Here is a 72,089-nt window from a genome sequence, read left to right as displayed (position 1 = left end):
CTTACAAATTTCGTTTGCAAAGACAATTAATTAATCGACGATCGGCCAGACTCTCTAAAAAAATCCCCAGTGGAGTCGCCAAGCTGTCGAAACAATTTTTAAACCCGGGGTGGGGGCAGATTTGGAAAACCGCGTCCTTTTTAATTATTATCTTTTCAATTGGATTTTTAATTAAAAAAACAGTGCGATTTTAGAAAACCTCTCGTTTCGAAAAATTAGAAATTCCTTTACGATAAAAATATAAGGTTCGAGGAGTCGCCACCAATCTTTGATTAGGATGTGATTGGGCACCCAAAAAACATTGTCATTTTAAATAAAAATCAATTTTAATTAAAACGACAAATTTACGGTCTACGTTACCAAAATCCAAGTTCGGGAGTCGGTTACGCGTGGGGAAGGATTAGCACCCCCACAACGCCCTAAATCGGTACCTAGTCGATTAATTAATTTCTTTGCAACGAATTTCACAAGTTCAAATTTGATTTGATTAATGATCCCTTTAAACAACAAACATGCAAATTTGCAACATTCAAAGCAACAAAATAGATTTAATTTAAAATTACCAAGTCATTAGAAAGATAAAGAATATTCGATTATTTAAAAATATCGAGACCAGATCTTTAGTTCAGTTCTAACGACCTTTTCTCGAAAAGTTTAAATAGTCGAATATTTCCTTTTCTTTCGCTCCCCAAATTTTACAATGATATATCCAAACTTAATTAGGCGTTACTGACGGGATACCATTTTAATTTAAAATCATCAAAACAACTTTCCTGTAAGTTAAGAAAAGCCATTCTGATAATTTTAGATTAAAAGGGTATTACCCTTAATTCCGATTATGTGATCAGATCGAGTTATTCACGTGAGGCTATCATGCGAATTATGCTGATTGAATGTCATGCAAAGAGTAATAAATATTATGATCAAAATATCATGTAATTTGAAATAAATAAAAGAATAAATAAAAAAACTATATACATATATTTTAATTAAAAAATACAAACCTCGCATGTTAACATACGATGTACAAACATGACTTAAATATATTAATAAAACATGACATGCAACATTACAAAATTTGAATACATAGATATACATATACTAAAGGAGTGACTAAATGTGAATAAAACCAAAATTGAGCATACCAATTAACAGGTTAGACAAGGGCTAAAATAAAAAGAAAAATAAACAGCATACTCCTTTCCTAAACATTTCATTTCAAGGTACTGCAAACATAATACGACCAAAGCTTTACATAGGATCAAAATGAATATTTCCAAAATTACATATCCAATGTATAACAATCACGAAAACAACCCTTGCATGATTCTGGACTGAAATGTAAAACGCTGAAAATTACGAGGCGAAATCAAAATATCAATAAAGCTCGGCTTAAGGATCAAAACGAAATGAAACAAAACTGGGATGGCCACGCTCACAATTAACCCCTCCTCAGCAAAACGCGGGCGTTTCTGGATCTGCACAAAACTACGCCGTTTCACGGCCACCTAAACGACGCCGTTTTGGCGTTATAACAAACCAAATGGTAGATTTTTAACCCTAATCTCATTTCTTCTTCAGCCTCACCAAACCCGCCGTTTCACTCTCATCTCTCTCTCTCTCGATTCTTCATCTGGTTCAACCGAGACCTCGCCCTCACCACTCAACGCCACCGGCTGGCCACCAGTCCTCGGTGGCCACCACTACCCCGACGACCACCTAGACCAACTGGTCAACCCAAAACAAGCCTAAACTAGACAACCCCTACCAGAAAACTTCAAACTCCCTCTGCAACCCCGAAAACCAAAGCCTCCATCGCCAGAAAACTCAAAGATCTCCACGGCCGCCGTCTAAGACCGAGACAAACCCCTACCAGAAAACTTCAACCCCATCACGAGACTAACACTAGACTTCCCGAAAACCCCTAACAGAACCTCTCAGCCGGCTTTACCCTCTAATACTCTTACAAAACCAACCTCTCCTTCCTACAGACCTTAGACCTAGCTTTCTCTGAATCAAATCCCTCCTTCCTCGCCCAAACCCGGGTGAAACCAAAGAAACAGAACAGAAGAGGAAATGACGGCTTACCCCTGGTTACTCAACGGGTTAGGTCTTTCAAGCGACAGTGATGGCTCCAGGAAGGTAAAAGTTTTCACTTCTCTCTTTGGTTGTTTCGTTTTTGGGTCTATGGATTTTTTTGGGTTGCTGATGGATCTCAAAGATGATTATGGTTACTGCTTTTGGTGTTCTCTCTGTGTGTTTTTTGTTGTTGTTGATTCCCGTTCTCTTTCTATTTTCTCTGTTCTCTCCTGTTGCCGATGACCGAGAGAGACTGTTCCCCCCTCCTTTTTATGATCACCGTTCCTAAAAAACCCTCTTTTCTTGCGTTTTTGTTTTGTTTTTGTCTTTGTGCTCTGTCTCTTGTTTGGTGTGCTTGCAGGTCACGGGTGCGAGCTGGTCACGAGTGCGAGCTGGTCACGGGCTTCAGGGAGGACTCTGTGAGTCTGCGCAGTCGGTGGAAGCTGACTGGTGGAGACGAACGGTCGACAGAGGCTCATTCTGGACGTGGAAGGCGGCGCTGGGCATAGGGCAAAAACCCTAATGGTCCTTTAATCTGGACCGTTGGATTAGGAGCAGATCCAACAGTCCAGGGTGAGCGGCGGCTGGAACCAAAAGCTGGAAACCCTAACGGGTTTTAGGGTTCTCTTATACTTGGGCCTGTTTGGTCTGGCCCGTTTTAGTTGTAACTCTGGTGTAGGCCCTTATGCTAATAACCCTAATAATGATAATAGTAAAACCCCATTAAAATTAAATAACGCCCCGGACAAATCGAGCATCTACATATATTAATTAAGTTATTTGACCAATGAAAACTAACTTTAACATTTATTTTATAGATGTGGTTATAATAGTATTGATATGACGATCTAAATGTGAATGATGACATAATAGATAGATAAATTATTACATGAACTTTCCTTACCACGTTATTTAGGGTGTCAATAAATAGAATGTTCGGTGAACCGTTCGTATAGCGTTCGTTTGTTATGTTAAATAAATGAGTATGAAAAAAAATTATGTTCATTTTATAAACGAACGAATACGAACTAAGGTGTGTTCAGTTCGTTTATGTCCACGAACAAGCTCATTTATGAGTTCGTTTATTGACTAAATCATTTATGTTCATGAACAAACTTGTTTACTATATTCTTTTTTTTCATATTAAATATGGGTAAAAGTCTTACTAAATTAAACACATTATAAAAGTTGAAATTTAAACTGTGAATTTTAAGAAGTTTAAGCACTAATGGTGTAATTTTATCATTTTCTTTAGATTGTAGATGAAAGAGTAAAACTAAAAATTGAACATATAAATGAATGCTAAACTAGAACACTAAATGAACATATAAACAAATTCGTTCGCTAACATTAAAAAACATGTTTGTGAATGATAAATAAACGAACATGAACACCTTCAAAAATAAATAAATAAACATGAACACAATATTAAAAATTTAAACTAACACAAACTAAACATGAACATCTTTAAAAAAACGAACACGAACATAACTTTATTCATTTAAGTTCAATTTATTTACACCCCTAACGTTATCTATGGTCTCAACCAATTAAAACCACTATATAAGGTAAATTAACCCAAATAAGCATATAACGTACGTAATAAACTTGTAATGCAATAGTAGGCATATTCAGTAATTAATCTAAACATTTCTATTCAATTTTAAAAACAAATACAAGTGGGGATTTTCTTATATATATATATATATATATATATATATATATATTGGGTGGTGAAATGAAAATATAAAAAATAAATTTTTTGGGGAAATCAGACGGGAGATTTGATGATTGATAGTTGCGACTTCCAACCAAATAATCCTGGTTTTGCCTAAAGAGGGAAACCTTATTGAAGTCAAAAAGAAGAAAACATAAATTTGTTGACATTTTTGGACTTCCATGTAATGTTCGATGTGCCACTTGCTGACCAACTTGCTTGCGTTAACTCAACTCCATCCCTTTTTCTTTCTATATGTGAACTTTGTACTCATCACTTAAATATTTATATAATCTATATTAAGGGAATTAGAGCATAAATTAAACCTTCAAAAAAGGGTTAATTATCGGATTATATTTGTACACTTTTACTTTATTCAAAAAAGTCATTTTCAATCACTTATGTTATCAATTTATTGAATTTTAGTTAATTATATTATTGTTTATTACATTTTGGTCCCGTTAGCGTAACGTCTCAGATTTCTGAGTCAACGTATGAGGGTTGACTCGAGAGGTATATAAAGTATGGTGAGTGAATAATTAGAATCATTGGACAGAATGTAGGCCTAATGGATGTAATTTTGGCTCGATTGGCTATAGAAGGGTGATGTCATTGACTATTGGGAGACTATAGAGATGGTTATACAACCTAAGGAGTTGACGTGGGATCAATTTCTGAGTGATTTCAGAGGTAAGTATATCGGCGAGACCCATATAGATGAATTTAGGATGTAGTTCTCTTAACTGGTTTAGAGAGATTGCACAATGTATGAGTATGGGCGAGATTTTGTAGAGGTTGAGTCGTTATTCCCCAGAGCTGGTTACAATAGAGGAACTGAGGTGGATGAGATTTCGTGCAGGACTAAAAATTCACATTCATGCCTAGTTAGCGGCAGACCCGCCTAAGGTATTCGTTGAGTTGACACGACATACCAAAGTCATAGAGAGGGTGTTGAGTATAAGGATGAGTTTGTTGGATGATATTGACACTTAGAGTAGGAAGATCTCGATATTAGTGAGTTTGTTTCAATCGATAACCAAGAGGGTCAAAGATTCTCATGGCTAGAGGAGAGTGACATTGACCTAGTCGTAGAGCTCTAGTCAGCGGTCGAATGTAGGCTCTTGTAAGAGATCACCTGTTTCACCGTATGTGATGAGCACTAGAGGTTCATATATAGTCTTTACTTATCCAGAGTGTGAGCATTATGGCAAAGGGAATTAGAGGATGTGTTTTAGTCTCTTTAGGACTTGTTACGGATGTGGGTCTTTGGAGCACTTTGTGAAAGATTGTCCCGTTACGGCTAGTGATACTTCAACTTAGTCTTACGGGCGACACTAGTATCTTAATGTGATCGATGGTCTACTCACATAGATACTAGTGTGACAACACTAGTCCCCATAAATCCTTAAAGTTAACTTAGGGTGAGAATGATAAATTTGGGATTAGGGTTAGGGATTTAGGCATTAGGTTTAGGGATTTGAGTTTAGATTTATATATTTAAGGTGATTGTGACAACAATAAGAGGGATGATCAACAATGAAGGTCCGACGACGGGTGAGTGATCGTTCGACAATGACGAAGGTGATCAATGATGACCGATGACAGTTGATAATCGAGTTGAAGTAAAAAAAAATAGAGTTGCATGGTTTATTTTGTTTTTTTAATTAATAATATTATTAAGTTTTTTTAAAAATATATATAAACATGACACGGGTCACTTAATGATTCTTTTAATGATCATTATTGTGTAGACACATAAATGTATAACGTCGAAAATGCTAGGCTCCTATTTTTAACGACAAATTCTTTAAGAACCTAAAGTTAACTTATGGTATAATATGGACACTTATTTTTGTATTAAGCCAAAATATAAATATGACATGTGTCACTTAACAATCTTGTTTAACGACCATTATTGTGTAGACACCTAAAAATGTAACGAAAAAACGTTATACACTTAAAAGTATAAAAAAGAAACATGAAACACCTATTTTTAACGAAAATTTCTTTACACACCTAAAATTAACTTAAGATATAATTTAAACATTTATTTTTACATTATGCTTTTTAATAAAAATATAAATTGCGCTGCTATATGTATGTGTAAGGTTTCATAGATTATAAACCTCTTCCATTGGTTCTTTATCCACATGAAGTAGATTTGACATTGAACACTTCATCAATTTTGCACCGGAAAGCAATAAGCATGGAATATATCATAAAAGTCAAGTTTATCAACCTGAAATTTACTTTAAAATATCTCTGTAAAAAATAATTAAGTATTATTAAGATAAGATTCTGTAATAATTTTGGTTTACCTACCCAACCTACCAATTTAACGATGAAAAAAATAACTAAATATACTAAATAAATAAGCAAGCACCCTAGAGTCACCAATTAAATCGGTACACGTGTCAGAAATACAAAGTGTGGGGGCAATTATCTCTTCAGCGAATCAGAAAAAACCAAAGAGCCGAGAAAATAAAATAAGTGTACGGCCTCGTTTTTGATAAGCCAACGTGTCGTAATACTATACGTCACGCTTTCTTTCCACTCCCACGCTCTCCCACCCACGAATCCTGGGAACGGGTATGAAAATCCTAGGATCTCTCGAATACAGTATTTTTATACTCGCCTTTTCCTACCGACAGCTTAGTACATGGAATCTCTCCTCGAGGATTCTCTTGCCAGGGAGTACTTGTTCGACTCAGCCAACAGGTGTCAGCTTAAAATGAGCGAGTAGCGTGATCTTTAGCCACTCTGGCGAGTAGAGTTAAAGAAAACCGGTAAGTGGTTTCGAGCTCCATGTTTTTGATTGTTCATATTAGAAAAGCGGTTTCAGGTTTGTTTGGAATATATTAATTTGGTGGAGAAAGCGGAGATTAGCGTCTTCCCTGTTTGACTCTTCTCAAGTAAGCTTTGTTTTTCTTGTATAAATCCTTTTGGTTTTACTCATTCCTGTTTGTGGGCAAAACCCTAATTATTTTGATTTTAGAGAGAGAGGATGGGAAGAGGGAAGATAGTGATCAGACGAATAGATAATTCGACGAGCAGGCAAGTGACTTTCTCAAAGAGAAGGAGTGGGCTGTTGAAGAAAGCAAGGGAATTATCAATACTCTGCGACGCCGATGTCGGATTGATCATCTTCTCCAGCATCGGCAAGCTCTACGATTATGCCAGCTCCAGGTCAGTCAGATCCATTTTCTCTTCCCTTTTCTTTTTCCAATCATCGCATGCAAAGTGCAAGTTCTATATTGCTACCGTTACGAGTTTGTTTTCTAAAAATAACTGATGGTCTCGAAAAACAGTATGATACAATTGTTATACAACGCTGGGACCGTAATTTAACATTATGATATCCTCTTTAAACTAACTGAGGCTCTCATTGCTCTTTGGTAAGACTCATCATTGTGATGATCTTGGTTCACTATGCTAGCTGATCTCCCTTTCTTCCTTAATTAAAACAGTTGCAAATGAATATAATTATACATATATTAATGTCATATAGTAGGAACGAAGATTGGGATGGATCTTCTTATATATATATATATATATATTTTAATGTATGATGCATAATGAAAATGGGCTCGGAGTATATTTGTATATAATTAGCGATGTATATTTATATCTTGCTGAGTAAATATATCTGATTGGTTGATTAAGCTGTTAATCTTCTCTTTATACTTCATTTCATATATTCTTGATGAAAGAGTTTGATCAATTGATGCATGCTTATTTCCATCCTTTGAACAAGTGGGGTGTGCCTTACATAAGTGTAGTAACTTTTTATTTCCATGTGACATTTATGTTTAATACATATTTAAGTGTGACAATGAAAGATTGAAAAATAAATTATTTGGAAGTTATTAATTAAAATGATTTCATTTTAACTTTTAACTAAAACACACACACATATTATTATAAAATAATTTATATTTTAGTTTTTGTGTAATTTTTTATTAAGTTAGTATCATCTTACTTATGATACTAAATTCGTTTAGAATTACATTTTAACTTTTTTTTAGAGTGAACTATACTTCAGGTCAAGTACGGACGCATGATTTTATGTTAGGGGGCGAACTTCTAAAATTTTAGGAGGGGCGGATTTATAAAATTCTAGGGGGTGAAAATATATTATCAATTGAAAATACAAAGAAAATATTTAAAATATATACAAATTCGAAATATCCTGGGGGCACCTGCCCCCTTCGGTCCATCCTTGCTTTAGGTCACTCAATTATTAGATCAATTATAAACAAGTCATATTTTAAAAAAAAAATATAATTTAGTTCTTCAATTATAATATTGTTGTAATAGATCACTTCGTCAATAAAATCCATAGTAGCCTTGTATGATAATAATTTTAGTCCTCAAATTTTGTACATTCTATTAATTTGATCATAATTCAATAATCTTAATCGTTCTTATTTAAAAAATCTATCAATATAATATACTTTTCTTCTCCCAAATTATTTGTTCGTCATCATTCATCATCATTCCTACTTGAGTACCCTCATTAGAGCTAGAATACTTCATTTGAAATAATTAACTAATCTAATACACAAATTTATAAATATAAATGTTTTTTAGTTAATTATTATGTAATTAATTCTAATATTTTGTTAAATTAGTCAACGTAGATTTTTTTCACTCTTATAATTCATGCCTGTATATGATTTGCTAGATTTATGCTTTATTTTTCATTTTTTTATTTTAAAGATGATTTATGCTTTATTAATTATTGATGTTAATACACGTTTTATAAATGTTGTTTATTTTATGTGAGGCTCTAATTCATTTAAATAATTTTAAAAAATATCGCCGCTATTATAAAACTGAATAACGTATAAATTTGCTTTTATAATTATAATTTTTTTCATTTATTATATAATTTTTAAGATTCATATATATAACTATTTTTTTGACATTTTTAATTATATTTTATAATATGAGCTGCTACATCCGAATGAAATGATAACAGATATATTACTCAAAACAAAGAGTTATAAATATAAATAAAAAATATAAATGTGTATGATTAATTAAAAATATAAAGTTTGGTATAACTCGTGTTAATGAGGGTACCCAAGTAAATGATGAATAACAAGCAATATGGGATAAGAACAGAGACTATTTTGATAGAATTTTTAAATACAAAATGGTAAATTTATTGAATTATTTTGAAATGTTCAAATTAATAAAATGTGTAAATTTTGATGACTAAAACTATTATTATAGGTCACTTAACTATTATGTTTCAATTTTAACGACTAGTGAAATATTTGTAATAATATTTAATTGAGTGATTAAATTAGAATTTTTAGAAAAAATAATGACCTATTTATAACCAATATAATGATTAAGTGACCTGGAATGTAATTTACCTCTTTTTATTATACAATAACTTGTTATGGGAGAATTTTCTTATTCACTATATGCCGCCTTAAAAAACCAAATCCCTAAATTTGAGAAACCACTTACATCATAGTTTATGATTGTTACTCAACCTTTAGATTCTTTGGTCAAATTCTGAAAATAGTCCTTATACAATGCATTTTTTTGCTTAAAGTCAAAATCATTGCTCATTATTTTTGGAGTATTATCACTCAACCTTCACCTTTTTGGTCAAATTCTGCAAATGGCCCTTCTACAATCACTTAGACTTTGCTAAACTCTTTTAGGCAAGAATTCTAACAATTTCTTTTGTGCAACTTCAGTTCAAGAAGTGTAAGTGATTGCAAAAATGATATACGATTTTACATCCATTCAACATAAAGTGCTTGTAGAAAAAGTTTATGTTTTTGAACTCAAATTTATAAACAACAATAACTTGTTGGATGAGATACCACTGAACTTTGATATATGAAGGAAATTTTTAACGAGACAGTTTTTCTTTCAAAAAAAATCTATGAAGCTATAGTTTCACCAAAAGGAACAAATTCATGGTTGTGGATTTAAATGCACTAGAGCTTGGATTTCATTTCATCTAATCTAGTGACTGACATGTAATGATATGGGCAAAGTGGTTGGCTCAGAATTAGGATACATACATCTCTACACATATGTTCTAACATCGATGCCACCTTATTATATACGAACATACATTGATGTCCGACTGTTATGTTTTAATACAGCATGAAATCTGTTATTGAACGCTACAACATGGTTAAAGAACATCATCAATTACTGATTCCTGATTCGCAACTCAAGGTAAATTTTCACTTCAATTTAATTTGACATATTCTATATTGTCTAATGATAATTGGTCCCATTATGTTAGAATCAATCATGTAGAAATCTTGTTTATTTAGGAGTCTTATATGATAAGAAAAGACAAAATCTTAGAAGTCTTTTGTAATCTTTATTTATAAATAGAATTTATTTTTAGAAGTCGACAACTTAGTTTATTTCAACTAATGTAAGCTCCCAAATTCAATATTCAACTTCTCTTTCATTACCTCTTTTATTCTTTCTCTCTTCAATTTATTTCCTTAGATTATACCATGGTATCATTATCAACATAGGTAGGGTTCCTGATCATTTTTTTTACCCATCTAACGTGTCGACAAACCCTACTGATTTAATAACAATATGAATACATCTCTGCTTGATCTTTTTTTAATAATCTATAGTGATTACAAGGTAGTATTTGTTTTAAAGATTCTTAATCATTTGACAATGAAAGCTCAATCACCTTTACAGTCTCTCTGGTGCTCGAATCTAGGACCTCTAGGGATAACAATCATCCTTTAACCATTGGGTAACTTGGTTCGTGCATCTTAATTATTTTCTAAATTACATGTTTACGGTTAACACTTAATCTGAAGTCTATTTCGATGTCCATTCCTCAGTCAGTTATTGAGTTTGTCCTTAATGAACTTGTTACTCCATCAAATAGATCAGTTATGATGAAAGATAAGAAAAATCAAAGTAATATTCAATTGTAGGTTTATTCCAAGAAGAAGACACCAACTTCTTGATCAACACACATATAATTTTTTATTCATACTATATATTTTCTCACTAGAAATTGTTTTCAAGAAGGTAATTCAATTACTCATACTCACTCAAAAAAAACTCCAAGTCAAATGATAAGATTTAAAAGGTATTACACTTGAAGCATATACGAATATAGATTATTTTAAATAGTGTTATATAGATATAAGTGGTGCTTTAATATTTAATGTATTTTATTAGTATTTTTATAATGTCCCTAATATATTAACTCCAAGTCAAATGATAAGATTTAAAAGGCATTACACTATTTTCTCACTTGTTGCATATAAACCTAGATGATTTAAGAATAAAGTGAGAAGAACTCATGAGGCTTTACTGTGATAATAAATTATCTATCAGTATTCCCCAAAATCTTATTCAACATGATCAAATAAAACATATTAAATTTGATAGACATTTCATTATGGAAAAATTAAAGAGTGGTCTTGTAACACCCCCAACCCGTATCCGACCCGGATCAAAGTCTGAGGTGTCACATTGACCTTTCAAAGCATTTTCCTTTACAAACGAACAAAAATTTAAATTCACATTTCAGGAAAATGAATATTTTATATTAATTAATCAATTCGTTTACAAAACATATCAAAGCATATTCAACTCAATCTATTAGTACATGCCAACTATGTTCAAAATAACAAAATACATCTAAAACATCTCTTTTATGATCTGAACTTTGTAAGGGAGATGCTGACCTGTCTTGCTCCACTTAGCTTTTCTTCTCGCTCTTCGAAACCTACGTGTGAAACAATCACACGCTAAGTTTATGACTTAGTGAGGCATAAAAACTCATCTAATATAATTTACATACACTAACCATGCATGAATAATTTATGCTATCATAACCATGCAACTCATATACTTTTCATCCAGTAAGTACATACATACATACATGTCATCATTTATGTTTCTATCATATTCCTACCCTATTATCATTCATATTTCTTATATCTTGTTCGTATAATCTCTTACGCTTTTATCATATATCTTATAATTCATACTTATCACAGATGCAATCACTCATAACACACACATATAACAATTCCTATAATTCATATCACAAATCATATATAGTACTTACATTATATTCAGGATTATCTCTTTATTAGCCCATGTGAACATTTGAGAACTATATATATGAGAGTCTACTGAGGTTATGCACTACGCTGTCACCACACTCGTATAAATGTCCTGAAGAACCTATCCAGAGGTCATAAAGAACCTCGACAACTGTCCATAGGTCCCAAAGAACCTAGGTAAATTGTCCATATGTTCCTTAGAAGATAGGTAATCATGTCCATATGTCCCGAAGGACATAGGTAACATTGTCCATATGTCTTGAAAAACATAGGTAACCTTCGACTCTTGGCATGCCAACTATACCTTTAGCTCTCCTTTCACATAACATGGACATTCTCTTTCATATTATTTCCCATATTCAAATATCATTCTCTTCTATCACATACCAAATGTATGTGTAAACATCTATTTCATATCGTTTAACATGCATCACATATACATGTAGTCACGTAGATCATGTCTCATAGCTTGATTATATCACATATGTTCATGGATACATCCCATAGCATATAAAATAACATATAAACTTATACATGTATTCATGTGTATACTTTCATATAGTCTGTATATCAATGTCATATAACTTATCTCATGACTTATTTAATATTCTTATATATTATCATCTTATAACTTATATTACTTATGCATGTAACCTTATGACTTATTATCAAGTAACTCAATTAATATTCCTATATTGTTTCATATATCTTTATCCTACAATACATATAACACATTCATATCATATCGTTTACCCTTGAATTATCTTATGTTTACAGATATCATATTCTTTCTTTAACTTGCAGTTTAAATCACATGTTCCATCTTTATCATATAACTTATGAGTTATTCTTATATTATCCTATAGATCAACCATACTTTGTTTATCTCACTTTCCATTTATTCGCTTAAATCTAATTCATATAATTGATACATTATCATCATACAATTACTTATACCCATAGCACACAAAATCATATATAACACCTATAACTCTATTCATATATTCATGCATACATAATAATCATATCATCCATATTAGCCTTCATAGAATCATGAAATCAAATATTGAAAATAGACTCATCGCGAGTCTTACTTCCATATATATCGTATACCAATGAATCTGCACTCACCTGGCCTCACTAGTTAATACTGATCATTTATCTCTTCTCGATCGATCTTACTTGTCAATGGTTTCGGAACTTGTTTAGGCTCTGTATCTATATAATTACACATTTTAAGGAAATTATTAGATGCCTACACCTTGTAATTCGATACTAGCAACTTAAACAAACTTAATAAACCAATATTCACTTTTTTCTTTTAGGTTGCATTATGTAATTTTTTGTTTGAGAGGGTATCGGTACCTGTTGAATGGGTACCGATACCCCTAGCCCAGAAATCACATTTTCAGCACGAAAATTACTTTAACTTAGCTTAAAAACTTCATATTTCATCCCCTTATATAATCATAACTCGCATATGCATGTTTATCCTCATCTATATTCATTTATCATATCCTCTTCTCCTTATGAAATTCAAGAATCATACTCAAATTTCAACATATTCTAAATTCAATTCTAACACTCCAAATCTCTTAATTCAACTATTGACAAGTCAAATTTAACTTCAAATTCTACTTATCAACTCTTTTCCAAAATTCATTCAAAAACTCCAAATCTTCAATCTCTCATAACTCTTTCATTCTTTATTTAAAAGCTAACTTAAGCCTTCCTTAAGCTTTTCTATCATCTAATGATCACCACCCAACCTTGAATTCATCAAGAAATTAAATAACCATGAACTCACCTTTGCTCTTGGCTTCCACGTGAAGAAGAAGAAGAATAAAGGAGAAGAAGAGAACTCTAGAGAAATATCTCCTTTTCCAAGTGGTTATTACCCTTTATAAAGGGAAATAAAAATCTTCCCTGAAAAATAACCATAATACCCTTATTATTTCCAAACTTTGTTATTAAATCCAACATCAACACTTTTCATTTAAGTCCCTAAACTTTCAATCTTTTCTGAGATTAGTCACTAAATTACCAAAAATTCTATTTTGGTCATTGACCCGACTTTTGGGATGTTACAAATCTTCCCTCCTTTAAAGAAAATTCATCCTCGAATTTTCACTGCACACACAATAAGAACATTTCTTCTAATGTTCTTATGTTGTTTCCTTTACTTAATCTTTTCTTCCTTTAGTTCTTCAACTATTTTCTTTTTCCTTTATACATCCTTATCATGTCACTTATCATATAACAGTAGCATTAGTTATTATCACTCAAAATCATAAATCAGTCAAATTCCTTATCAATCTTTAATTTCCTTGCAGTAATAACCAACTTTTATTTCCTCATCACTTAATTACTTCTTAAACTTCCTTAATACATATAAATCATTCTTTATTTCTCTGACTAAATCTGCTTGACCATGAAACATAACCTTTATCACATCTGATTCTTTAAACTTTATCATTTCATTTCTTTATTCCATTATTCCTTTATTTATTCAAAATCAAATTCTCCTTATACACAAATCATATCTTTCCTTTCATGTTCACATACTCTTGTCCTATCATATATACTCATCTCTGTGTACCAATCTTCATTGCTTCCTCGTAGCTTTGATAACCCAGTTTACTTATACAAAACTTCATTCTTTACCATCTCTTATACTTGTATTTTCCTTCCTTAAAGTTTCATACAATACTTTTCTCCTTATCTACATCATAATTATCTGATCAGAATACACAACTATATTCAGATTCATATCATAATTGATTAACTCAACTTTATTCGTTCTTCCAATCTTATAACTATATCATCTTTACTCTGACAGCTAGTCAATAACATCTGTTCAATCTAGGGCACAAGCCCTAGTCAACCAATCATATACATCATTTCCAATCGAAATTATTTCAAAATTAATTTACTTAACTTATCAAATTCACCTCTATTCTCATACATCCTGTAATTTTCGTTGTTCAAACTCAACATTCTAACTTCCTTTATCTTATAAACTGATCACTGATGTACCCATTCTTAAACTCTTCTTATCAATCCTTAACTTTACTTAAACATACGAATCCTCACCTTTTTCACTCTGTTACATTATTATGATCAAAATATACAACTGTATCCAGATCCATCTCATCTTTGGTTATCTTATCCTGACAACATCTCAAAATATTAAATTCCTATACATTTTTTCCATCACATAATCTGGTTAGCCAACGCTAACTCTTTCAATCTAGAATGCAAACCCTTATTATATCCACATTCTTGCTTATACACAATATTATTCATTCGTTTCAAACTCATAAGCTCTGACTTTATACATCTTATACGATTGTCACTGATACACTTATTATTGAACTCTTCTATCAATTCTCACAACATCATTTGATATTTTAACGCTCTTATGGTGATATTGTTTCACCATATTCTATCTTATCCACGAAATAACAAAACGACTCCATATAACATTTTTGATTCAAAACAGTGAAAATTTTCTATCATTATTCAGATATGATTTCAACTTTCTGAAATCAACCCTTAATCTTATAAGACACTTTCTGAGGTTTTCTCTCTTCATCCTGCCTGGACAGGGCAGGTGAATTGCTATCAACATCAGATTTGTCAGCTATCGATTCACTTCGACAATTTCTATAATCAATTTCTACTATATCATACAAATCTTATTCTATTAGCAAGACAACATACTCCTTACACTATCAGATCAGAAATTTTCACTCTATGTTGGCATGTACACATTTTTAAAACTCTTTTACCTTCAGTTTAAGCCTAGAATCGGCTAAACCTTAGCTCTGATAACATTAAATGTAACACCCCAACCCGTATTCGACCCGGATCCGAGTCTGAGGTGTCACATTGACCTTTCAAAGCATTTTCCTTTACAAACTAACAAAAATTTAAATTCACATTTCAGGAAAATGAATATTTTATATTAATTAATTAATTCATTTACAAAACATATCAGAGCATATTCAACTCAATCTATTAGTACATGCCAACTATGTTCAAAATAACAAAATACATCTAAAACATCTCTTTTATGATCTGAACTTTGTAAGGGAGATGCTGACATGTCTTGCTCCACTTAGCTTTTCTTCTCGCTCTTCGGAACCTACGTGTGAAACAATAACACGCTATGTCTATGACTTAGTGTGGCATAAAAACTCATCTAATATAATTTACATACACTAACCATACATGAATAATTTATGCTATCATAATCATGCAACTCATATACTTTTTATCCAGTAAGTACATACATACATACATGTCATCATTTATATTTCTATCATATTCCTACCCTATTATCATTCATATTTCTTATCTCTTATTCGTATAATCTCTTATGCTTTTATCGTATATCTTATAATTCATACTTATCACAGATGCAATCACTCATAACACACACATATAACAATTCCTACAATTCATATCACAAATCATAGTACTTACATTATATTCAGGATTATCTCTTTATTAGCCCATGTGCACATGTGAGAACTATAGATATGTGATTATATTGAGGTTGTGCACTATGCTGTCACCACAACTCGTATAAATGTCCCGAATGACCTAGCCAGAGGTCATAAAGAACGTCGGCAACTGTCCATAGGTCCTAAAGAACCTAGGTAAACTGCCCATATGTTCCTTAGAACATAGGTAATCCTGTCCATATGTCCCGAAGGACATAGGTAACACTGTCCATATGTCTCGAAAGACATAGGTAACCCTCGACTCTTGGCATGCTAACTATACCTCTAGCTCTCCTTTCACATATCATGGGCATTCTCTTTCATATTATTTCCCATATTCAAATATCATTCTCTTCTATCACATACCAAATGTATGTGTAAACATCTATTTCATATCATTTAACATGCATCACATATACATGTAATCACGTAGATCATGTCTCATAGCTTATATCATATCACATATGTTCATGGGTATATCCCATAGCATATAAAATAACATATAAACTTATACATGTATTCAGGTGTATACTTTTATATAGTCTGTATATCAATGTCATATAACTTATCTCATAACTTATTTAATATTCTTATATATTCTCATCTTTTAACTTATATTACCTATGCATGTAACCTTATGACTTATTATCAAGGAACTCAATTAATATTCCTATATTGTTTCATATATCTTTATCCTACAATACATATAACACATTCATATCATATCGCTTACCCTTGAATTATCTTATGTTTATAGATATCATATTCTTTTTTTAACTTGCAGTTTAAATCACATGTTCCATCTTTATCATATAACTTATGAGCTATTCTTATATTATCCTATAGATCAACCATACTTTGTTTATCTCACTTTCCATTTATTCGCTTAAATCTAATTCATATAATTGATACATTATCATCATACAATTACTTATACCCATAGCACACAAAATCATATATAACACCTATAACTATATTCATATATTCATGCATATATAATAATCATATCATCCATATTAGCTTTCATAGAATCATGAAATCAAATATTGGAAATAGACTCATCGCAAGTCCTACTTCCATACATATTGTATACCAATGAATCTGCACTCACCTGGCCTTACTAGTCAATACCGATCCTTTATCTCTTCTCGATTGATCTTACTTGTCAATGGTTCTGAAACTCGTTTAGGCTATGTATCTACATAATTACACATTTTAAGGAAATTATTAGATGCCTACACCTTGTAATTCGATACTAGCAACTTAAACAAACTTAATAAACCAATATTCACCTTTTTCCTTTAGGGGGTATCGATACCCTCCTTAGGGTATTGGTACCCTCATTGCATTATGTAATTTTTCGTTTAAGAGGGTATCGGTACCTGTTGAATGGGTACCGATACCCCTAGCCCATAAATCACATTTGCAGCACCAAAATTACTTTAACTTAGCTTAAAAACTTCATATTTCATCCCCTTTTATAATCCTAACTCACATATGCATGTTTATCCTCATCTATATTCATTTATCCTATCCTTAATTTCTATATCCTCCTCTCCTTATGAAATTCAAGAATCATACTCAAATTTCAAAATATTATAAATTCAATTCTAACACTCCAAATCTCTTAATTCAATTATTGACAAGTCAAATTTAACTTCAAATTCTACTTATCAACTCTTTTCCAAAATTTCATTCAAAAACTTCAAATCTTCAATCTCCCATAACTCTTTCATTCTTTGTTTAAAAGCTAACTTAAGCTTTCCTTAAGCTTTTCTATCATCTAATGATCGCCACCCAACCTTGAATTCATCAAGAAATTAAATAACCATGAACCCAACTTTGCTCTTGGCTTCCACGTGAAGAAGAAGAAGAAAGGAGAAGAATAGAACTCTGGAGAAATCTATCCTTTTCCACGTGGTTATTACCCTTTATAAAGGGAAATAAAAATCGTCCCTGAAAAATAACCATAATACCCTTATTATTTCCAAACTTTGTTATTAAATCCAACATCAACACTTTTCATTTAAGTACCTAAACTTTTAATCTTTTCTGAGATTGGTCACTAAATTACCAAAAATTCTATTTTGGTCATTGACCCGACTTTTGGGATGTTGCAGGTCTAATTTATACTTCATTCATCTTTACCAAGGATCAGTTGACATATTACTTACGAACGGACTAATAAACAAAGTTTTTCAAGAAATTATAAACAAACTGGGAAAGACAGATATTCATTCAGCAACATGAAGAGGAGTGTTAGAATCAATCTTGTAGAAATCTTGTTTGTTTAAAAGTCTTTTACGCTAAGAAAGGATAAGTCTTAAGAGATGTTTGGTTCATGGAAAATATCATTACTAACATTAGCATTTCTTTTTAGAATCTCATTCAAATGTTTGGTTTACCATAATTCTCATCGGGTAGGGAAAAGATTATTACCAACAATAGCATTTCTTGACAAGATTTTGGAAATGTTATTCCTACTTATTTCTTAGGTATTTCTCAATTTCTACCATTTTGGATAAAATTGCCCTTGGATTAATAGGTTTTCTTTGTATTGGTAGATTTATTGTATATTTTTAGTTAGATAGCTAGTTATTTAATGCGTAAATTTATTAAATATTTAAATAGTGTTGTATATTTAAGTGGTGCTTTAATATTTAATGTATTTTATTAATATTTTTATAATGTCTCTAATATTATTTTAAATATATTATCTAAATATATACCTTATAATATAAATTTGATTGAGATGATATAAACTTGATCCAAGTTTGAACTTTATTTTTTATTAAAAAAATTACTTGCAAACTTATAATAATAAAATTACTGTAAATTATTCAAATTCACATGAATTTTGTTTGATAATAAACTTGTTAAAACTTAAAAGTTTTGAAATTACCTTACTTTTGAAATCTCCAAGAGATGAAAAACAATAGCATTAGCATGACAATAGTAAATATTTAGATTGTGCAATGAAAATAGTTCTATAATTTCTTATGTAAATATTTTTAACTTAATATTATGAGTTTAAGTTATTAAGAAAATTCCTCCACAGTCCAAGATATATCCTTGAATAGGCGAAAATTCCTCTCTTCTCAAACATAATAGTTATGAGCACACCAAGCACGTTTCAAAATAAGAACCAACAAAGACTTCTCCTTCAAACAAGAAACAACCTAAGTAAGTTCTCGTTCCAATCTGTAACATCTCTTCTCAAACCTTAAAGTCTCAAAACTTCCCTCCAAACGCAACATGAAAATGGACAGCTGAAAAATAAATGATCTCTAGTCTCTAAAGCAGCACTACAAATGACACAATTAGGATCAACCAAAATATTCATTCTCAAAAGTCTATCTCTCTTGCTAAGCCTGTCTAAAATGGCTAACCAGGCAATAATTGAATGCCTAGGAACGTATAAAGAGAACCAAATTACCGTTTGTCAGGGGACATGAGGCTCCCTTCTCCTTATCTCATCCTACAGCCAAGTAGTGTTAACCTGTTGCACTCCCAAAATTGAAGCGATATTAAGAAAAAAAATTATGTCATATAGACAATTTGAAAAAAAATTGCACTTCTAGATAATTTTGTATTCTCCAAACCAAACACTGTTATATTACATTCTTGTAAAATAAACAAAAAATACTATTACATTCTCAATAAAATTACATTTCGAGAATTTTATTCCCATTTTATGAATCACAAACACCCTTAGTAATCTTCATAATCTTTATTATCAATAAAATTCAAATCATTGATTGTTTAAAGAGCTTAGGAAGTATCCATACTGTCCATATATCAAATTTTGTCATTACTGATCTCTATTCTACTTCATTTGCATCAAAGAAGAACCTAGGTTAAGCCTTTTAACAAAACAAGTGAGAATTCAACAGCTAGATTAAGCCTGCAAATTAATGGCAACAATATGAGTATTAAGGCCACTTAATTTAATCTAGTTGCTACATGAACCCAACAGTAAAACAAGTTAAGCTAGTTAAGTACTAACTGACATTGTATTGTCATTGATCTTCACAGTTCTTTGACACATACTTCAGAATTTACATCACTGGTACTGTAACTATCATACATCACATTCAAGAATATGGTTTTCTTATTTAATAATTGAATTGTAATTGAATAGTTTTGGCAAAGTGAGGCAGCAAGCTTGAGGCAACAACTACATTACTTGCAAGAATATCACAGGTACACAAAACATCCACTGTTTCACTGCTAAAACACTTCAGAACTACTTGAGATTCTAAATTTAGTGCAGTTGGCTATTTCTCTGCATACACCAAATAAATTTATGGTACGAAAATTTCAACTACTAAACAAATACCCTACCGTAATCACAAACTATCGAAATGCAAAGAAGACGATTGTTCACTAGAAAACGTTAAACTTCGAAAGAAGAAAATGGTGTTCCAATCAGTTTCTTTCTTTGACATTCTTCTTCAAAAGTTACTCGTCGTTGTTCTTTTCTCTACTGAGTATTACTTTTTGTTTCAGGCAACTGATGGGAGAAGAACTATCTGGTTTAAGTGTTAAAGATCTACAGAATCTGGAAAACCAACTAGAAATGAGTTTGAAAGGTATCCGCACAAAAAAGGTACGAGAACTTCAGATTTAGATGAAATTTTTGCCTATCTCATTTAAGATGAGATGATAATATTTACTGCAACTGCTCTCATGTTATTTTTCCTTCTAGGACCAAATACTAACAGATGAAATCAAAGAGCTAAACCACAAGGTTTCTTTGAAAGTTTTGCCTCACCCCCACCATTTTATCCTTTCAGCTTTACATTAACAGATATTTTATTGGTTGAGTAACTTCAATTTAATAAATTGCAGGGACACCTCATTCATCAGGAGAATCTAGAACTGTATAAGAAAGTAAACCTCATGCACCAAGAAAATATTGAACTTCAGAAGGTAGTTGACCAGATAATTTGATATCCCTTATACTTCCTCTTTTTACCTTGATATACGGATTAAATCCACAGCTTGCATATAGTACAAGGATTAATAGAAGAATTTGAGTTAAAATAGTATTGAAATTTAAGCAAATGAATACTCTAAATTGAACAATGTTGAATCTCAGGTTTATGGAACAAGGGAAGCAAATGAAGCTAGAAGAAGCTCCCAACCAAGTCATACTTTCAACAATCGGTATGATTTGCATGCACCTGTTCGTCTGCAATTAAGCCAGCCCCAGCAAAACCATTGAAGTTGGGGTAATTCTTCCACTCACTACTGTTTTAAAATCTATAGCAAACAAAACAAGAAATCAAACTATTTCAATATCAATCTAAAATAAATTCTTAAAAAACAGATTACAACTGCATTAGCAAACAACTGTGGACAGACATTATCAGTACGCTATCAAAAACTTGCCCATGGTTAACAAAAAGCTTCTACCAGTGAGCTATTAGATACAGTATGTGCAGCATGATATTGGAGAGAGAAATAGAGCACTTGCTGTAAAATGAACAGGGAAACAAGTTTTCCGATAACAACACACAATAAGTAGAATGCACTGTTTTTGTCTGATTTTTTTCTCAGCTGCCTGGTAAACTTATTGTGTTCAACCAAATTTACTTACTGTTGCAAATTGGTAATAGTGTACAAGTGATCGCAGATCAGGATCCTAAAGGTACTAAACACCAAGTACATACAATCTTTTCAATACCCTAATAAGTTATATATGAAGGGTTCCCAAAATTTTCAAACATGGTGTGTTCTTTTTTAGCTTATACTAATGCCCTTGAAGTGCCTTAATTTTAGCACCACTCTTTTGGTTATCTTTCTGTTGAATTTTGTTGAAGTTTCTTGACATGAATCAAACATACAAGCCATATGTTTTTCATAGAACAAGCCATCAAACCACACGTGAACTTGCCTGTGTTAAAATATAATTAAACGCTTTTCTCGAAGAAGCATTTGAAGGCCTTGGCTTAATCCGATTCTTCAAAGGTAAATTACACAAATGGCCACTAATATTTGAGTAAGTTTTTATTTTATTCACTGAAGTTTCAAAAATAATAAATTAATCACTAACATTATCGATTTGTTATAAATTGACCTCTCCGTTAACATTTGTAAATGCAGTAACAAAATACTGATACGGCGCGTTAAACTGGTGTCCTGTCCCTATTTTTTTACACATTTGACTTTCTAAAGCTTTTGACCAGAGTTTTAGAGAAAATTTAAAGAAAAAAAATCTCTTCTCCTTCGTTCTTTTTCTCCTCTCTCTCCTCTCTCTCCTTAAAAATCAGGGGAGCTACAACTCTGAAACTTTCTTCAACAAATACTTGTTTGGTGAGTTATCTTCAACAAAAGGGAAAGTGAAAGAGTAAGTTTTCAAGTAATTAATACCATGCAGCCATCACCAACTACAGTGCATTAACTAAAACCATGAAAAGGGATGACAGAAGATTAAAAGATTGAAACATCTCTGGCCAGCTTGAGATCGATCTTTTCCTGTGCCACAAAAAGTGCCCCAACAAAGGTAACCCAATACTGTAAGCCGTTGCATGAAACGATACTATACCTCGCTTGATATTTTGTTTCATCATTCATGGACTAGCTAGCTGCTGCTTTGTCTCGTGGTTTTTTTCCAACCCGTAAATAGAAACAATATTGCATGAAACGATACTGTACCAGTGACCATATAAAAAATAAATCAGACCAGTTTATGAATTACAAACTTCTTTTCTGTTTTCTAGAGGAACTTTTGAAATCTATCTTCATTGCTTTTTGGCCGAGAAGTTTGTATGCTCAACATAAAGTCATTGCTTCACTGTAAATGCCATTACCATTTACCACTTCCATTAATTACTTGAATCCTAAGATGATTATTTTATATATAGCCTTTCAACAGTTGATATTATTGTAGCCCCCTTTATTGGATGTACTGTTTCTGCCACCTTGGCTTTGGTTCCATGTGCAGTCTCCCAAACCATGTCTCTGACCTTATCTGAAGCTTCGTCTTTAACCTTGTTAGCTTCATGTGCGGTCTCTGAGATCTTATTCTTAACCTTGTTTGCATTGACTCGACCAGTTTTTGTTTCAACGTTGCAGCATTTGGGAGCTTTGTTGGGCTGTTATGACACCGCCTGTAAAGAACAGAAGTCTTAAGAGCGGTCCTGAAGTGTTGTAATGGATAAGCAAAGCAATAGAAATATAGAATAAAAGAAATTAAACAAATTATGAAGGAACTTCAATAAAATTTGAGAAAGAACTTATTAAGGATGTACTGAGCTATGATAACCTTCACAGCGCATTCTATCTCTTCCAAGCTTGAAAGGAAAGCATGGATAAAAACACCTCTATTGTTGATTCTGTCAAAGTGAAATCCCCCAAAGAAAATTCAAAGATTGATGCTTCAGAGACTATTTATATCATCAGAACAGTGCAGTGATTCTAATGACTGCGTTGAGATTCCGATTTGTTGAGTCCATGACTCTAGAAGCTCCTGATTGTCTTGCCAAAAAGAAATGGGGTGGGTGTCATAACCATTTTTTTAAAACAATTATATATCATTTTAAAAAAAACAAGTATCACTTTATTTGTAAAATTTGGGATTTTTGAATTAATTTGAATTAAATTGAATGGGAGTCGCCATCGACATTTGAGTTAGGTAGGTTGAATACCTAAAAATGTCATTTAAAACAATTTTAAGAAAAATCGTTTTTAAGACAAAAAAAATTAGTTTGCATTATCCAAAAATTCATTTTTAAGGATTTGGAAGTCGATTACGCTTGGAGAATGATAAGCACCCCCACAACGCCCAAATATTGATACTTAGTCGCTTACATTTTCTTGCGGTACTGGAAATTATAAATCGAATATAAAGTTAGAATATGATTCATTTATGAAAATTTAATTAATTTGCTTCGAATTATTTATTTAAGAAAATATTTTAATAAGAAAAGAAATATTGAGATTTTCTCATCCTCCGACGGTAACGCTATCCCTTCTATTTCTTGTCTAAAAAGAATATTCCCCCCTCAATTTATTAAAAAATACAAATCAAATATAAATTGAATATTTGCATTTGCATTAGAAAAATTACTATTAAAAAAATGCATTGCATCATTTGAATAAAAACGAATTAATTAATAAAATAAACTTGATTTATTTCAAGTTCATATTTCGTTCGAATATTGTATTGAATCACACTACTTCAACCAAACAATGCTTTCTACGCCGCTTCTACAAATAAGTTGTAACATCCCAAAAACAGGGCTAGTGACTAAAATGTAAGTTTTTGAAATTTGGTGATCAATTTAGAAAAATTAAAAAGTTCAAGGACTTAATTGGGATTTTTTAAAGAAGACTAAATAATAAAGTTTGAAAGATGAGAGGGTATAATAGTCTTTTCATAAGAAAGATTTTTATTTTCCCTTTATAAGGGATTTAACCACGTGGAATGAGAAAGGAAAAGAAAGGAAAAATCTGGAGAATTGGAACTTCTTCTTCCTCCTCTTCACCGTGAGCTCCATTTAAAGGTGAGTTTCTTACAAGTTGATTGTACCTTTAATTTGAAGGTTAGCTTTTGGTCTTTGGGTGTTAGAAAGGCTTAAGGAAAGATTAAGGTTGTTTAAAACTCAAAGATGAATGAGTCAGGAGAGATTGAATATAAGAAGTCTTTAAGAGAATTTGTGAAAAAGAATGAGTAAATGGATTTTGAAATTGAATTTGACTTGTCATAAGTTGAAATAAGAAATTCAAAGTGTTAGAAGTGAATTTGGAACATGTTGATTTATTGGCTTGATTATTGAATTCAAGTGTGTATATGGGATATTGGATATTAGGATGAATTAAAGTGATCTACGTTGATTAGAATAAGTGTAGTTAAGCTTAAAGGGTTAAAAGGAGGTTTTAGTAGAAGATTTAAGTAAGTTTGGTAAATTTTCGAGTAAAACAAATAAATTCTGGGCAAGGGGTATCGGTATTGTTCATTCAGTACCGATACTTTAAAGAGAAAATGAGTGATAATTGGGGTATGGGTATCGATACTGGTTGAATGCGTATCGATACCACAAGGCAAAAATTTATAAATTGTTCAAAGAGTATATATACCAAAGGAGTAGGATCGATATTGGGAGTATCGATACCATTAAGCAAGTATCAGTACCATTTTGAAATAAGGATTCTAGAATCGAAAAAGGGTATCGATACTCAGGCTTGGTATTGATACCATAGATAGGGAAGTATCAGTACCATACTTTGGGACCGATACTACTCAAAGTGAAATGTGAATTAGATACTTCATTTAGTTTAGATTATTGATGATTGGTTATAAGTTATTAGAATTAAGATATTCATATCGATTATATGTATCTTGTAGATATCGATCGAAGACGAGTCCAAGACAGTTTGAAGTTATAAGAGTGCACAAGAGTTTATACGTATATGAATGGCTAGTGAGGCTCAGGTGAGTGCGTACTATTAGGTATATGAAATTTTATGGAAATAAGACTTGCGATGAGTCTATTTCCATATTAAAGTGTATGAATTCATAAATACAAGCATGTGTTTGTTATGATTTATATGTGTACATGAGTATATGTGTTGACATGTTATTGTATAGGTAAGCATGTGTTAAAGTTATATAAACAATAGGAAAATGGGTTGGGTAGGTACATGGTTATGTGATCATTTATGTGAACTAGTATAATAGAATTATATGATTAAATGAGAAGTGGGATAAATTAAATAAGATTAACCTATAGGATGATATGAGAATAATATATCAACTAGGAGACTTGAACATAAGTGATGATATGAACATATAAGATAAACTATATAGGGAATATTCACGTGCTTAAATAAAAATTATGACATATGGGTTATATGATAAAGATCTATGAAGCCATATGAGAAGGTTATAGGAACTATATGAAATTGAACTAAATAAATAGATTAAATTAGTATATAAATGAAATAATATGAGTGATATATGTATATAAGTTATGACATAGGTTACATGATCTATGTGAAAATAAAAGAATGAAGCATAAACTATATGATGTGATATAAGTTATTATATATATATATATATGATATATGTTATTAAACAGGACATATGTGCTTATATGAGAAATGATAGGAGATATATAAGTAAATATATATATATATATATATATATATAATAATTTAAGTGATCATATGAGATTATATGCTTTTGTAAAAACATGAAAAAGTGAAATAAGTTTAATAATATTGATCTATGTGATTATTTGAATAAGAATATAAACTATGTGAATACAAGTATATGTAATATGATATATATGACTATGAGCTAGGAGAATGTCATATGATCAATACAAGGATAAGTTAGGAGACTACATGTGAAATGAAATGAGTTATATGAGTACATGTATTTGTGATGAAATGATTGACTATATGAACATGAGAAGACATAAGAACAAGATATAAGCCATGTGATATGTAAATTATATGGGAATGTTCTACATGTAAGTGAACTACGTGCCTATGTGAATATGTGAAACGACAAAAAAGATAATGCCCATGTTATGTGATATGAGAGCTAGGGATATAGTTGGCATGCCAAGAGTCGAGGGTTCTACGTGGTCCTTCGGGATATATATGTAATCCTTTTGAACATATATGCGGTTCTTCAGGACACATATTTGGTCATTTGGAATATATATATATATATATGTGATCCTTAAGGAGTGGTCATTCGGGACATCTATGTGGTCCTTCGGGACATATGTGTGGTCCTTCGGGACATTTCTATGCGATCATTCGGAACAAATTCTATGTGCCCCTTGTGGGAATTTATATGAGCTATGGTGACAACATATGTGCACAACCTCAATGTACTCACATATCTTTAGTTCTAAAAAATGTACTCACATATCTTTAGTTCTAAAAAATGTACTCACATATCTTTAGTTCTAAAAAATGTATATGGGCTAATAAAAGAGATAACATAAAGAAACCTTGTGTGATGTTATGTGCTTTGCTTAACTACAAGATTATATGTTATAAATGGATTAATGATAATGACAATGGCAATGATGTGATTAAGATATGATGATATATATATATATGCATGTATATGATGTGTTATATGAACTGTTATAAGATGTTAATATTATATTATTATATGAAATGTGATATGTTCATGCATTGTTAAGTACCTAGATTTTCTATTATACGTGTTAAACGCCTCACTAAGTCAATGACTTAGCATATGAGTGTTTCACACGTAGGTTCTGAGAAGATAAAAAGGGATCGAAGACAGGCAAGACAGGTCAGCTTCTCCTTTCCAAGAATCAGATCAGAAAAAAATTGAATCATATGTATTTTATAATATTAATTTTAGTTGGCATATAAATAAATATTTAGTATAATATGCTCTGATCAGTTTTGTAAAACTATATGATTGTATTCAATATAAGTTATTCAGTTTTCAATGTAAACTAAAATTGACAGTTATTTTGTAAAAGAAAACGATTTGAAAAGTCAATGTGACACCTCAGACTCGTATCCGAGTCGAGTACGAGTTGAGGGTGTTACATTTAATGGTATCAGAGCTAAGGTTTAGCAGATTCTAGGCTTAAACCAAAGTAAAAAGAGTTTTAAAATGTGTACATGCCAACATGAAGTAAATATTTTTTGATATGATAGTGTAAGGAGTATGTTGTCTTGCTAATAGGATTAAATGGTTTATGTTATATTAGATGTTTGACCATGACAATATTCGAAGTAAAGTGAGAGGCGATATACCTGAAGGTAGTAGCCATTGACCTGCCCTGGCCAGGCAAGGTGAAGAGTGAATACCTCAGGGAGTGCCTGTAGAAAGAGAAAAAAAATTACAAACACTCGAATTCAAGAGTGAAATGGAGGAAGGTCCTGTTGTTGCGGATCTTTAGTTAAATTATGTGAAGATATTGTTGGTAAGTCTCCACGGTTCTGAAGTGGAGAAGTTATATGAAGTAGTTCAGTTACTATACGGACAAGTTAAAGTACAGTGAACAGATGTTATCATGAAATTGATAGAAGATTCAGCGATGCAATTATTATTTTTAGAGAAGTTCAAGAATAAGTATCTCGGTGACAAGTTTATATGACATATTAAGTCAGAGTTTATGAGTTTGAAATAAGGGGAATCGTAAAGTGTATGGATAAGAGTGTTGTTTGATAAGTTGAGCGAATTGTTGTTAAGTTAATTTTAAATGAAAATGATGTATGCAATTGGTTTGTGGAGGGCTTATGCCTAGATTAAAAGAGTGTTATTGGTGTTGAAATTGTTCCCTTTTCAAGAAGTGGTTAATTGTGCTAAAGTTCTAGAGAGAGCTCAGAATGATAAAGAGAACTGGTATTTCATAGAGATCAACACTATCAAAGAGAGACAAAGATTATGGTTTTCAACTACAGACTTGGTTTGAATTAGTTATATTCCATCTCAAAAGATCAAATCCGATGAAAGCCAGACACAGTTAAGTAGTAGAGTCTAGTACTGGAAGATTAAATAAGGAGTTAAGAATGGATATGAAGTTAAAAGATGGAGTTTAAAGGATCAAGTATGATAAGGATTATATTGAGATGTAGATTATAAGTTTGATATAGAATAAAGGAAAGTACGAAATGATATATAAAAGATTGATTTCGTAAAGTATATGTCTTAATTGTAATAGATAAATGTTTAAAGTGTGTTTGTTTGTCAAGTAGATGTAGTCGGAGAGATAAAGAATGATTTATAGGTATTAAGGAAGTTTAAGATATAATCAAATGACTATATTTTCTTTGATCAAGTGTTAATGACATGTGTATTCTTTTTGAAATGATAACGGAATAAAGGTTTGGTTGTTATTGTAAGGCAATTAAAGAGTGATGAAGGAAATCAATTGATTCATGATTTTGACTGATAAGAGTTGAGGTTACTGTCTACATGATAAGTGATATAATATGGATGTATAAAGGCAAATGACAATTGAAGAATTAAAGGAATGAAAGACAAGTTTATTAACAGTAACAAGAAAGATTAAATAAAGGAAAATACATGAGAAGATTAGAAGATATGTGTACTAAAAATTTGAGGACAAATTCTCTTAAATTGGGGAGATTTTTAATATCCCAAAAATAGGGCTAATGACTAAAATGTAAGTTTTTTGAAATTTGGTGATCAATTTAGAAAAATTAAAAAGTTCAAGGACTTAATTGGGAATTTTTTAAGAAAGACTAAATAATAAAGTTTGAAAGATGAGAGGATATAATAGTCTTTTTCATAAGAAAGATTTTTATTTTCCCTTTATAAGGGATTTAACCACGTGGAACGAGAATGAAAAAGAAAGGAAAAATATGGAGAATTAGAACTTCTTCCTCATCCTCTTCACCGTGAGCTCCATTCAAAGGTGATTTTCTTACAAGTTGATTGTACCTTTAATTTGAAGGTTGGCTTTTGGTCTTTGGGTGTTAGAAAGGCATAAGGAAATATTAAGGTTATTTAAAACTCAAAGATGAATGAGTTAGGAGGGATTGAATATAAGAAGTCTTTAAGAGAATTTCTGGAAAAAAATGAGTAAATAGATTTTGAAGTTGAATTTGACTTGTCATGAGTTGAAATAAGAAATTCAAAGTGTTAGAAGTGAATTTGGAACATGTTATTTATTGGCTTGATTATTGAATTCAAGTGTGTATATGGGATATTGGATATTAGGATGAATTAAAGTGATCTAAGCTGGTTAATAAGTGTAGTTAAGCTAGGGTTAAAAGGATGTTCTAGTAGAAGATTTAAGTAAGTTTGGTAAATTTTCGGGTAAGACAAATAAATTCTGGGCAAAGGGTATCGATACTGTTCATTCAGTACCGATACTTCAAAGAGAAAATGAGTGATAATTGGGGTATGGATATCGATACTGGTTGAATGAGTATCGATACCATAAGGCAAAAAAATTATAAATTGTTCAAAGAGTATCGATACCAAAGAAGTAGGATTGGTACTAGGGGCATCGATACTATTAAGCAAGTATTGGTACCATTTTGAAATAAGGATTCCAGAATCGAAAAAGGGCATCGATACTCAGGTTTGGTATCGATATCACAGTTAGGGAAGTATCGGTACCATACTTTGGGTACCAATACTACTCAAAGTGAAATGAAAATTATATACTTCATTTAATTTAGATTATTGATGATTGGTTATAAGTGATTAGAATTAAGTTATTCATATAGATTATATGTATCTTGTAGATATGGATCGAAGACAAGTCCAAGAAGGTTTGAAGTTATAAGAGTGCACAAGAGTTATACGTGTATGAATGTCTAGAGAAGCTCAGGTGAGTGCGTACTATAAGGTATATGAAGTTTTATAGAAATAAGACTTGTGATGAGTCTATTTCTATATTAAAGTGTATGAATTCATAAATACAAGCATGTGATTGTTATGATTTATATGTGTGCATGAGTATATGTGTTGACATGTTATTGTATAGGTAAGCATGTGTACAAGTTATATAAACAATAGAAACATGAGTTGGGCAGGTACATAGTTTTGTGATGATTTATGTGAACTAGTATAATAGAATTATATGATTAAATGAGAAGTGGGATAAGTTAAATAAGATTAACCTATAGGATGATATGAGAATAGTATATCAACTAGGAGACTTGAACATAAGTGATGATATGAACATATAAGATAAGCTATATAGGGAAGATTCATGTGCTTAAATAAAATTATAACATATGGGTTATATGACATAAGCTAGGAGACTACATATGAAATTAAATGAGTTATATGAGTACATGTATATGTGATGAAATGATTGACTATATGAGCATGTGAATATATGTCTATAAGAAGATATAAGAACAAGATATAAGCCATGTGATACATGATATGTAAGTTATATGGAAATGTTCTACGTGTAAGTGAACTACGTGCCTATGTGAATATGTGAAACGACATAAAAGATAATGCCCATGTTATGTGATATGAGAGCTAAGGATATAGTTGGCATGCCAAGAGGCGATGAGTCACTAGTCCTTCGGGATATATATGTAATCATTTGGAACATATATGTGGTTCTTCGGGACACATATTTGGTCTTTTGGAATATATATATGTGATCCTTAAGGAGTAGTCCTTCGGGATATATATGTGGTCTTTCAGGACATTTCTATGCAGTCCTTCGGGACATTTCTACGCAGTCCTTCGGAACAAATTTTATGTGCCCTTAGTGGGAATTTATACGAGCTATGGTGACAACATATGTGCACAACCTCAATGTACTCATATATCCTTAGTTCTAAAAAATGCACATGAGCTAATAAAAGAGATAACATAAAGAAACCTTGTGTGATGTTATGTGTTTTGCTTGTGAAAGGTATGGTATGAAGTGTACAAAGGTTAACTACAACATTATATGTTATAAATGGATTAATGATAATGATAATGACAATGATGTGATTAAGATATGATGATATATATATATATATATATATATGCATGTATATGATGTGTTATTTGAACTATTATAAGATGTTAGTATTATATTATTATATTAAATGTGATATGTTCATGCATTGTTAGGTACCTAGAGTTTCTATCATACGTGTTAAATATCTCACTAAGTCAATAACTTAGCGTGTGAGTGTTTCACACGTAGGTTCTGGGAAGATGAAAAGGGATCGAAGACAGGCAAGACAAGTCAGCTTCTCCTTTCCAAGAATCAGATCAGAAAAGAATTGAATCATATGTATTTTATAATATTGATTTTAGTTGGCATGTATATAAAGATTTATTAGAATATGCTCTAATCAGTTTTGTAAAACTATATGATTGTATTCAATATAAGTTATTCAATTTTCAATGTAAACTGGAATTATTAACTATTTTGTAAAAGAAAACGGTTTGAAAAGTCAATATGACACCTCGAACTCGTATCCGAGTTTGGTACGGGTTGGGGTGTTACATTTAATGGTATCAGAGCTAAGGTTTAGTGCATTCTAGGCTTAAACCAAAGTAAAAAGAGTTTTAAAATATGTACATGCCAACATGAAGTAAAAAAATTATGATATGAAAGTGTAAGGAGTACGATGTCTTGCTAATAGGATTAAATGGTTATGTTATATTAGATGTTTGACCATGAGAATTTTTGAAGTAAAGTGAGAGACGATATACTTGAAGGTAGTAGCCATTCACCTGCCCTGGCCAGGCAATGTGAAGAGTGAATACCTCAAGGAGTGCATGTAGAAAGAGAAAAAGAATTACAAACACTCGAATTCAAGAGTGAAATGGAGGAAGGTCCTGTTGTTACGAATCTTTAGTTAAATTATGTGAAGATATTGTTCGTAAGTCTCCATAGTTCTGAAGTGGAGAAGTTAGATGAAGTAGTTCAGTTACTATGCATACAAGTTAAAGTATAGCGAACAGATATTATCATGAGAATGATAGAAGATTCAGTGATGTGGTTATTATTTTTAGAGAAGTTCAAGAATAAGTATCTCGGTGACAAGTTTATATGACATATTAAGTTAGAGTTTATGAGTTTGAATCAAGGGGAATCGTAAAGTGTATGGATAAGAGTGCAGTTTGATAAGTTGAGCGAATTGTTGTTAAGTTAATTTTAAATGAAAATGATGTATGCAATTGGTTTATGGAGGGCTTGTGCCTAGATTAAAATAGTGTTATTGGTGTTGAAATTGTTCCCTTTTCAAGAAGTGGTTAATTGTGCTAAAGTTCTAGAGAGAGCTCAGAATGATAAAGAGAACTGGCATTTCATAGAGATAAACACTATCAAAGAGAGACATAGTTTATGGTTTTCAACTACTGTAACATTCTCAATACCGGGTTAGTGACCAAAGTGTGAAATTTTAAAATATAGTAACCAAATTAGATAAATGAAAAAGATGAAGGAATTTATTTAAATATTTTATATAGGATGATTTAGTAAATGAAGGAAGAGTCAAAGGGCAAATGGGTCATTGAACAAGGAAAATAATTAAATATTATTTGGGGTTATTTTATAACCCATGTGGATCATGTATAGAAACAAATGTTTCCAGACTTCTCTTCTTCATCTTTTTCTTCTCCAACCGTGAAGCATACAAACAAAGGTGAGTTTCTTAATTAGTTGATTATTTGTTGAATTAAAGGTTGGGTTATGATCCTTAGGTGATACTTAAGCTTAAGGAAAGCTTAAATTATCTTATAATCAAAAGATGAAGAAGTTATAAGAGATTAAAGGGAATGGTTTCTAAATATATTTCTGGAAAAGAGTTGATAAGTTGAATTTGAAACTAAAATTGACTTGTCATAGGTATGAATAAGAAGTTATAAGTGTTAAATCAAAGTTTGGATTACATGGAAAATTTAGTAAGATTCTTGGTTTTAAGAATTTGGATGAGATATGGGAGATAATAAGATGTTGAAATGATATAAGTTAATTAAAATATTTGTAGATGTGTTTGATGGTATGACAAGAGATTGTATGATGAAATTTAGTGAAGTTTTGATGAAATAGCCTATTCTGGGCAGGTGCATCGGTACACTATGAATGGGTACCGATGCACTAAGACCAATTTTGAAGGTGTATCGATACATTAAGGGGTGCATCGATACATTAAGGGGTGTATCGATACATGGGAATTTCGAATTGGATTTAGGTACCGATACACCAGGAGTGTATCAGTACACTCCTAAAGGAAAAGTTGAAGTTTGGTTAATTAAATTAGCTTAAGTTATTAATATCAAGTTATAAGGTTTAGGCTTCTGATAATCATCTCGAAAATTATGTTTATGTAGATATCGAGCCTAAACGAGTTCCGAAACAATTGACAAGTAAGATCGATCAAGGGAAAGACAAAGAGATCTAGGTGAGTGCATATGCATAGTATGATTATTGTGGTATATTATACTTTAGACTTGTGATAAGTCTAGAGACAATACAATAATACATGAGTAAATTCCATGCTATAATACATGACATGATTTCATATTGAATGCATTATGTGATGATGATTATAAATGAATATGCATGAAAAGTTACATGAGCTATGTGATAAAGGTAAGAAATTACATGTCTATGAGATATACTATGTGAATTGTGAAAGCCCATGTTTGTTGAAGAGAACTATATGTATAGTTGGCATCCCAAAAGTAGAGGGTCTATGCGGTTATTCGAGATAATTCTACGTGGTCCTTCGAGATATATATGTATTCTTTGGAACATGTATGAGGTCTTTTGAGACACCTATTTGATCTTTGGTATATGTATATGATTCTTAAGGATTTTTTATGTGGTCTTTATGGACAAATCTTATATGGAACTACGGTAAATTTCTACGCGGCACTTCGGTGCAAATTCTACGTGGCACTTCGATAAAAATTTATACGAGTTGTGGTGACAGCATAGTGCACAACCTCACAGTACTCACATACCTCAGGTTCTCAGTATTGTTTCATGGGCTAGTGAACTTATTATATGAATTCATGATGGGTAATTTGATCAGATTATGGGTAAGATGCATGGTTATGTAATTTGCATGGATTAAATATGTGATTTCATTACATTTCATATTATTATGACATTATCATTATGCCTCACTAAGTCTATGACTTAGCGTGTAAGCATTTTACACGTAGGTACCGAAAAGCATAAAGATCCAATATAAGCTCAGCTGAACAACATATCTCCACTTGAAGATCAGATCAGAAGTAAAATACACATTATGTCTTGTTATATGATAAATAGGTTGACATGTAAACAAAGTCTTTAAATTAAGTATGTATACTCTGATCGAGTTTTGTAATGCTTTAAACGTATTTATGTAAATGGTAACTTTATAGTGAATAAAGCCTTAAATTTTTATGAGTTTTATATATTGGGCTGAAATTACTGTAGTAGTGCATCGGTAGACTGTATCAGTGCATTGATACACATTTTAAGTTCTATGTTTTTGTGCATCGGTACACTGTAGCACTGAGCATCGATACTATTCATACAATATAGTACTATTCATAAAAATATTTTTACCTTAACTTTGTTATAATGAAACATAATTCAACAGTATATTATCGTATTTTCTTAATATAAGTCCAACTGTTCTGTTGTTTTGTAAGAATATTTTTTATAAAGTCAATGTGACATCTTGGACTCGTATCCGAGTCGGATACGGGTTGGGGGTTTTTTCAACTACAGACTTAGTTTGAATTAGTTGTATTCCATGTCAAAAGGTCAAATCCGATGAAAGCCAGACACACTTAAGTAGTAGGGTCTGGTACTAGAAGATTAAATAAGGAGTTAAGAATGGATATGAAGTTAAAAGATGAAGTTTAAAGGATCAAGTATGACAAGGATTATATTGAGATGTAGATTATAAGTTTGATACAGAAGAAAGGAAAGTATGAAAAGATATATAAAAGATTGTTTGATTTCGTAAAGCATATATCTTAATTATATATGATAAAGGTTTAAGGTGTGTTTATTTATCAAGTAGATGTAGTCTTAGAGATAAGGAATTATTTATAGGTGTTAAGGAAGTTTAAGATATAATCAAATGATTATATTTTCTTTGATAAAGTGTTAATGAGAGGTGTGTTCTTTTTTAGATGATGATGGAACAAAGGTTTGGTTGTTATTGCAAGGCAATTAGAGAGTGATGAAGGAAATCAATTGATTCATGATTTTGAGTGTTAAGAGTTGAGGTTATTGTCTATATGATAAGTGACATGATACGGATGTATAAAAGCAAAAGGTAGTTGAAGAATTAAAGGAATGAAAGGCAAGTTTGTTAATGGTAACACGAAAGATTAAGTAAAGGAAGCAACATGAGAAGATTAGAAGATATGTGCACTAAAAATTCGAGGACGAATTTTCTTAAAGGGGGGAAATTTGTAACATTCCAAAAACAGGGCTAGTCATAAAAATGTAAGTTTTTGAAATTTGGTGATCAATTTAGAAAAATTGAAAAGTTTAAGGACTTAATTGAGAATTTTTTTAGGAAGACTAAATAATAAAGTTTAAAAGATGAGAGGGTATAATAGTTTTTTCATAAGAAATATTTTTATTTTCCCTTTATAAGGGATTTAACCACGTGGAACGAGAATGGAAAGGAAAGGAAAAATCTGGAGAATTGGAACTTCTTCTTCCTCCTCTTCACCGTGAGCTCCATTCAAAGGTGAGTTTCTTACAAGTTAATTGTACCTTTAATTTGAAGGTTGGCTTTTGGTCTTTGGGTGTTAGAAAGGCTTAAGGAAATATTAAGGTTGTTTAAAACTCAAAGTTGAATGAGTCAGGAGAGATTGAATATAAGAAGTCTTTTAGAGAATTTCTGAAAAAGAATGAGTAAATGGATTTTGAAGTTGAATTTGACTTGTCATGAGTTGAAATAAGAAATTCAAAATGTTAGAAGTGAATTTGGAACATGTTGATTTATTGACTTGATTATTGAATTTAAGTGTGTATATGGGATATTGGATATTAGGATGAATTAAAGTGATCTAAGTTGATTAGAATAAGTGTAGTTAAGTTTAAAGGGTTAAAAGGAGGTTATAGTAGAAGATTTAAGTAAGTTTGGTAAATTTTCAGGTAAGATAAATAAATTCTGGGCAAGGGGTATTGGTATTGTTCATTCAGTACCGATATTCAAAGAAAAAATGAGTGATAATTGGGGTATGTGTATCGATACTGGTTGAATGAGTATCGATGCCATAAGGCAAAAATTTATAAATTGTTCAAAGAGTATCGATACCAAAGGAGTAGGATCGATACTGGGGGTATCGATACCATTAAGCAAGTATATGTACCATTTTGAAATAAGGATTCCAGAATCGAAAAAGGGTATCGATACTCAGGCTTGGTATCGATACCACAGTTAGGGAAGTATTGGTACCATACTTTGGGTACCGATACTACTCAAAGTGAAATGAAAATTAGATACTTCATTTAGTTTAGATTATTGATGATTGGTTATAAGTGATTAGAATTAAGATATTCATATAGATTATATGTATCTTGTAGATATCGATCAAAGACAAGTCCAAGACGGTTTGAAGTTATAAGAGTGCACAAGAGTTATACATATATGAATGGCTAGTGAGGCTCAGGTGAGTGTGTACTGTTAGGTGTATGAAGTTTTATGAAAATAAGACTTACAATGAGTCTATTTCCATATTAATGTGTATGAATTCATAAATACAAGCATGTGTTTTTTATGATTTGTATGTGTGCATGAGTATATGTGTTGACATGTTATTGTATAGGTAAGCATGTGTAAAAGTTATATAAACAATAAGAACTTGAGTTGGGCAGATACATGGTTGTGTGATCATTTATGTGAACTAGTATAATAGAATTATATGATTAAATGAGAAGTGAGATAAGTTAAATAAGATTAACCTATAGGATGATATGAGAATAGTATATCAACTAGGAGACTTGAACATAAGTGATGATATGAGCATATAAGTTAAGCTATATAGGTAGGATTCATGTGCTTAAATAAAAATTATGACATATAGGTTATATGATAAAGATCTATAAAGCCAAATGAGAAGGTTATCGAAACTATATGAAATTGAACTAAATAAATTAAATTAGTATATAAATGAAATAATAGAAGTGATATATGTTTATAAGTTACGACATAGGTTACGTGATCTATGTGAAAAATAAGAGAATGAAGCATAAACTATATGATATGATACAAGTTATTATATACATATATGATATATGTTATTAAACATGACATATGTGATTATATGAGAAATGATAGGAGATATATAAGTAAATATATATATATATATATATATATATATATATATATATATAATTTAAGTGACCACCTGAGATTATATGCTTTTGTAAAAACATAAGAAAGTGAAATAAGTTCAATAATATTGATCTATGTGTTTATTTGAATAATAATATAAACTATGTGAATACAAGTATATGTAATATGATATATATGACTATGAGCTAGGAGAATGTTATATGATCTATACAAGGATAAGTTAGGAGACTACATGTGAAATGAAATAAGTTATATGAGTACGTGTTTATGTGATGAAATGATTGACTATATGAACATGTGAATGTATGTCTATGAGAAGATATAAGAACAAGATATAAGCCATGTGATATGTAAATTATATGGAAATGTTCTACGTGTAAGTGAACTATATGTTTATGTGAATATGTGAAACGACATAAAAGATAATGCCCATGTTATGTGATATCAGAGCTAGGGATATAGTTGGCATGCCAAGAGTCAAGGGTTCTACAAGGTCCTTCGGGATATATATGTAATCCTTTGGAACATATATATGGTTCTTCGAGACATATATTTGGTCCTTTGGAATATATATATGTGATCCTTAAGGAGTGGTCCTTCGGGACTAGGGATGGCAAAAAAACCCGAACCCGACGGAGAAAACCAAAAACTGAATTAAACGGGTCGGGTTCGGGGATGATAAATGGGGACGGGGACGGGGAAAACCTATTTATTTTAAATAGGGATGGGGACGGGTTTGGTAATCCCCACCCCGATGACCCGCCCCGATACCCGACCTGATAAATATTAAAAATAATTATTTATATATATATATATAATATTAATAAATTTAATTTAAATAAAAAATATTTATTTAATTTAAATATATATATACCCGGCCCGATTCTCGGCCCAATACCGACCCAATACCCGACCCAATACCCGGCCCAATACCCGTTTAAATAACCGTTTATGCTAAACGGGGATACATGTTTCCCCGTAGTTTTCCCCGATTACCCGACTGGGATCCCCGTTTAAATCCCCGCGGTTTTTTAAATGGGGACGTGTACCAATTTTTTAAACGGGGACGAGGACGGGGGGACCAATACCCGGCCCGAACCTGGCCCGTTGCTATCCCTATTCGGGACATCTATGTGGTCTTTCGGGACATATATGTGGTCCTTCGGAATATTTCTACACAGTCATTAGGGACGAATTCTATGTGCCCCTAGTAGGAATTTATATGAACTGTGGTGACAACATATGTGCACAACCTCAATATACTCACATATTTTTAGTTCTTAAAAATATACATGAACTAATAAAAGAGATAACATAAAGAAACCTTGTGTAATGTTATGTGATTTGCTTGTGAAAAGTATTTTATGAAGTGTACAAAGGTTAACTACAAGATTATATGTTATAAATGGATTAATGATAATGATAATGATAATGATGTAATTAAGATATGGTGATATATATATATGCATGTATATAATGTGTTATATGAACTGTTATAAGATGTTAGTATTATATTATTATATGAAATGTGATATGTTCATGCATTGTTAAGTACCTAGAGTTTCTATTATACGTGTTAAATGCCTCACTAAGTCAATAACTTAGCGTGTGAATATTTTACACGTAGGTTCTGTGATGAAAATGAATTAAAGACAAGTCAGCTTCTCCTTTCCAAAAATCAGATCAGAAAAGAATTAAATCATATGTATTTTATAATATTGATTTTAGTTGCCATGTAAATAAATATTTAGTATAATATGCTCTGATAAATTTTGTAAAACTATATGATTGTATTCAATATAAGTTATTCAATTTTCAATGTAAATTGGAATTGTTAGCTATTTTGTAAAAAAAAACGGTTTGAAAAGTCAATGTGACACCTCGGACTCGTATCCGGGTCGGATACAGATTAGGTGTGTTACATAAGTGTTCTTGAAAATATTCGAGCAATGAACAAGAAAATTTTGACAAATAGATATTTTAAAAATTAAAATAAATCAGATAGAATAAAATCGAATAAACATTAGTAATATATATATAAAAGGGTAAAAATAAATATAATAAATATATGTATATATGTATATATGATACGACATGCATATGTAATGAAATAAAATAAAATTAAATAAATTAGTACATACACAAGTACATTTGAAACATAATATGTACATGAATATTATAACATAGGTTAAAATGTAAACATGCAAATATGGCAAACCATAACTAAAATAACATAAACTAAATAAGCTTTATAAACAAGTGACTAAATAGAGAAAATAAAAACTTCGAGGGTATAACAACAAACATAACAAGAAACATGGAAAAATGCAAATATCATGAAGCAGGAGCACTGGAATGGCAATAAAACCAAAGCAACATGCAGGACTAAGATGAAAAATACTAAAATAATGTGCCAAATATGAAATAAATGAAAATAGAGGCATAACAAGTGACCATATTGTAAAATAATGAAATTAATATGTGAAAATCAAAATAAATAAATAAAAGAAAATTCAGTGACTAACATGGAAAAAAACGACAACACTTGGGGGACTAAAACAAAATTCACCCTATTTTAAACCTAAGCATTTTCTAAAAAAATAATAAGGGGAAATAGCATATTAGATCCAGCAATTCGAATTAAAGATCAAAACATCCCGAACCAGTGGCTAAAATGCAAATACACAACGAAGCTTAGGGGACTATTAAATGGTTAACCCAAACAAAACTAAATATAAACTTAAGGCTTTAACCTAAACTAAAACAAAAATCAAACTTCTTCACTCTTCCCTTTTCTTTTTCCACGAGCGGCAGCTACACCAAAGGAGAACCAAGGTTCCACTGGTCGACCACCACGACGATGGCCTCCTCACTCCAACTCTGCCGAAAACTGCCGAAACTTTGGTGCCTGGCTACCTGACTATTCGGGCAACGAAGACCTCCAACGAGAAAGGGAAAAAACGACCCCTCTTTCTATTTTTGATTCGAAAATAAAGAAATAAAATGCACAAAAAAATAAAAAAATTCAACCTTTGAATGTTGTATTGATTTCCAATAATGGGAAAAGAAATTACAAATGCTCTCCCTTTTTTTCGAGGAATCGACGGGCCAAAACCCCTTTACTACACACTATTATTTTTTATAGTGAGAGAGAGCCCCCTTACAATATGTTTTTGTGGTTTTATAACCCATCCCTTACATGAAAGAAAACATTATACATTGTTTTTCTGACTGCTGATTTCGTTGGAGTGGAGTGTTGGATTTGGTGCTAGTGGCAGGGCATGGTGGATAGCAGTTGAGTTGGTGTTGGCAGCATGGGGCTACAGTTGAGTAGTTGGTGGCTGTGGTGATTTGTCGGAGATATGGTAGGGTAGCTCGGGATGGGACTGCTTCACGTGGGGGTGCTGCAATTGGTGGTATTGCTGCTGGCTTGTTGGAGATGAGGCATGGGGCTGTTGGGATTCAGTTGTGTTGTAGCATGACAAAAAAATGGTGCTTACAGTGGGGATGAACCGAGGGAAGAAAAAAAACGGTGGCGGGAAGCTGCCATGGTTTTCAAGTAGAGAGGTAAGAGAGAAAAAGAAGAATCGAGAAGAAAATACCTTTTTTTTAAAAAAAATTACTATAATACCGATCAAAGGCTTTAGAAAGTCAAACGTGTGGTGAAACAGTGCCACGTCACATGTTTACTATGTCATATCACCATCTTGTTATCTATGTTAATAGTTATTAACGGTGAATGATCGATTTGTTATAAATCGACAATGTTAGTGATTAATTTGTTATAAATCGATAACGTTAGTTATCAATTTGTTACAAACCAATAATATTAGTAATCAATTTATTACATTTAAAACTTCAGTGAAGAAAATAAAAACTTACTAAAATATTAGTGATCATTTGTAGTTTACTCTTCTTTGAAACATTATTATTTTTTTGAAAATTTCTTTAAAACATTAAAAAATAATAAAATAATGCATCTTGAAACGTAAAAAAAAAGTGAACTATGCGAATAGTCTTCTTTATTTTTGGTCTAATCGATTTTGGTAGCTAATTTAAAAATTAAGGGTACATAATTCCTAACATTAATGATATCGTTCAATTTTAATTTATCTGTCATTAATGTCCGTTGACCCATTAACAAAAGTCTTAAAAATAATAAAAAAAAAACTACGTATTATCTTCTTCCTTTATTTTAAAAGCTTTGTTCCCTCCATTTTTATATTTTAAAAATAGACAAATATAATATTTTAACCAACATTTGATTGCTTACAATACTAAACGAGTACTTCCTCTTTGGCTGGTATTTCTTTACATATAGTGTATCCATGGTAAAGAAAGGTTCTGTCATTGCGTTGCCCATTAGACATAATGAAAATACTCAGATCAGCGAAGTTAGTCCACCTCCTAAAAAGCATCAGCCAGATTCTCGTTTCCACTCATTTTCTCCAACGTTTTCTGATTCAATCTTCCTCATATTGATCGTTTATTCTTTTATCGACTCAACGTCTTAATCCTCGCTTGTTCCAACTCGGAAATCCTCCTGATCAAACTCAAGCAATCTTTTTCCCTCGCTCTCCTCTATTAACTCCCCTTCTCCAGCAAGCTCTGGTGGCATTCAAACGCCCCTAAATCCTTCATTTCGTACACCCTGGGCGACGGAGTTCCACTAACGGTTATTGAATCCGATGTTGACTTTAACCTTCTTTCAAGCAATGAAGTCTATGAAGCAGTTTGAGTTACATCCTTTGACACCTAAGCTGATAACATCGGATGATTCACCATCAACTATTGCTTTGCAAATAACCCTTTTTCCCTAACACGGTGTTTTTCGTTGGAATCGCAGCTCACCAATCGGTTTCTGTGCACTATTTTAATGGTCATAAAAATCTCCACCCCTAGTGGGAGGGAAAGAATCTTAGAGCCCAATGCCTCCACCGTCAAGTTTGGTGCCCCGAGCAACATAAGGTATCCATGGCTCTCTGGTTCTAATGTTCTCGAAGAATATATGGCTTTGCAAGACACCACAAGAAATGGGAGGAAAAGTGGATAAACTGACACAAGAACCTCGACAGACCCCAAATATGGTTTTTATGGGGACACACGATGGTGTCCAAAGACAACCAAGGAGATTCGGGTAATATCTTCAAGGAGAGCATGGCTTTGAGTGCAATTACGCTTTGCAAAGTGCTGCATATTTGAACAGCTCCACACATTGTTCAGAACTGGTGGACACTGGAATTATTTCCAGAATTGTGGAGCTCTCTCAAGCATAGTTGACGCCAGACAGAATAGTGATTATCCTGTAGGCTAGCTCCGACAGACGATTCACAAGAGAAAATTCGCCCAAAAACCAGAGAAAAAAAAGTCTCTAGGGTTTAATAAAATATTATAAAATCAATAACTGTCAAAAGCAGTCCACAAGCCGGACTGTTATAGCTAAAAAAATCGTCTTTATTCGAATTTTGCCAAAAATAGCAAAAATCGTATTTATTCGAATTTTGCCAAAAATAGCAAAATCCCGAAAATCACTCTAAATTGAAATTCGAAATAAAATAAGCAATCTCCCAAAAATCCGGTCTAAATCGGATTTAAATTGACTTCCTAATTAACAATCGAAATATTACCATAAATAGTAAAAAATAACTAAATCTAGTGATTCGGAGGGGAAAACGGCAGAATTTGAGGTTGAAAAAAAGGCCACATGGAGCGTAGCTCAATGTGGAGAGCGTGCGCGTCGAAAAGAGCTTTCCGGATTGGGGTCTTATGCGCGATTCTGACACCTGTAGCCAAAGTTATGGCCAAAAGACTGAAACATACTCAAAACGACCCCAATAAGGAACATGTCACAATCAATTCCCGCCTTTGCGCTGATCTGCCAACTCATGGTATCTCAGCGCCATCAACGTGCAATCTGACAGCTCAGCATCATCTGTCTCAGATCCCCCTGCATCAATAGTGAACGACTATGGACACCGATTGACCCTCGGAGGAGACGAACTTTTGCTGATGATGGGTTTGCAGAGGCCCACACGTGGAATTATTTCCAGAATTGTGGGGACTTCTATTAATTGGTTAACGGCCATTAAGCGCTTATCGAGAGAGTCGATCGCGAGATGGCTAGTGCTCGACTCGTGTTCGTTAAAAAATTTTGTTGCTCGACTCGTTGGTCGTTAAAGAATTTGCTGCTCAACTCGTTGCTCGTTAAGTTCATTAAAAAATTATCTTATTTTTTTTAACTAAAAAAAAATTTATTAATATTATATGAGGATATTAGGGTCGTTTTTTATTAAAATAATATTATTAATTAATAATATTTTATTATTTATTAAAATTAATAGATTAGTTAGCTTATTATTTTTTATTATTTATTAATAAATTAATAATTATTATTTAGATTTATTTTTTGAATGAAATAATTTTGAAGTGACTACTAAAAATATATTTTAAAAAATTAACGAGTTGCTCATAAATTTATTGAGTCAAGTTAAACTTTATTCTGCTCAGCTCATTAAGATCTCGAGTCGAATTCGAGTTTGAGTCGAGTGGAGTCAACTCGAGTTGAGCGTTTACCGAGTTTTAACCGAATCAAATTTGAGCTGTTCAACTCGTTAAGCACCCCTATGCATTAACAACGGAAGGACTAAAATTGAACGTATCGATAACGTTATAGACCATGTACCTTTAATTTTTAAATTAGTGACCAAAGTCGATCAGACAAAAAACAAATGAAACTATTCACATAATTTACCCTTAAAAAAAACTTAGGCCATTACCATGCACCGATCGCCATGTATCGCCATGAAAGTGCTTAAGGAAAGCACTCGTACATGTGAAACTGTACAAAGAAAAAATCAAAGTGAGAAAAGGAGTGATGGAGATTGATCTGTTGTGTTTCTGACTGGAACCAAAGAAGGGAATGGAACATCCCGTCCTCGCCTGCAGGGATGGAAGGGGGTCAAGTGGCACAGTGGTCCCTAAAAGTTTTGAATTCTCAAAATGGCTAGAAAAGTGTATGTAAACATGAATGACGAGAATCATTCTTTAAATAATCGACAAAACAGTTTTTCCCTTTTCTCTTAGATTCTCTGTAGACATTTTGTTAGGATAAATTACTCCATTCATCACTCAACTATATTTTCACTTATATTTTAGTCATTAAACGTTTTTTTTTGTTAGCCTACCGTTTTCCCTCCTAACTCTGTGATGACATAACAATTTTTATTAATTTATTAACTAATTAATAGTTTATTAATATTATTTTTTATTCTCCACCTCTCGCTTTTACAACTTATCTTTCTCATTCTCGTCTCTGTTTCAAATCAACCCGGATGGTACCTACCTTTCCCCACGACCGTAGGGCTACGCCACATTATCAAACTCAGAGGCATTTGTTTCTCGTGGACTGCTTCCATATTGAATAGGTTCCAAGGTTGCACCACCTAAAAAAGTCCTCTAGTTTTGGAGACGAAGTAGGCACAATCCCTTCAAACAAAACAAGCATAAAAAAGTACCAAGTGTTAGGACCACTAAAATATCAAGAAACTTGGAGGAAATGCTTATCTGCTTCCATGATGCAAAGAGACCCATCTGATTTAAGTGGCATAAATAACAAACAAAGGAGCGTGAAAGCCTCCACTACCACCAACTCCATAGCAGATTTCAGAACCATTGATCATTGATGTGAGAAGACAAGCAGAAGCTTGTACGAACTGTGTTAGATACATCGACTTCAGCTGCAAGGACAAAGACAGTGCTAAACTTCCAAACTTATTTCTATGAATTATTCATAGTGATACGTTGTAAGTGTTTTAGACAACCGATAGAGTTTTCAATAATGCTTATGCATGCGTTTTTGTTATATTAATCGTAATCATAACGAACATTATTAGAATAAAAATCAAAGTTACGGATAGATTATTGAAGAAAACACAAAATTTCAATGTTTTTTTTTCTCTTTCTGAAATGTAGTTCTTCCTTTGTCTATGGTATTAAATTGCGGTCGCAATGTAGTGTAACGGCCGCATCGTAACGGTTTTGAAGGTCACCGCGACTCATTATTAACGCAACGCAATAAAATATTTTAGAAGTATTGTGATCTTTTAGGAAGAAATCACGTCCACGATAGCTGCAACACGTTACGTAACGTCCGCAACATCCGCAACCGTGACAGATACCGCAACTGCTATTTTATACTATGCCTTTGTCAGTTTATTATCTTTCTTTCTCTTCTGATAATCAACCTCATTCTCAGCCATCATCAGATTTTCCCACCACAAGATCTCGTCATTCTCATTAGAGAAACAATACCTAATGTTTTTGCCAGTGTTAGCTTATACTAAAATATCGTTGCTTGCTGATGTTGTTGCTGCTGTCGAGTTGTTTTTTTTCTCCGTCCAAGTTTACTTGGACACTGTTCTTTTATAAGATCTGAGGGCGACGTCTGATGACTCTAGTATTGGGTTTCGACGGATTTAGACGAGGGTTTGAGTTTGAGGAAGGATCTATCTTTTTTTTTTTCCTTTTCCAGCAAGTGAGAGATTAGAAGAAAGAAAATGTTAAAAAAAAAAGGGAAAGAAAAATAGTTATTTTTATATGGAACTAAAATTATGTTGTTTTTGTCAAAATTTGATCTTTATAGGGATTCAAAACGGCGTTGTTTTGATGTTAGTTGTAATGTCATAACACTTTTAATTATTTAATGGTAGAGTGACTAAAACGTGAGTATTTTGAAAGTTGAGTGAGTAAATTAAAAACTTTTAAATTTTAGTTATCAAAATAGGAGTGAGAAGATAGTTAAGTGTTGAATAGTATAATTTACCCTTTTTACTAATAAATATTTTATTTAAACTTAATTTTCAAATATATAAATTTATGTAATTTTTAAAATTTAATCTCTATGTTTTACTTTTTGAAATTCAGTGTATTTAATATTTTTATTTAAATTTTTAGTCTATTTTGTTTAGTTTTACTATTAATTACAGACCTGATAGTTAAAAAATAAAATAAAAATAAGTTTTTACTATCTTATGTTTATAGTTGTTATCCATTTAACTTGTCGTTGACTATTTTTTATTTAACGCGTTTTCAGTGAAAAAAATATCAAATTTATGTCCACGAGGTTAAAAACAAACGAGTTAAAAAATTTTAGATCCACCAACTGATGTTGAAGGCGGTCGATATTGATCGATGGTGGAGACATGAGATTTTGGTTGAATTTATGGATCAAATTGATATTTATCTAAAGTTTAGAGATCAAAAATTTCATATGAAATTTAAGGTCAAATTATTATTCAATGTAAAGTTCAAGGGTCAACTAACATGAGTCAACGACTCGGTGAGCAAAATGCAATAATCAATAATGTAAGTGAATAAAATTTAATAAATTGAAAACATAAGTGACTGGAACGTAACATTTTCGAATTTGTTGAGTAAAAATGAATACATAAAAAATGAAAGTGATCAATCCAATAATAAAGCCAAAATTTAAATAATCTGAATGCCTCGTGAAGTGGCAGGCGCTGTTGAACCAATATCAAAGGGCACGGTTTCGACTTTCGAGTCCACGTGATAACCAACAATCCTTTTTTATGCTTTTATTTGTACGGCAAAACGTTGTGAATTTACGTCATTAGTCCTTGAGCTTTTCATATTTTATAGTTTAAACTTCAAAGTTCATATCATGTTCATTGAAGTCTCTATCTTCTAGAGCCGGGTTTAATGGGTATACCCATGGGCTACCCGAGGTAACCCGCATAATTTAATTATTTTTTTTAATTTAAACCTGTTGTGCATGATTAAATTTTTTGCAGAGTAAGCCTTGAAGCCGACAATATACCATGTGTTTTAATGAAGCTTGTCGTTTCTGTGGTTTCCTTGTTCAAATATAGTGTACTTGCAAATTAGACCAATTAGAATTCATGAGGTTCTTGTAAACAAGTTGCCATTTTGGTTATTTCAATTCCAAAAGTCCAATAATTAAGCTTGAAATTGAGTCAAGAGGTTAGGTCCAAACCATCAAGTTTCCTTTGCATTTCTTCTGTCATTTTCTTAGCAATCCAATTGGCATCTTATTTAATGTCTTATTCATGTCATTTATAGCATTGCATAGCATTAACTGTAAAAAACTAAACCCCTGAAGTTAAATCAACGCTTACCACTGTTTTCAAACAGGAAATCCCACTTTCTTTCATTTTCCAGAAAAAAATAGCAAAATTTCAAAAAATCCAGAAACTGTATGAATTAATGCCTACCAGGAAAACAAAAGCATCAAAGAAATTGAAAGGGAAACTCACGGGTAAATCCGTTTAGCCCGCAGGTTAAATGGCACGGGCCGTGAGATTTAGAATTCAATACCGTTTATGATTGCGGTCTTTTTAAACCGCTCTGTTTAAACCGTACCGTCAAAACCTGCGGGTTAAACGGGCGGATAACCTGTATACCCAACTCTACTATCTTCACTAATATTTAAAATGAAAAGATATATAAGGAAAAAGAGAGCTTATAAGCGAGTCCATGTCCATAAATAAGTTTTCAAACGAGTTTGATCAAAATATGGACGGACACATGATTTTATACTAAGGGGTAAACTTTTAAAATTTTAGAAAGGGATAATTTTCTAAAATTCTAAAAGGGCGAAAATAGATTTTCAATAGAACATACATAATTTTTTTTTTAAATATATGATAATTTTAAATTTTCTGAGGACGACTATCTCTACCCGTTCCCTCAATCCATATTTATTCATGAACATAAACAAATTGAACATAACTATATTTGTACTTATTCATTTATTAAATGAACAAAAAAATTTTATTCATGTTCGTTAATTAAATTTAATAAATAAATATACAAATAATTTATAAACAGTTCATTGAACATTTTATTCATTTACGTCCCTACTCGCCCCTCAACTACGCCTAGGAATGAGTGACCATGGAAACAAAGTTGATATCTTTTGTGAGTCAAAATATGTAATAATTGCTCTCTTGTTGGTGCACTTCAAATTATATATATATATATATTGAATTACGTACTTATTTTAATTAACATTATTTCAATGACATTTCCACCCACTTTAAGATAAACATTATTTTCAAACATAACTATTTACTTAAAAATAATATTTTATTTTTTAAAAGAATAATTATTATTTATAGAATTTATTAAATCGTTTCATTTTTTATATAAGACTTAAGTTAGAGCGGTTAAGAAATTTTTTAAATTAATATTAATTATAATCACTTTAAATTATTTAATATTTTTTATTATTAAAATTATTCAATAAATCTTAATGTATTGATTCGAAGAAGGAAAATAAGTGGTGACTAAAAATTTATTAATAAATTATTGTTTTATATTAATTGTTTCTTGGTAAACTATGCGGATAGTCTCTTATGTTTTCAGTTTCACCGACTTTGGTCACAAGTTAAAAATTAAGGGGAAATAGTCTCTAACATTATCGATCCATTCGATTTTAGTCTCTAATATAATCAATCCGTTCGATTTTAGTCCCTCAACCGTTAATTCCTGTTCAATTTTAGTCTCTCAACCATGTTAGAAACTTAAACAAAAGGAGATTAACAGAAATTAATAGTAGATGACTTAAACGAATGGACCAATAATGTGAGGGACCATTTATTCTGAATTTTTAAATTAGTGATCACATTCGACCAGAACATAGTTAATCCTTTTTTTCTTTACACTTTTCACATTCATACACATAGTCAATAGGGCAGTGCTTTGAGATTGGGATTTGTTTGGGGTGCATTTTTGGACCACTTTGCAAAGGGCAAAGCAGCTTTTACGTAAATTATCCACAAAAAAAAAGCAGCTTTTACGTAACATATAACGACAGCTTTTACCAACAGTCAATTATTATATTTTTTAATTAATCATATTCGATTTATTTGATCGATTAATTCAGATTAGATTTTATTAAAATCATTATGAATCTCTCAACTCATTTTAATTTATTCATAAATATCCGGGTTTAAATTTCTGATCTTATTTAAAAAAATATAGTGTCTCGTTCCTTTAAATCAAGGGTATACTACATAAATATTCTATCGACTATAAAATATTACTTTATTCAATTATTCTTAAAAATTAAAATGGGGTCATTCGACTATAGTTCTCACTTTGTTGATTTATTCATTATTAAAAGCTATAAAGTGATCATTTAACTATTTATATATTTAAAATTGTAATTTTTCATCAAAAATTTGATGACAATCTGAGCTGACATTAATTTATTAACTGAGATATATTAAAATTTAATCATATCATATCTCAGTCATATATTAACGTCCAATTAGATGATCATAAATTTTTTATCAAAGAAAGACGAGTTTAAAACTTATAAATAATCAAATAATAATTTTATAACTTTTAATAAATGTGTAAATTAACATAATAATATTATATAATCAAAATTTTATTTTATAATATAATAACCCAGTAAAACAATAACCTGTAGTCGATAGTTGGGACCATTTGCATACTTTCTCCTTAAATCAATTGTTTGTTGCTGATTATTATAGATTTATAGTAACTTACTTCTATTTGTTCTACCATTCTCACCGAAAACATATAGCAGCAATGGCGAAGAAGCGGACTATGGTTCCGGCCCAGAAACTAGACTTTTCGAGCGTCAAATACCAGCAACAAACAGTCCAAGGTATCAGTTTTCATGAATTAATATGGGGAATGTGGACTTGGGAATTCGATACTATTTTTTTCTTTATTTTTTTTGTTTGTTTGGATTAATTGCGGGTGCAGCTCCTCATTTGACGGGATTGATACTGAAGTTGTTTGTGAGGATAATTGAAGCTCCAATTATAGGTTCGTTGATCATATATTTCATGAAAAAGAAGAACAAAATTGTCGAGGTTCGGTTTTTATATCCTTATTACTCAGTTTAAAATATGGGTCTATTCTCAGGAAAATTTTAATGTTGATTTTCATGTTTGGTATTTGCAGATGTTGCACAACACTGAGATACCAGAAAAACCCATGTTTAAACCTGAATTTCCTCCTCAAGGTTTATTCTATTACCCTTTTTTTCACTGTTTGTTCTCTGTTTCATTGTGATTTTAGAAGAAACTTCTATGCTTCGATGACAAGTGTACAATGTTTCAGTACCTAAGTTATGGACATTAATTCGCCATGATGAGTAATTTGACAATAGTTTTGCATTTTCCGTGTGTGATTGGTCATTTGATAGTAAAAAAATCTGAAATTGGGAGCTCCAAGATAGCCATTGAAATGTTCTTCATGGTAATTTGTTGGTTTATTGTGATAAGTTTGAGAATGAGAAATAAGGAACTGAGCAAGAATCATGTCAATTGGCTTTCATACATATCACTATTTTGTGTAATTTCACACCTAGCTGACTGTTTGTATGATATCAAACAGAAGCAGAACCTTCTGTACTCATTTTGGATGAAGAAGGAAAACCTACAGATCGAGTTGAATCTGCCTTAAAGTGTCTCCCCCATTATGATCCTGCTAGTTGCTGGAGTGGGGATTCGCTTCCATCATTCCGGTATTGGAAGATTTGTGATTATGCTTATGCTTATCGATCGAAACTTGTGACACCATCTATGGTAAGTCACTATCAAGTGCTAGAGAGTTGTTTTTGTTCTAAATCAATTACAATGAAAATTCTCTCTTTTTGGTTTCTTTTATTTTCTCAGTTACCAAACACTGATTTTCTCATCTAGATCAGTATTCTTACATTTGGCTTATAGGTAGTGGAACAAATCATCTTAGTAATTGAGGGGTGTAACTATCATAAGCCCCCAACACCATTATTGATTTCATTTGATGCCGAGGATATAAGGAAGCAAGCAGCAGCTTCAACAAAAAGGTTTGAGGAAGGTATTTTGGTAATGAAGCTTTTTCATCCAAATATTATGGTTACCATAAGATTCCCCATCTACAGTAGCATTAGAAAGTCAAATAACTAAAAAGAAACTTTTGGGGTGAGTCATGCAGGAAACCCATTGTCAATTTTGGATGGAATTTTCATGGCAATCAAGGATGACATAGATTGCACTCCTCATCCAACTAAGGGTAAATAAGCTCAGCAATTATTTTCTAAAAGAATGTTTCCTATTGTTTTTCTTTTTTTAGTGGCAGGAAAGACAGACTAGAATATATATATTTTATGACAGGTGCATCAACATGGATGCATGAAGTTCGGTCTGTTGAGAAGGATGGGGTTAGTGTCTCAAGATTGCGGAGCTGTGGTGTGATTCTTATTGGAAAGGCTAGCATGCATGAATTTGGCTTGGGCACAACCGGAAACAATCCAAATTATGGGTAAATTTGTAGTTCTCCAGATGTATAAAAGACGCATGATTCAATATGTTACTTCAGTAATTGTTTTATTGGTTGTTGTTTGTATGTACCTTTTATGGGTAGAATAATTAATTCACAAATTTCTAAAACTTATCTCATATATACATGTGTGTGTGTGTGTGCGTTTAACTTGTAAATGTATTGGGGTACAGAACAACCAGAAATCCTCATGCACATGAAAGATATACAGGTGGATCCTCCTCTGGTCCCGCAGCAATTGTAGCTTCTGGACTATGTTCTGCTGCCCTAGGAACAGATGGCGGAGGTTGTAAAATTTATTATCTTTTCGAGTCTTGTTTATGTCATTTACAATATAATGACATTCTATTGCTTAACTGAATAAAAAAAGGCAGGTTCCATTCGCATTCCTTCATCCCTTTGTGGTGTAGTGGGCTTGAAAACAACTTTTGGAAGGACGAACATGGGAGGGTAAGCTCTTCTTTGAGGCTACATAACAGAAAACTGATTTATATTTTATTGAAAAACATAAGAATATTTCATTGTTGGTTACCATGGTAATCGTAAACTAGAATTCTATAATGCTCAAGCAAGCCTCTTTTAAGATCTTCAGGACTAAATTTATTGTTTTTGCAATGCTTTATCTCTGAAGATCGTTATGTGGATCTGGGACTGTGGAAATCATTGGACCAATAGCATCAACAGTGGAAGATGTCATACTAGTGTAAGAATCTGGTGCTTGCCAATAGGTTTTATAATTGGTGTGGTAGCATGTTGATGTAATCTCTAAGCAGTTAGACCATGCAAATTCTGTATTTCTGGTAGACTGGGCAGCTGAAATTTCTTACTCTAGTAACCTTACTCAACTCAGGGAACGTAGAGAGAGATACTGGGAGAAAGATGAGTGAGAGAGATAGGAACTTCGAGAGAGAAAAATTGAAAGGGAAGCTTTCTTCCGGGAGTGTTTGGTCGGCGTTCATCGATAATCTAAGTAGAAGAGTGTCTCGACGAGAGTTAAGGGAGTTGTTCTCAACTTAGGGTCCGATAGTCAGAGTGTTCATTCCTAGTTGGCACCTTTATTGAATGATGATGGCATTCCAATGGCTTTTGCCTCATAGAACTACTGGGGTTCCTTATTATGCTGGCAAAACACCTTCTTGGAACGTTTAGCAGGGAGGTGGGGAAGTGGAAGAAATCCATGAAGATACAAAAAGAAGACCTCTCCACGCAAAGATTTTAATCAGGGTGGTGAGCTCATATGATGTCCCTGAGGTGTTAACACTTGGAGCTTATGGAAGATCTTATACAGCGAAGATTGGTGCTTGAGTATAATTCAGATTTTTCTAGCAAAGTGCCGGTGGGAGGTTCCGATGAAATTCAAATTGGTGAGAAGTTTGCTGGAGAGGAAGCTGACAGGAGTGTGTCAGAAAGTATGGAAAGTGCTGAACATTAAGAAGAACACAACAGACAAAAGGTAGACTTATGGTTTGATAAAGGAGCTTTTATGGGTTTGGTTAGAGCAGGTGGGGAAAATCATATCCCATGCTTAACAGAGATGGGAAAAGCATTAATTGTGAGGTATCGACGCCAGGATCTTGGGAGAAACAATTTGGGTGATTATGCCGGTTTGGGATGGAGAGTTTTTAATTTTTCGGCTGATGGGTCTGAAGCCCAGTCAGTAGAAAGTGGACAGCCTGGTTCTACAGATTTTAAAATAATTCCAACTGGGCCAGTTATTAAATTGGATAGTTTTGGGAGAATGGACCAGAACCAATTTATTGTTCAAATCAGTCAACTTGGAGGAAGCAAATAATGGAGGTATACCTCATTCCAGTTTGATGCCGCGCAGTGGGGAAGGAGTGTTAACAACAGCAACTAAGATGATTGACTCTAATGCAAATGCTGAAAAAATGATTTCTAGGGGAAGATCGCTTCATTGATCTAATTCATCTTTAACTACTAGGAGTGAGCCGTTGGAAAGGAGAAGAACGGTTAGTTATAAAAGGGTGTATTCGAGATCAAGGGAGAGAAGACATTGCCCATTAACTGCAGAAGAGGAAGCCTTAGACAAGCTAAAGGGTAAGGACTTGGTGCTAAATTCAGTTCTGCCAGTTAGTCCAGTAGCAGATTTTAATATGGATGGTTGTGTGGAGTCTACTGAGGAGAGGCGTGTTACTAATAGCAGTTTGGGTAATACGTGTGAAGGGTGGTTTTCAGGAGGTGATGATTCTGATTTCAATTCCACTGCACTGATTCGAAGAGCCAAAAGGTTGTTGATAAGGGAGGCATTGGATCAGGCAAGCATTTCAACAGTTTCTTCTCCAGCTTTTTCAGTTCTATTGGAGGAAACCTTAGCTACTTGGGAAGTCAGTAAGCTTTTGGGGGTGTCTTTCAAGGAAGGGAAATCAACTTTTTTGGAAAAAAATATTAAGTTGGAGGAAGATTTGAGGCTGGTTTGAGCTTCGGTTTTCTTGGCAGTTTTGGTTTTTTTATTTTTTTGATGATTAACCAATTAACAATTATTTCATGGAACGTTCGGGGATTGGAAAGAAAGGAAAAACAAAGATCTTTTAAAAATTTAGTTCTAAAGAAACACCCTATTTTTCTTTTGCTTCAAGAAACGAAAATGGAGAAGATTCAGAGGCAATTTTGGAGGAGTGGCTTGAATACCCTTCAAGGGTTTTACAGAATCTCCAGCAGTGGGTTCTTCTGGAGGTTTATTGAGTTGTTGGGATGAGGGCATGTTTGAAGTGGAAAATCATGTTATAAACAGAAGGTTCATTGCTACGTTTGGGAAATTTCGAACTTCACAACTTAGGTGTGGTTTTATCAATGTTTATGGTCCTACTGTTGAAGAAGAAAAAGCTTGCTTTTTTGAAGAGTTAGCTGGTTTTATTTGTGGTCAGAGTATTCCTCTTTGTGTGGGAGGTGATTTTAATGTGTATCTTTCAAAAGAGGAGAAGATTGGAAGAGCCCAAAACAGAAATTCAATTAGAATTTTCAGTCATTTTATCCAACAGACAGGTTTACTTGATTTACCTCTGCATTGGGGTAGGTTCACATGGTGTAGCAATCAGGATATACCCACCTTTGTTAGACTGGACAGGTTCCTTGTTGATGTCCGTTTCTTGGAAACCTTTCCTGAGTCTATACAGTATTTGTTACCTAAGGCTATATCAGATCACAATGCCATTTTTCTTGAGAATGGTGGAGTTAGTTGGGGGTAATAAACCATTCAGGTTATTTAGTTATTTGATGGATGAAGAAGGTTTTCAGAATTTAGTTGGCTCTGCTGTACAAAACTGCAAGAGTAAACACAACAGAGCTGGAATTTTTTCTATCCTGAAATCTACCAAATTGGCGATCAAGGAATGGGCAGGGAATAGAGATCACTACCCAACTGTAGAAATTGCAGAATTAGAAAGGAATATCCACTTAGTAGAGGAAAATTTTCAGCAAAAGCAAGACTATAATGGCTGTGAAAAAGCTGCAGAATTGAGGAGTATGAGAACAGAATTATGGAAGCTTTATAAAATTGAAGAACAAATTTGGTTTCAAAAATCGAGATCAAAATGGGTGCAAGCAGGGGATCGTAATACAAGATTTTTCCATGCATGTGCTTCAGTAAGGAGAAAGAGGAATTTTATGAGTGTTCTAAATATCAGTGGTGAGGTTATTCAAGATCCAGCTATCATCAAAGCTACTGTTAAGGACCATTTTTTTGGAATCTATAATTCTAAGTCTACCTTGGAAGTTGAAGATTTGAAGCTGAATTTTTCCAGAATTTCTGGGGAGCAAAGTGTGTTTTTGGAAAGAGAATTTACAGAGGAAGAAATTTGGGAAACTCTTCAATCGTGTGATAGTAACAAGGCTCCCGGACCGGATGGATTAAATATGGGGGTTTTTCAAGAGATTTTGGTCTATTCTAGGTAGATATTCTGAAATTTTTTCATAATTTCTATATGGGGAAAGATTGGGAACATGGAGTCAATCATACTTTCATTACTCTTATTTCCAAGGTGTCTAATATTGGTGGATTAGATGATTTTAGACACATAAGCCTTGTAGGAGGGTTGTACAAGATCCTTTCAAAATGTCTTTCAAGAAGATTAAGGAATTGTATTATTGGTTTGATCAGCCCAACGCAGTTTGCATTTATTCCAGGTCGTCAAATATTGGATTGCTCTCTTATAGCTAATGAGGGAGTTGACTTTTGGAGGAGGAAAGGGCTTAAAGGATGTGTGTTTAAAGTGGACTTCAGAAAGGCCTATGATACTGCGGATTGGTCCATTCTTTTTACGGTTATGGAGAAAATGGGATTTGGCTTCAAATGGAGGAGTTGGATCAGACAATGTGTAACAACAGCCTCAATTTCAGTTTTGATTAATGGGGTCCCTTCTCAGGAATTCCCTATGGCAAGAGGTCTCCGTCAGGGCTGTTCTCTATCTCCTATGCTTTTCAACTTGGTTGGGGAACTTCTAAACTTACTGCTTTCAAAAGCAGTATCTGAGGGATTGTTTTCTAGACTGCAATTTGGAAAAAAATGAGACGGCTTTTAATTTATCTCATCTGCAATTTGCAGATGACTAATTATTTTCTGTGGAGCTTCGAAGAATCAGATTTTAAATGTTAAAAGGGTCCTAAGAGTGTTTGAACTCATTTCTGGACTTCAATTGAATTTGAAGAAAAGCATATTATTTGGTGTTAATACGGCTGCGGAGGAGGTTGAGGAGTGGGCCTCGTCTATTGGTTGTGCAGTTGGGAATTTTCCCTCTGAATATCTAGGTTTGCCTCTCGGTGCATCTAGGAATTCTTCCTCTCTTTGGGATCCGGTGGTTTTACAATTTAACAAGAAGCTTGCAGGTTGGAAATCGAACACTCTTTCATTGGAAGGGAGGTTAGTCTTGATTAAATCGGTTCTCTGTTCACTTCCAACCTACTATTTATCTCTGTTTAAAATTCCTTCCTCGGTTAATTCCAAACTCAATTCCATAATGTCTAAATTCCTATGGGGAGGGGAACGGATAAAAACAAGATTCATTGGGTCAATTGGCCCAATGTGTGCAAATCTAAGGAAGAGGGAGGTTTGGGAGTATTGAATATTATTAATATGAACAAAGCTCTATAGGGAAATGGTCTTGGAGGTTTGCTAATGAAATGAATGCTGTTTGGAGGAGGTTGATATGTTCAAAATACAATCTGGATCCCTACTCTTTACTGTTCAATAGCAATATACCAGCTCAATCCTCTTGTATTTGGAGTTCAGTGGTTAATTATCATTTTAAAGAAGACTCATTTGGCTCAAAATTTCGAGGTATGTATAGAATTCAAGTTGGTTGTGGTCAGTTTATCTGTTTTTGGCAGGACAAATGGGCAATGGACTGCCCTCTTAAGGTCTCTTTCCCAAGGTTGTTTGCTATCTCGTCAAATCAGAGTGGTAAATTGATTGATTTCGTCGAGTTTAGTTCTTTAGGTTGGATTTGGAATATTCGATTGAGGAGGAATTTGGCTGATTGGGAATTTGAACAGTGGACTAATCTGATGACAATCATTTCTAATTTTTGTTTGTCTAAAGATGCCAGCGATGCTCTGATCTGGAAAGGGAAAGGGGATGGTGTTTATTATGTTAATTCATGTGTGAAGATTTGTTCCTTGGTTTCTCAGGCGAACTCTTTTTGGAAGAAAATTTTGTGAAAAGGATTGGTGCCACCAAGGATTGAGACTTTTATGTGGCAGGTGGTCCTTCAAAAACTACCAGTGAGGACTGAACTGGCTAAAAGAGGGGTTTCGGATATTGTAGATCTTTCATGTCCTTTATGTAATTTGGTGGATGAATCCTCTTCTCATTTATTTCTCTCTTGTTTTGTCGTGTGGTCTTTGTGGAATAAATTTTTGCAGTATTGGAGTATCAGTTCGGTCTTTCATGGAAATGCGCAAAACTTTCTTCTAGCTTGGGAAGATCTAAACTCCAGTTCTACTATTTGGAACTTTATTCCGGCTGTTGTTATGTGGACTGTTTGGAAAGTTAGAAATGACATCGTCTTCGAAAGAGGGAAGTTAGATCAAACTAATTTATTTTTCTTAGCTAGAGTAAGGCTTGCATCTTGGTTCCTAGCTAAGTTTGCAGATTCGGTCATTTCTTTGGATTCCCTTATCAGTGACCCTTCCCTTGGGGATTCATGTTTCCCTCCAAACAAATCAATTGTCTCTACCATCCGGTGGTCCCTCCCTCCTAAGGGCTTTGTCAAATTGAATGTGGATGCAACTACTAGTTCTGACTGGAAGAGCAGTGGAATTGCAGGTATTCTAAGAGATGAAGAAGGTATACTTTTAGGTTCTTTTAAGACGGCTTCTGGTCCGGGTCCACCTATTCAGATGGAGTTAAAGGCTGTTAAGGAGGGTTTAAATTTCTTTCACTCAGTGAGAGGAGGTATTAAGGGTAGGTTGATTATAGAATCAGATTGTAAAATGGTAGTGGATTGGATTAAGGATGGATCTTGTTGTCCTGTTTTCTATGCCTCCATTGTTAGGGAGGTAGTTGTTAAACTCAAAGAAGTCGAGGGAGTTATTAGATGGGTGGTTAGGACACAACCAATATTGAGGCTGATGGGTTGGCTAAGTCTGGTATTGGTTAATTTTACTTTGTTGTTGGGATATTTAATTTTGGGTTTTTAGGTTGTTTGTAAGGGTTTTATCTTATTATTGTAAATCTTATGTATCCTTATTAATAAAGTTTAAGGCACTCTTTTCCTCCTTCCTCTGATTTAGGAATTCAATATGAGTTTCTTAAATCATGAAGGGGGTTTTTAATGAGGCCTCAATTCCTATCAAATTTTTTTTTTCTGACTCTAGTTAAAATTATTGGTAGCTGGTGTTTTCGTAATATTGCTAAGTGTGCCGAGACCTTTCTTCAGGTATGCAGCCATTTTGGGTTCCTCTCCCGAGGACAAAATCATTTTGAAACCGGTAACCTCTATTTGTCCAAAAATATTACCTCTGCTGAGTTTAAGCTAGTCAGTCGTGCATATTTCCATTGCATTTATTATTTAATCATTGTTGTAATGTATTTTGTAGGGTCTCCCTTGTCTGCCTGTTTTGTCATCACTTGAGAATTCAAACATTTTGGGATCATTGCGACTGGGGAAGTATACAGAGGTAAACTGGAAGTAGATTGAGTACAAGTAGTATTCTTTCTTGTAATAAATATTTCTCAGTGTGCAGTTTTACCTTGCAGTGGTTTAATGATGTTCATTCAACTGATATCTCTGATGTCTGCGAGGATGTTCTCAACCTTCTTTCGAAAAGCCATGGATGTAAGGTAAGTTGGTCACCATTGGTGTTTGCTGTCTATTCCCATTTTCTTGAACCTTATCATTTGACATACTTATGTAACATGTTTTACAACTGATGTTATGTTTGAAGACAATAGAGATAGTAATTCCAGAACTACATGAGATGCGAACAGCCCATCTTGTTTCAATTGGATCTGAATCTCTACGCTCGCTAAATCCTGATATAGAGGATGGGTAATCTTCTCTGCTGTAGAATATTTAGCCTAACTAAACTGGGGATTTATATTGTCGTTCTCTACCTTCAATACCTTGTTTCCTTCTAAATTCTGTAGGAAAGTTGCGAAATTGACATGTGATACTCGCATTAGTATGGCACTTTTTCGAACATTCACCGCGTCAGACTACGTTGCTGCCCAGTGTCTTAGGTAAGGTAAAATTGGCAACAGTATGATTTACAACTCTGTTGCTGATCTTGTAATCTATGGTAGCTGTTTGCAACTTGCGAGCATCTCAAAATTAACAATAAAAAAAAGATTTAACACATAAAAAGTCCTCAACATTTATTATCTTTAAAGGGGAAAGTGCTTTCTTTTTTTTCGGAAAATAATGTCTTTTAGGGTGCGTTTGGTTCACGGAATGTAAGATTACCAGTGGGAATAAAAGATTACCAGAGAATAGGATTACTGGGAATGTTGTATTTTGTGTTTGGTTGGTTTAGCATGAATGTAAGATTACCGTGTTTGGTCAAAGGAATAAAAGATTATTGGAATGTATTTGACCAAATTGTCCTTATTATATTTATAATATTACAAATTGTAAAATATTTATATATTTTCTTTAAAAAAATTAAATTCATAATATTTATATACTTTTTTACAAAATTAAAAATATAAAAATGTTTAATGAAAGGGTAAAAAAAATTTAACCCCTAAATTTCATATAAAATTTTAATTATAGCCTTTTTTTTGTAAATCTAAAATAATTTAAGGATAAATTTATAATTTAACCTTCGTAGAATTTTTATTATTCAATTACAGAAGAAGGATATTTTGGAAAAAAAATAAAAATTTAAAGACATTTTAGTCCAAAACGCCGGTAATGTTACAATACCTAAGGGAAGGGAGGTAATGACATTCCCGGTAATATACCCCAAAAAATCTACTATTGGTAATAAAACATTACCGGGAATGAGATTCCCAGCCAACCAAACATGGGAATGTGGAATTCCCATCCCATGGGAATCCCACATTCCTTGAACCAAACACCCCCTTAGATGTTAGAGATATTTGTAATCTGGTTCCCACTTAAAATCTGCTCTTTAAAGATCTGCCATAGCACGCTGGATAATAGAATGTCGAGTTCTTATCATGGAACTGTAAAATTCTATTCTATTGAAAAGGGGAAGCATAATGAAGAGAAGCGAGGGGAATAAAGAAAGGGCGACGCATCATAAACCAAAAGAAGAATGATGCAACGAGGAAAAAAAAAGAGACCTAACTAGCTGGTTGGACTGAGAACTCGATGTTTTTCTGGCTCAATATTATGCATATAACAGGATTTTATTGAACGGGTAAAAAAACAAGTTCTTTTTTTAAATGATAAGATTTGAATCTTGCTTCTTAGTTTTATAATAAAAACCATACCACCGATTCAATTCATATGCTTATTAATTGTTTACTATATTTATTATTTATTTAACAATAAATTTAAATTTGTGTTTTTGAATATTTAAACATGTTTTTGATCAAACAGAGCAGTCCAATTGGTTCAACTAGTTGGATTAAAAACCAAAAATCTAATTGGTTTGCCATTAGTCTGGGTATTTTTTTACCTTGGAATGCTGAAGATGATCAAGGAAGGAGAGGGGGCATCATTGCATTGAAATCTTCGATTTGAATCTGAATAACTGAAAACGTAGTCTTTACTTATACAGGAAGTTTAATTAAAAGAAAGAGAAGAAACAAAGCAAAAAATGGCAGCATGTTGGGGGACATTCTTTGAAATTTCACAGTTTTATAATCTTGATCCAGCCTCTGATGAAAGCTTTTCCCTTCCCCAACCATGTCACTCGCTTAAAATTTGAATGCATTTGTTACTTTCTACTTGTCCTGACTTGTTTCAATCTTTCAGAAGAAGGATAATGCACCACCACATGGAGATCTTCAAGAAGGTTGATGTCATGGTGACCCCAACAACTGGGTATGTGAACTTAACCATTTAACCATTTTGATTAAATTCTTATCAGTGGGCTCATCTGTCATCACTATTTGCAACAAGTTCTGGTAATCAACTGATTCAAGCCTCTTCTTTGAAGAGTTTGACCTTCAAACAGATCTCCAGTTTGACTAAAACATGCCATTCTTGGCTTAAGTAGTTAATTATAGCACGTCTGTGACTAATTACCAAATCATTAGAAAAGTGGGAAATGGTGTAATGTAACTTGACAAATAGCAGATACCATTCTATTACATGCTGCAGGAACTAATTCTGCAAAAGCTCTCCTGGTTTAAGAACTAATTCTACTCCCATGCATAATTTGCATATGAGAATTTCTTTCAGTAATCTATGCACCAAGTTACACTTAATTTCTTTCTGTAATCTTTGCACCGAGCTTCACTTAATTTCTTTCTGTAACCTTTGCACTAAGTTACACTTAATTTCTTTCTGTAAGCTTTGCACTAAGTTTCACTTAATTTCTTTCTGTAACCTTTTCACTAAGTTACACTTAATTTCTTTCAGTAATCTTTGCACTAAATTACACTTTTCTTCTTTGTTTTGGGGGGCACAACAGCATGACAGCACCAAAAATACCACCTAGTGCTCTGGAAAATGGAGAGTCAAACATGCAGGTTACAGGTTTGTCATCCATGTTATTTCAACTCTTCATTTTTCTTGAAATAACCATATCCAACTCCCATAAATGCATAACCAGACAAGGGAATGGGGAGATGATTCTCTAAACACACGGAAAATCTTAAAACTTGCTTTGGACACATACTAATACATGACTCTAATACCCCTAGTTGGAGTAACATACCTTGGCATCATCATACAGAGGTATATATGAGCTTACTCTTTTTATCTTTTATACTGTGGTTCACTTTGTTATAGGCTACCTTATGCGGTTCATTATTGCTGGTAATCTTCTTGGTCTTCCTGCCCTTACTGTCCCTGTAAGTGATATGCTTTTCTTTTCTTGATATATAATATTAAATTTAACAATTGACAAGAGAAAAGGGTCAAAATTCGAATCTAATAATTCTGTTTGGAGCAGACCTTCCCAAACTTATTAAATTCTGTTGTACAACCATCAGAACTCTTGGTTCATTTTCTTTCTTCTTATGCTGATTCCAGGTTGGTTATGACAAACAAGGACTTCCCATAGGTTTACAACTAATAGGCCGTCCATGGGGTGAAGCTACAATTCTACGTTTGGCTTATGCAATCGAGGTATAAACAAGTTTATGTTCTTGAAAGAGAATGCTCTGAACCCGTATTCGAGGTTGCATAACTAATTTGAAAGCAATCGTCTCATGTTTCCAGGAACTTTGTGCCAAATCTAGGAAGAAGCCTGCTTCATTCTATGACATCTTAAAGGCCAAGTAAAAGTCTTCATGGACTATGTTTTATTGCAGATCCCTGTGTTGGCTCTTCAGAATCACCAATAATGATGTGTCTCTGAACATTGTTATCGTATTCGATATTCGATATATGAATAAGCTATATCTGCTATCTTTCTGGCAAACCATGCCTGAAAGAAACTGATGATCTATTTGATTTAACTACAATGTTATGTAAAAACTACCACCTGTTATTCTGTTTTAGGATACCTCCTACAGTTGTACTTACCCATTAAGCTACATGGATAGGACTTCTGATAAACAAATAGTTGTCATGTATCGGATATTAAAATTTCACGTGTATAATTAAATGAAATCAAAGTTCTGTGTCACACTTCGTGTTCAATTGATGTTTTCAATTTGCTCAGTAAAGGTAAATATTTTCCATGCCAAGAGTTGGGCACGAATTCTGTCAAATACTTCAATGTTTAATCATTCAATCATGATTTGACTGTTTGCTTATAGTTTAAGAGTTATTTTTCGAATTAAAACTGCAAGGGCGATAGTAGGGGAAATGGAATTTGGATTAGGGATTTTGGAGATTTGAGGTATTTTTATAATTTTAAAGAAAATAAGATTTTTTTTATTAAAATAATAATTTTTTTTTGATTAAGTTAAGATGATTACAAAATAATATATGTTTTAAATACTCTCAATCATTTAACAATGAACACTAAATCTTCCTCACAATCGCTGATGTTCAAATCCTTACGATTACCATTTGACAATGAATGATTCCTACAACCATTAAAATAAGTTTACTATATTTTCCATGGATGTGGCGTACAAAACATTTAAAATAATAATTGAAAAATTATTAGGCACTCACGTTGAAAAAAAAAACTTTAAATATCTCAAATGTATAGATAATATAATTTGACTATTTATCTTTATCGTGATGTCTAACGTACGAAAATCTTAATATACGATTAAAAAAATCCGTTACCGAAAATATTAATATTTTTTTAATATTTTCGATAAAGCGTCACTTAAAACATTAATTTTTTTTCTATCGAAAATGTTGATATTAAACTCTACCTAAAATGTTTAACATTTCCGATAAAGTGCTATCTAAAACATTATTTTTTCCTACTAAAAATGTCAATATTGGACGCTGTCTAAAATGTTATTTTTTCTACTGAAAATTAAGTAGAGAAATTAACATATCTGATAAAACATAATATTTTAGGTAATATTTTACTATAAATATTAAAAAAAATATTAAAATTTTCAATATAATCTTTTTCTTAACCGTATATTAAAATTGTAATACACCATAACTACCCATCTACCCATCTTTATCAAGTCTAAGGGGCTGTTTGTTTACTTTAGAATGATTAAGCGATGAATGATTCAAATGCTGAATGATTCAGAGGCTCTGTATGAATTAACTCTGAATATGACATACTGTTTGATAATAGCTCTGAATCATTCAGAATGTACTTCTGTGCTGAATCATTCAATACTGTTTTGTTGAATCAGTCAACACTAAATCATTCAGATGTGCAAAATAAACACGTTAAATGCTGAACGGTTCAACATTCAACACTGAATAATTCTATTAAGAGACAAAATAACAGTCCCTAAGTTTCACTACAAAATCTATTTTTATTGTTTTTTTATTTTTTTATTATCAATCTTAAGACAGGAAAATATTTTGTGTAATATGCAGCTCCAGCTTTGATTTTTGTCAGAAGAAGAAACAGAAACAGAAGCAGAGAATAAAAACAGAGCCAAATGTGTGGGTTTCAGCCTTTCAGTCCACAGCAAAAGCTCCTCCATTTTCACCTGCTCTCTTCACTCTGATAATGTCTTCTCCATGCATTTTGGTCCCTGACCTAAAAACATTTCCTTGTGTTCTCCCAATCATGGATCTCATCTCATGAGTGACACTTCTCCTCCTCAGGCCAGCTTCTTTCTTTCATGCTTCTTATTCTCCATTTTGTGTACTATGTATTGCCTGATTTTGAGGTTTCTAAACATGGGTTTGGCTCCTTCTACAGTTGTTGATTTGTTTTTGCATCTTTAGTTGCTGCACCTGCACTGCTCGTCCATGTTTTGTATTTAACTTCCATTGTTTAGTGTTTAGATTCTTTAGTACTTGGTTTCTCTTTAAAGTTCATATCTTTGGGTTTTCCGAACTAATCTGATCTGCCTCCTTGAAAGAAAGTTTTTGCCGGCATTTCCTTGTTTAGTTTCAGTGATGAAAATTTCATTTTGATTTTGGTGTTGTCTCGTAGGAATAGTAATGCTTGAAGTTTCAGTAGTTTGTTATAAGATCCGGGGTGTAATTATATGTTCATTTAGACCAATTATGGCATTTTAGCATTGAGGACTAAGAGATAACTTCCATTGGGATCATCAAGCTGATAGATTATTAGCTTTCACTAATGAGTCAAAACCCTTTTACATTTTTGAAATTGTTTGCAGGTTGGAGCTGAGTATTGATTTATTTTCCTATATCACTGAAAATGCAACCAAAACATGGCTGGCACTCTATTATGCCTCTTCGTTTCCGAGGAAGTTCCTCTGCTTGGTTTTGCATGTTTCCGAATGTAAAGTCGGCTGACTGCAGCCCTGGCGATGCTCCGGTGTACCTAAATGTGTATGACTTGACAAATGCTAATGGCTATGTTTATTGGGCAGGTCTTGGTATCTTTCACACTGGGGTTGAAGGTTAGCTTTGTTTCTTTGTTCATCGATTTTCATGGACATTTCTTTTGAATGAAAGATGAAACTGTTCAAATGATCTCATAAAGTCATTGTGGTAGTTTGATAATTTCCATTCTCGTTCGGTTTCAATGCAAAAGATGTCAGTGATTGATTCTTCTTTTATTTCTGAGCGCGATCACATCAGCACCGGGGAAGCATAAGGTTGTTGTCTATAGTTAGGCCGGGACGACGGGAACAGACAGTGGATCGGTGCACATTATTTTGTATCAGAAAATTAGCATTAGCCTTCAGATTGTTCATTGAATGAACTTATTTGTCATAAAACAAAACATTATATCGTTATGCATTTTTTTTCTTTTATCCTCATGATGTTGAAAGTGGTTTCTTATTATACCTGTGGGTGCTTTCAGTCCAAGGTGTGGAGTATGCTTTTGGAGCTCATGACTACCCAACGAGTGGTGTGTTCGAGGTTGAACCTCGACAGTGCCCCAGCTTCAAGTTCAGGAAATCGATTTTCATGGGAACAACATGCTTGGATCCTGTCCAGCTGAGAGAGTTCATGGAGCACCAATCTGCTAGCTACAACGGTGACACCTATCACTTGATATTGAAGAACTGCAACCATTTCTGTGAGGATATATGTTACAAGCTGACAGGCAACCATATACCAAAATGGGTGAATCGACTTGCAAGAATCGGTTGGTATTACAACACTTGGAGCCTAAATTTTTTTTGGGTCAACATATCTTTGCTTAAATGCTTCAGCATATATGTGGATGTTAATGGGGCCTAAAATAATTGGTCTTCACCTTAGTCTTTTATTGATCCTCCTTGTAGGTTCATTGTGCAACTGCATACTCCCTGAGGCTCTTAAAGCATCTGCAATGCTCCACGACCCCGACAGCGAAAAGAAGAGACTGAGAAGTGCTTTGAGTTGCTTAACATCAATCTCAATGCCTCACAAGGAAGTATCAATGTCTTCGCTCTTTTTGCACTCTCATTATAAAGGCTGTCTACCGCCATGGGAGTTGAAGAGATCTAAAAGCAGCTCATAGAAACAACAGTGAGAAACGGAAGCTTTGAAGCACTGGCGTAACTAGAATGGCCAAAATCTGTAATAGTTTCTTCTTTTTCAATGTCAATGATGGAGGTTTTATTTGATATGCAAACTTTGTATTTTTTTTAACCACCTGTATCTGATCTATTGATCAACTATTTCAGATTAAATTTTACATAGACCCATTATGAGGACGACCCTTCTTACCCGCAAACTTGTATTTTGTATTCATAATAGTAGAACCACTGAGATTGTTCCATACCTACCATTTGTTCCGGGTTTGGTGCAAAGAATCTAAAATTAACCCTGGTAATTTTATTTTCTCTAATGATATTCCCATGTATTTTCAAGATTTTGTAATTAGTAATAGAGGGATAATCTCTCTCACATCTAGTTAATAACTCTTATTATACAAAAAAGTGATTAATAAATCTTTCATTTCATAGAATAATGTGACATCGTGAATAATTTATCACATTTTTAGTGATTTTGATTCTATGGAATAATAATAACAATAATTTGTGAATAAGATTTTATTATGATGATGTTAAAATATGTTATAAGTTTTGTATCTATTATATTTAAAATTTAGTTTAATTCATCTAACGATTTGAAAGGAGTGTTGTTCTTAGTAGAGGTTCTGGGTTCGAGCAATTGCGTCCGCTGGCGGAGCCGGTCTATTTGACACCCCAATTTTTTGAAAAAAGTATTTTTTTATAAATTTAACACAAAATAATTAAAATAAAATAAATATATATTTTAAAAGAATATGATTACCTTTAAATATAAACTAACACCCATTATTCATTTCCATCCACTTAATTTTTTTTATACAATTTCTAATTTTGACACCCCAAAATAAATTTTCTAGCTCCGCCCTTGGCTGAGTCTACAAGGTGTGTATATTGTTAATAGTTAAAAAGACTATGAATATATATTATCTTATAATAATATTGAACTATTAAAATATTAAATTATCCTATTTTAATTTTTAAGAATTTAATCTCTTTAATTTTCAGATTTTCTTAAATACAAAAGGTAAACAGACTATTTTTTTTTAGTAAAAGAGGATTAAATTTCAGATGTTCGAAAAATATAAAAACTTGGAGTATATTTAATCTCCTCCTCGATTGAGTAAAATTAACATAATCTAATATGTAAAACAATAGGAAAATGGGGGTTAGCTACGAGCAATAAAAAAACAGAGAGCTATTGAAGGGAAAAAAACTAAAGGGGAAAAGGTCATGGCCTCTCGATCATGTCGTTGCTTTTCGTATTTAAGGCCTTTTAATCATCATAAGTTAGAGTTTCGGTCTTAGTCTTGCACGTTTTTAGGAATCAACCCTTGTCACTAAGGGTTTAAATGTCTTGGTGTTGATGGTCATGTGTTTGTTTCAAGGCATGTTACTTTTGACGAATGACATTTTCCTTTTGCCGAAACAAGGCTTGGTAAACATTAGACTTATCCATCAATGGTGCCTCAATCACTTGAGGTAGTGACTGATATGAGCAAGCTTGATAAACATAGCACTTCTGCTCATGCTCCTGCTAATATTAGTGTTCATGCAGAGGCTACTGCTGCCTCCCTGGTTCATCCTGTGTCCGTAGATGATCATAGGTCTGTTGATGGTTTTGCCAGCAGTCCAACTGTCTCACTGAATGATGTTGTTACTGCTGTTTGTTTTGATGAGGGTCCTGGTGTCCAATCTGGTCAATCGGATGACATGTTGGGAACTAATCGACATCCTATGATGACTTGTAGAAAATGTGGGGTTTTTAAACCCAAAGTTCACGTGGCATGCATGGATATTGTTGTACCAACCACGATAGGTGAAGCTTTTTAGTCTTCAAAATGGACTGAGGCGGTTCATGCTGAGTTTAACGCTCCTAAGTAGAATAACACATGGACGCTTGTTGAGGTTCTTAAAGGCCTTAATATTGTGGGTTGTAAGTGGTTGTTCAAACTAAAAAAGATTCTTGACGGCTCTATTCATCGTTACAAGGCTAGGCTAGTGGTGAAGGGATACTCTCAGGAGTCGGGTCAGGATTTTGTCCACACATTCAGCCCCGTTGTTAAGTTTTCAACGGTGTATGTGCTCCTTGCCATGGAAGTTACCAAGGGTTGGTCATTGAGGCAACTAGACGTTAACAATGTCTTTTTAAACGGTGATCTAAGTGAAGAGGTGTTCATGAAACAACCCCTGGGTTTGAGGAATATAGCTCGGATGGTTCTCCTCTAGTGTGTAAACTCTACAAGGCGTTGTATGGTCTTCGGCAGGCACCGAGAAATTGGCATGACAAGATTAAAGGTAGCTTATTTGATCTTGGGTTCGAAGCCTCGAGAGTTGATACGTCATTGTTTATACGAAGAAGGAACGGTGCGTGTACATATATTTTGGTCTATGTGGATGATATCATACTTAAGGACACTCTGATGCTGAGATTGATGGTGTCATTCAAGCTCTCCACGGTCAATTTTCGCTAAAGGATCTTGGCCCTCTTACCTACTTCCTTGATATAGAGGTTAAAAGGATTAGTGCCACTCTTTCCCTTAGTCAAAGGAAGTATATACTTGAGTTGCTTGAAAAAACGAATATGCTCAAGGCCACACCCACACCTACTCCAATGGTTGCTGCATCCAAGTTGGTGGAGCAATCTGGTAACCTGCTTGCTAATGCTAGTGAGTATCGTAGTATTGTTGGGACTCTACTTTATGTCTGTCATACTCGCCCGGATGTAGCGTTTAATGTACACAAAGTTGCGCAGTTTATGCATGCTCCATGTACTGCGCATCTTGTGGCTGTCAAGAGGATTCTCTATTATCTGGCTGGCATGCTCGATCATGGTCTAGTTTTCTCTCCTAATGTTGCTGGTTTAAAAGTTACAGCCTTTGTTGATGCTGATTGGGGTGGTGATGCTGGTGATCGCCGCTCTATGTCTGGTTATGGTGTATTTGTAGGCAGTTGTCTTGTTGCTTGGAGCTCGAAGAAGCAACAAACAGTGTCTCGATCAATGATGGAGGCCGAATATCGCAGCATAGCTGATGTTGCTGCTGAGGTTACTTGGGTTGGTGCTCTATTAGCTGATCTAGGAATGGATGTCTGCAGTGAACCTGTCATTTGGTGCTATAATACCAGTGCAGTGGCGTTGAGCGCGAATCCTCTTTATCATGCTCGTTTGAAGCATGTTGACCTGGATATTCATTTCGTCCGTGAAAAAGTGTATGCTCATCAGCTTCGTGTTAGCTATGTTCCAGCCAATTGTCAAGTGGCTAATGGCCTAACGAAACCACTGACCAAGGCTGCGTTTGAAGTTTTTCACGAAAAGATCTGTGTGTTGCCTTGTTAACATGCAGAAAGAGCTTGGAAGGAGCAGGGAGAATATTGGGAATGAAGTAGATTCCACGTGTGCTGTTAGTTGCACGGTTAGCTTGTTGTTGAAGATTTGTTAGGGTGTCAGTTAAGTCTAACCTACTTATCTCTGCAAGCTAGCTGTGCACCAGCAGATGCTATAAAAGGAAGTGTAATCTTGTGCTCTAGTGCGTGAATATAATCACAGAAGTTTCTGTTAATTGTGTGATTTACGTAGTTTCTCAACACTCTCACACCATATATTGACCAGTAGCTCTTTATCCAAGTTCGATGTAATTAGTGTAAGTTGACCCGAGAGATTTATGGACCGATGCGAGCTTCACATCTTCCTTGGAATATGAGCTTAGCTAATTTGAGCTCATTTTTAGCAACATTTTTAGATTCCTTTTAACTCTTAGATATATTAGTAATCTATTATACTCTTATTTATGAAGTACAAGAAGTTGGGGAGTATTCCAGTGTTAAGGGGAAGAAAAAATTTGGTGGAAGCAGAATAAGAAGCTTCGTTTCGAGTTCAAATATTACGGTGGTATACATTCAACTTCGAAGTGCTATATATATTTCCTAAATGTGATGTTTTGTTGTTTGTTTAAGCATGTTGAGTATTTTAAGTGTTTATTCTTAGTTTGGATTCAAATCGTGTCATTTGTTTTTAACACGTGTTAAATTAATGTTAAATGACCCTAACTAATCCATATCAGCTTTAGAAATGAAGTAGGGTTTAAAGTAAAGAATTTAGAGAGGATTTGGAGTGTTTCTCGAACTTGAAAATGACAATTTATGGGTTTTGATATCGGTATTTGAAGAATAATATCGATACCCTTTGAATGTGTGAAGGAATCTGGATAAAAATGGCCTAGTGTATTGATATTGTTCATGATGATATCAATATTATTCTTAGGGTATTGATATTGGGTGATTTATCAAAATTTCAAAGCTAAAAATGATATCGGTACTTGAGGATAGTATCGATACTCGTATTGAGGTATCGATACCCATATGAATTTATAGAACATCGAGCCTAAAATTAGAACAAACATTCAAGGTGAGTATCGATACCCTAAATTTGAGTATTGATAACTCTATGTCTAGTATTGATACTTCATGTTTCGAAAATCCAAGTTTGACTTTCAAATTTAGTGCAAGACTAAGAGATGATCCGTAATTAGTGATTATGCCTATAAGAGAGCTAAGAGTGCTATTGTGATTAAGAATACCTTCAAATGTGAGAAATTACTAAAATACTCTTACGTGGATAAAATTACAAAAATATCCTAAGTACCAAAAATAAAAGTAGGAAAAGAATTCGAATCGAGTAAGACATCTTTCAAATCTAGTGATAATTAGTGTGAAAAGTGGAAATGTTAGTGTTCAAATGTCATAAGTTACTAACGACCGATATGCATCGCTTAGTCGTTCTAATATTAAGAACGTGCCTGGATTTGACGTGAGATGACATGTCCTCATTCGACCGTTGTGAATTAATGTGTGTTGCGAATCTTCTATGGATGGCTTTATGTGAAGAATACCATTATGAGGCTTACAAGCCTTGACGTGTGTTGTATTCCTCATGTATGTTTAGC

At 33.0% G+C, this 72,089-nt stretch overlaps 3 protein-coding genes across 6 annotated transcripts; all 3 read left to right on the top strand.

Moving 5' to 3' along the window:
* The first annotated feature begins 6,652 nt into the window (after window positions 1-6,652).
* Window positions 6,653-22,074, top strand: LOC120120367 (MADS-box transcription factor 23-like). Of its 2 annotated transcripts, XM_039140029.1 has the most exons (9): window positions 6,653-6,708; window positions 6,792-6,982; window positions 9,931-10,006; window positions 20,539-20,600; window positions 20,907-21,006; window positions 21,106-21,147; window positions 21,249-21,329; window positions 21,499-21,631; window positions 21,730-22,074. In XM_039140029.1, exons 2-8 carry the CDS (start codon window positions 6,801-6,803, stop codon window positions 21,622-21,624), a joined length of 669 nt encoding a protein of 222 aa, XP_038995960.1. In that variant the 5' UTR covers window positions 6,653-6,708; window positions 6,792-6,800; the 3' UTR covers window positions 21,625-21,631; window positions 21,730-22,074. The 2 variants fall into 2 exon arrangements, with proteins under 2 accessions (XP_038995960.1, XP_038995961.1); XM_039140030.1 differs by lacking the exons at window positions 21,249-21,329; window positions 21,499-21,631; window positions 21,730-22,074 and having other exon boundaries at window positions 20,907-21,139.
* Window positions 22,075-50,739: 28,665 nt separating this feature from the next.
* On the top strand, window positions 50,740-63,438 carry LOC120120318 (fatty acid amide hydrolase-like). 3 transcript variants are annotated; one of them, XM_039139970.1, is made up of 20 exons: window positions 50,740-50,850; window positions 50,952-51,061; window positions 51,153-51,213; window positions 51,588-51,778; window positions 51,923-52,052; window positions 52,170-52,247; window positions 52,349-52,496; window positions 52,688-52,800; window positions 52,889-52,964; window positions 53,146-53,217; window positions 59,408-59,459; window positions 59,568-59,648; window positions 59,728-59,811; window positions 59,916-60,019; window positions 60,118-60,210; window positions 61,916-61,984; window positions 62,577-62,641; window positions 62,897-62,958; window positions 63,140-63,235; window positions 63,329-63,438. In XM_039139970.1, exons 1-20 carry the CDS (start codon window positions 50,772-50,774, stop codon window positions 63,389-63,391), a joined length of 1,827 nt encoding a protein of 608 aa, XP_038995901.1. In that variant the 5' UTR covers window positions 50,740-50,771; the 3' UTR covers window positions 63,392-63,438. The 3 variants fall into 3 exon arrangements, 2 of the variants coding, with proteins under 2 accessions (XP_038995901.1, XP_038995902.1); XM_039139971.1 differs by lacking the exon at window positions 59,408-59,459 and having other exon boundaries at window positions 59,715-59,811; XR_005515897.1 differs by lacking the exons at window positions 62,897-62,958; window positions 63,140-63,235; window positions 63,329-63,438 and having other exon boundaries at window positions 61,908-61,984; window positions 62,577-62,644.
* A 1,651-nt stretch (window positions 63,439-65,089) lies between these two features.
* LOC120120319 (deSI-like protein At4g17486) lies at window positions 65,090-67,253 on the top strand. Its single transcript, XM_039139972.1, has 4 exons — window positions 65,090-65,311; window positions 65,836-66,081; window positions 66,489-66,776; window positions 66,916-67,253. Exons 2-4 carry the CDS (start codon window positions 65,877-65,879, stop codon window positions 67,131-67,133), a joined length of 711 nt encoding a protein of 236 aa, XP_038995903.1. The 5' UTR covers window positions 65,090-65,311; window positions 65,836-65,876; the 3' UTR covers window positions 67,134-67,253.
* Window positions 67,254-72,089: the final 4,836 nt, after the last annotated feature.

Source organism: Hibiscus syriacus, unplaced genomic scaffold (assembly GCF_006381635.1).
Source record: "Hibiscus syriacus cultivar Baekdansim isolate YM2019G1 unplaced genomic scaffold, ASM638163v2 tig00110338_pilon, whole genome shotgun sequence".
NCBI lineage: Eukaryota > Viridiplantae > Streptophyta > Magnoliopsida > Malvales > Malvaceae > Hibiscus > Hibiscus syriacus.
The sequence above is the reverse complement of the archived record's forward strand: the minus strand, read 5'-3'. Positions and strand labels throughout refer to the sequence as shown.

Excerpts from the sequence above, each read along its gene's own strand:
- LOC120120319 (XM_039139972.1), top strand. The coding sequence starts at position 65,877 with ATGCAACCAAAACATGGCTGGCACTCTATTATGCCTCTTCGTTTCCGA. Across the intron at positions 66,082-66,488 it reads CTTTCACACTGGGGTTGAAG|TCCAAGGTGTGGAGTATGCT; the intron begins GTTAGCTTTGTT and ends GGGTGCTTTCAG. Across the intron at positions 66,777-66,915 it reads GAATCGACTTGCAAGAATCG|GTTCATTGTGCAACTGCATA; the intron begins GTTGGTATTACA and ends TCCTCCTTGTAG.
- LOC120120318 (XM_039139970.1), top strand. The coding sequence starts at position 50,772 with ATGGCGAAGAAGCGGACTATGGTTCCGGCCCAGAAACTAGACTTTTCG. Across the intron at positions 52,497-52,687 it reads GGAAACAATCCAAATTATGG|AACAACCAGAAATCCTCATG; the intron begins GTAAATTTGTAG and ends ATTGGGGTACAG. Across the intron at positions 52,965-53,145 it reads GGAAGGACGAACATGGGAGG|ATCGTTATGTGGATCTGGGA; the intron begins GTAAGCTCTTCT and ends TTATCTCTGAAG.
- LOC120120367 (XM_039140029.1), top strand. The coding sequence starts at position 6,801 with ATGGGAAGAGGGAAGATAGTGATCAGACGAATAGATAATTCGACGAGC. Across the intron at positions 6,983-9,930 it reads TACGATTATGCCAGCTCCAG|CATGAAATCTGTTATTGAAC; the intron begins GTCAGTCAGATC and ends GTTTTAATACAG. Across the intron at positions 21,148-21,248 it reads TCAAAGAGCTAAACCACAAG|GGACACCTCATTCATCAGGA; the intron begins GTTTCTTTGAAA and ends AATAAATTGCAG.